Source organism: Sabethes cyaneus, chromosome 2 (assembly GCF_943734655.1).
Source record: "Sabethes cyaneus chromosome 2, idSabCyanKW18_F2, whole genome shotgun sequence".
In the NCBI taxonomy this organism is placed as follows: Eukaryota; Metazoa; Arthropoda; class Insecta; order Diptera; family Culicidae; genus Sabethes; species Sabethes cyaneus.
The window spans coordinates 167,717,453-167,789,541 of NC_071354.1; the positions used below are offsets into that span (position 1 = coordinate 167,717,453).

At 39.6% G+C, this 72,089-nt stretch overlaps 5 protein-coding genes and 1 pseudogene across 7 annotated transcripts; 2 read left to right on the plus strand and 4 right to left on the minus strand.

The window, feature by feature from the left end:
- Positions 1-4,308: 4,308 nt before the first annotated feature.
- On the minus strand, positions 4,309-19,890 carry LOC128738862 (N-alpha-acetyltransferase 35, NatC auxiliary subunit). 3 transcript variants are annotated; one of them, XM_053834308.1, is made up of 9 exons: positions 19,788-19,890; positions 19,421-19,733; positions 18,905-19,363; positions 18,805-18,846; positions 18,618-18,735; positions 18,380-18,561; positions 5,471-5,665; positions 4,628-5,410; positions 4,309-4,551 (listed from the first exon to the last, which is right to left on the minus strand). In XM_053834308.1, exons 1-9 carry the CDS (start codon positions 19,820-19,822, stop codon positions 4,408-4,410), a joined length of 2,271 nt encoding a protein of 756 aa, XP_053690283.1. In that variant the 5' UTR covers positions 19,823-19,890; the 3' UTR covers positions 4,309-4,407. The 3 variants fall into 3 exon arrangements, with proteins under 3 accessions (XP_053690283.1, XP_053690282.1, XP_053690281.1); XM_053834307.1 differs by having other exon boundaries at positions 18,799-18,846; XM_053834306.1 differs by having other exon boundaries at positions 18,793-18,846.
- Positions 19,891-30,133: 10,243 nt separating this feature from the next.
- On the minus strand, positions 30,134-40,361 carry LOC128736309 (aspartate aminotransferase, mitochondrial-like; annotated as a pseudogene).
- Positions 40,362-41,647: 1,286 nt separating this feature from the next.
- LOC128736310 (uncharacterized) lies at positions 41,648-42,754 on the plus strand. The gene has a single exon (XM_053830786.1). It carries the CDS (start codon positions 41,648-41,650, stop codon positions 42,752-42,754), a length of 1,107 nt encoding a protein of 368 aa, XP_053686761.1.
- Positions 42,755-42,826: 72 nt separating this feature from the next.
- LOC128736311 (uncharacterized) lies at positions 42,827-43,879 on the minus strand. The gene has a single exon (XM_053830787.1). It carries the CDS (start codon positions 43,877-43,879, stop codon positions 42,827-42,829), a length of 1,053 nt encoding a protein of 350 aa, XP_053686762.1.
- A 1,038-nt stretch (positions 43,880-44,917) lies between these two features.
- LOC128734412 (tRNA N(3)-methylcytidine methyltransferase Mettl2) lies at positions 44,918-46,365 on the plus strand. Its single transcript, XM_053828608.1, has 2 exons — positions 44,918-45,137; positions 45,346-46,365. The coding sequence occupies exons 1-2, from the start codon at positions 45,016-45,018 to the stop codon at positions 46,223-46,225; spliced, it is 1,002 nt and encodes a 333-aa protein (XP_053684583.1). The 5' UTR covers positions 44,918-45,015; the 3' UTR covers positions 46,226-46,365.
- On the minus strand, positions 46,234-48,500 carry LOC128734413 (uncharacterized). Its single transcript, XM_053828609.1, has 4 exons — positions 48,296-48,500; positions 47,933-48,228; positions 47,434-47,813; positions 46,234-46,657 (listed from the first exon to the last, which is right to left on the minus strand). Exons 1-4 carry the CDS (start codon positions 48,393-48,395, stop codon positions 46,477-46,479), a joined length of 957 nt encoding a protein of 318 aa, XP_053684584.1. The 5' UTR covers positions 48,396-48,500; the 3' UTR covers positions 46,234-46,476.
- Positions 48,501-72,089: the final 23,589 nt, after the last annotated feature.

The following is a 72,089-nucleotide window of genomic DNA, read 5'->3' on the forward strand; positions in this document are numbered from 1 at the left end:
TCCTGCTAGAGTGCGTCGTTGAATCTTCTTACTCGTATTATTGTCGCCGGTGACCAGAGATCCTAAAAATACGAATTCATCAACCACTTCCAGTTCATCGTCGTCAATAATCACTCTCCGTTGGAGGCAAACGTAGCTTTCTCTGGAGCCTCTTCCTACCGTTTGCATTGATTAGTATCCTCCTAGCTTCCGTTTTTAGTCTGGCGCAGATTGTTTCCGCCGTCCCAAGGATTTTAGTATTGATGTCAAGGTCATCTGCGAAGGCTAAGAGATGGATACTCTAGTGTCCCGAACAGTGCACGTAGCACATCACTCGCTCCAGGGTAGCTTTGATCAGCCGCATCAGTTTGTCCGGAAAACCGTACTTGTACGTAATCTGCCATAGCTTTTTGCGTTCAACTGTATCGTATGCTGCTCTGAAATTCACGAAAATATGATGCGTGTGCACGTTATACTCTCGACACTTCTGGGAGATTTGTCGGAGAGGCTCCGGTAGTTTCTCCTCCTCCCAAATCATACAATGAAGTGACGTTGCTAGCGGCTCTTGGCCTTTTTGTAATGTTCTGCCGGGATTCGGTCATTTCGGCGGCTCTGTTATTCTTCAGCTGACCGGTTTCTCGCCGGATCTCTTTGAGATCGAATGCCGGCACGTTGTAGGTTAGCTTCCGTTGCGTCTCCTTCTGTTATGTCGCCGTTAACATGCTCATCAAACATGTCGACCTCGCGCTCGCGTTTTCTTTTTTTTTATTGTTTGTAGTATTGTAGTTTGTTTAGTTAGGTTCCCTCACTAAGGCCACGCTACCGTGTCACGTGATGATGCTAGCATCTTAGCTTTGATGCCGAAAAAATACGTTTCTTAATTCTCCCACCCGTTCTAGATCAAACGCTGCCGTAGGCCGCTGTTAACCTAAAGTGCAAACGCTATTAGGTTAAGGAAGCGTCAAGCCGCCCCTGCTTACATGGAGTCAGACGTTCAAAGCTGATACAGTTACTTGTCGTACTTACACTCAGCATTCGCATGAACGGCTCCTTCTCTATTCATTAGTTTTCACCAGGGTTGATCACACTATCCTCACTAATGTTGCTCGTATTTCGGTTGGTTCCTTATTCCTACAAGTACACGAAGCATCGATGTTACGCATTATCCAGCCGTCCACCAATCAAGCAACTAGTACAGTTCGTGTAGTTTATTCGCCTGCTTCGAGTTCCGTCTTTCATTCATAGCCAGCCATAGCTGGATACGTTGGTAGATACTTCACGTACATGGTCTGTGTCGCTTGGCCGTAGAGGAGATGACACCAGTTTGATCAAAATTACCTATCTTCTTGGAGCGGCGACTTTAGTTTGATCTGAGATTCCGGAGTACTGGACCGATTGCGGCCATGATGCGTCTTTGTATGTCTCTGTCGGTCCCGTCAGGGATTATCTATTATCTGCAATAGCGCTGAAAAAAGCTTTGTAAACGCTAAATAATGTTTTGTATTTACGGTGCTACAAGGCTGCTACCGCGTTGGTAGCCAAGTGAACGTTCATTTGGTTACCAACGGGGTGGCGGCCGTATAATAGTACTATAAATACAGTTTAGCTTTATTCAGCAAAATTGTAGATAATAACTAGTTCTGTAAAATCATAACTTTTTCAAATTCTACTTGGCTAATACGGTACTGTCAAGCAGTGTTGCTAAGGCCGCACTCGTAGTCTAATTTTCTCACACAAGCGTACTCGTTCTATCAAACACGCCGGCACAAGCATCTCTTTCGGACTCTCGTTCCTATTTATTCACGCACTGCGACGAGTTTTTGCTAGTGTGTATTTAGCTAACAACCACGGTCGTCGCTCTCGCTCATCATTGCAGCCCGAGCAGCTGATATCGATCATTCGCGAGGGCTCGCACTCCCACTCCCGTTTAGAATCGAGGGCGTAAGATGAAGCAGAAAATAAAAAGTAAAGGGTACTAATCACGAGTTGTGTGCCGCTACGAGGCTGTGCCCTCGCGTGTGTGTAGGTAGCAGAATGTCTGCACACAGCAATGGCAGCTGTTTGTCGTAGGCTTGCGTCAGTCACATAAGCTATGCTTCTCATACTCGCTCGCATGTGGGTAGGCATCGTTTGCTTCTCGCTCAATCTACAACATTGTTGTCAAGTAATTGAAAATTGAGACAAGGTGATCATACCATCCCTGGGTATCGTCATCGGTGGTGACCAATCACGAATGCAGAAGCGCTTCTACTATTTCATTCTCACTACTAATACCAATTCGTGATTTTCAACAGGTTGATATTGGCTTCTCTTGAATTTTTCATGTATTTTGTTGTTTATTTATGGTATTTATATAGTTTCCGCCAACATCTCAAAGTTTCGTACCATGACGGCAATATCATGGACAAAGCCAAGCAAGTGGACAGTCCTTCTAGAACTATGTACCAAACCGTATCAGAACATGTTAATGTTATGCCAATGAAGCAAGGAGACATTTAGGCAAGAATGGAACATTCTGGATTTGACATTCGCCGAAGAAGATCAACGTTATCGTCTTATCTCCTCAATAACTAGTCCTTCTCGATCTAAGTTGGACCCCTTTAGTGATAACCTGCCTTAAATATCGTTGCTGGAAAGACATTCGTTCAAGTTACATATTTAATTCTAGTACATCCTTCGCCGGGCTGGAAGGATGGAATGGAGTTCGACCATTAATCGCGTAGACTAGGTTGTATCCACGTCAATGTTTAAGTCCAAAACTCAAGCCATGTTCAAATTGAAGTCCAATTACAACCCCAAATTGAATCCCAATTCCAAGCCCAATTCTAAATCCAGTTATTTTTAGTTGTAGCTTATTCTCAATTCCGACTGGAAAAGCTTGTTAAAGTAAAGTTATGTAAGATTGTTTCGGTAAACTCCCCGTAAGAATATTTCCTGGCAACGTCCCTGCCTTACCGTCCGCCTTCCGAAATTCGTACTGCACATATCAGTGTTTATCATCACTTCGACCAACCACATTAATTTACCCGGAAGTCGTGCATAATCTACCAAAACTGGTCAGAACTGGGTTTAGTACTCCAAGTTGGACTGCTGTGGAAATCACTCCCCGCACTAGGACTTTCGACACTGGTTCGGACGGAGTTTGGACCAGTGATGGCAAAAATACGAGTCAGATTTTGATTCAGGGATTTTGTGGTGATTTTCTGCGGACTTTCGAGACTGTTTCGTCGTAGACTGAGTACCTTTGGCGGATTGCGTCCGCTGCTTTGTTTATTAAACTGACCCGCTCTGAGGCGGAGTTACTAGCCGGGCAAGTCTGAACGTGGCAAAGTGATCCTCTCACGAAGTGGCGCTTTTTTTTGAAGAAGGACATGCCGAGTAAGTCTACGCTTCGTGCTTCGAAATTTGAGTTTTGCGAATAGCGAATGAGCGGCTCTAATAGAGAAAACTCAGCTAACTTGCACGCAAGATGTATTAATTTCTTGTGGCACATGCTCTAATTGCTAAACTTATCGAAACTACAGGACAAGGTCCGGCATCGTCGAAACAAATAAATGAAACCTACTTTCTCTTACCTTCGCTTCATAAATGAAGTGCATGTTCCGGTCAATTTGGTGGATTTGAGGCTGTTCAACATAACTACAGAAAGACGGAAGACATTGGAACAAGGAAATTCGCCGACATTTGGAAGCAATCGTTTTTGTTCCCAGTTTATAAATCTGGCGACCGTCTAAACGTAAGAAAACGTGCCCGCACTAAAAACTATGTCCCAACGGTACAGCATGGCTTCATGTCTGGTCGATTTGTTTGCATTAATTTGTTTGAGTTTACCTTGATATCTCGCAAATGGAAGGCAAAAAGCAAGTTAATGTTATGTATACTGACTTAAAAGCGGCTTTCGATCGAATTGACCATGCAATACTTTTACGGTCCCGATTTACCAATAACTCAGCAGTTCTTCAAGGCCTTTGCTTTTCTTACTGTTCTTTAACCCATTATTCCTATTGTATGAAATTTAATATATAATTTCAACGCACACCTGGTCATAATGGGTTAGCGATTTTGCACTACTGCTAGGTATTTGCTGCAAATTAGTATACGCCGATGACCTGCAACTATTTGCTTTGATAAAATAGATGACTGCCGCCACCTGCATATTCTCTGCCAAATCAGTCAAGCATCAAAATTGGCACAAGCTCAGACAGAAAAGAATTGGGAAGCTTCCCAAACATTTTGATTTCTTTCATGCGAGAAATCTATTATAATATCATAACACAATGAGGTGGTAACGACCAAAACGCAGAGAATTCGGACAGAAAAGTTCAGGCAGAATTTTATTGCAAGTACAGCTGAGTGTCATTATGACTGAAACTACTCAGACACTACGATCACACGAAGACAAACATTTAATAAATAGATACCGTTAGTTCACTTTTTATGCTTAATGATCGGGAAGTATCGATGACAGGAGAAATCAAATTCTGGTGGTGCCTTTGACTGTCGATTGAGCCCACTAGCCAAAAGGTTCATCATCACAAAGTTCATTTTTGCTACTTTTACAATCTCGTGCCACTAAAAAAACGACGAATCATCATATTAACTCCGGTTGCTACCGGAAAAAAATATATCATTGTTGATAGAAAATTACCTCCTCATCCGGGTTTGGGTACGATTCCAGCAATAGGCGAGCATCGTGAAAATGCTTTGACGCCGATGAATAGAGTTCCTCCGGGGGAGATTTGAGCATGTACGATTTCATCAGTTTAAAGTCGGCGTACGCCATCGGCGGGGGCGTCGAGAGGGTTGCGAAGGGCGCAAACCGATGCTCGAAGCGTACCTTTTCGTTGTCGAACATTGGAAGCGGTTCTGGAATCCGCCCCTCTCCGATGAAACCACCAAGAGCTTTATAGTAGCCTCCGCACATATGTTGCATCGCTTGATAGAATATGTTTTCTTTGGCGTCGGTTTTTCCTTTGCGTTTTTTAACTTTAGGTTTTTTCTGACTTCCTTTGGCATTTTTCGGGTCTGCTGCGTAGTCCTGCTCGACTAAGAAAGTATCTGCACGAGTCAAGGCCGAAACAATCCAGCCGAACAAAAACTGATACAAATACCAGAAAATGTACAGATACTCATGCACTGAATACAGTTCCAACTCCAGTCCCGATAGCAGGAAGAACGACATTGCGCGTAGGCAGTGATACAATACCCAAGTTCCGAAGCAAGCTAGGTGCTGTCTAGGGTTTTCGTTTTTCATCGAAAGCGAGTGCAGATAGGCATCGACCCGCTCGGCTTCATCCTGAAGATTGGCAAAGTTGGACAGCATAATACCCAGCTTGTCACGCTGCCGAGCACGATTGTAGCCGCAAATTTCGAATAGTACGCTGAAGGTGTGCTCGTTGTAGGCAAAGAAAGAATCCACACAGTTACAAGCCTTTGAGAAAGAAAGAAATACTGGCAATTATTATCTTAATTCTATTGGAAATCTACTTACGGCTGGGTTGTTGTAAAGAGGATTGTCTGGCAGCAGAACGGGTGGAGCAATGAAAGCCTTAGCTGATTCCTTCAGCACCTCGGTGAGCTTCTTCGTGCCAAAAACCATATCGTGCGATGGTAAGTACAAAGCTTGCAGAATGCGTCGTGATAACAGGCAGGGTGCATACTTCTTGCTGAAGTCCATGAAGAAATTCTGCAAATGCAGAAATGGTAAAAAATCAACTATACCAGCTGCATAACACTTTAACGCAGGATCGTCCTACTTTATTACGGGGAATTATGAACCTATTATGAATTCAAATGCTACTGGATAAATTTTATAGGTTTTCTTAAATTTGTGTCCTATATCAATTAACTATCAAACGCGATATGAATATAAATAAGTGAAGAATTACTAGCGCCAAACTGGTACCATGAACCAGAATGAATGCCTACAACTAATTCAGGAACGAAACAATCGCTAACTTAAAAATGTGATTCTTCTTTTCAAGAGTTCTTCGTGAAAATATACATTAACATAATATTCTGTTACCTACGCGAGTAGTTGGGTACTTCTTCGATATGGTTTATTTTCAGGACATCAACTTCGCCTAGGTAGTTTTTTTGGAATCAAAGCCAATGAAATCGCAGGTAAACGGCGTCGACATAAAACAAGCGGTTTTCAGATAACACAAAGGTAAGTCGGAAACATTCATAAACACTTCAAAACGAGAAGATTCAATCTTAACGCAAAACGATAGATTTGTCCAATAGCTACGAGTTTCTCTGACTTGGTTCACACGAATTACGCGTTCCAGTCGATCAAATGCTACCTTAAGTCACTCTAGATCGCTTCGATTTTGCTCTTTTGATTAAAGGGTGTCACACATCAAAATGCATCACAGAAAAAAATGCTGTAGAAAATTACCTTTAACCGATCGTTTTCAAGTTTTAAGACAATAAAGGCACTCCGCTTGCCACATGAGCAGATCGCTTGCCAAATCATGTATTTTTTGGCAAACTTTGAAAGTTTCAGCTTCCTTAATACCTTCGAAACATCAAACTTGTGTTGGGCGGTGAACAGTAGCCCCGGAAACTGCCGGAAGTCCGTCTTGACGTAAGTCTCAACTTGCATGATACCATGATAAAACAATGCGACTTCATTAGCATATGGATGTACAGTTTCCGGGCCCGTAACTTTCCCATCGTATTTTGCCGTCCGTCACGATTTGGAGCCTTCTGCACTTTGTACGTATGCAGTCCCTCCCAGTCCCTCTCTGAACGAAAGACGTGAATAGATTCAACTTTTTGGCCACATCCCTGACCCTGAGCTGATGGAACAATTTCTGGATGCCTATGACGAAATGGGATGTAGGATGTTCATCAACATCTACTTGCTTCATTCGCATTTCGATTTTTCCCCCGAAAATCCTGGACAATTCAGTGACGAGTAAGGTGAATGATTTCACCTAGAAATTATGGCAGCTGAAAAGCGTTTTGCGGGCAAAAGTGAAAGTAGCAGGATGGCAAACTACTGTTGATCACTTCAGCGCGAAACTCCAGATTGTTCGAATAAACACAGCGGATCGAGCAAGCATTTTTAAATGCGATAATGTCATTGTAAGTATGGTGCAAAACTATATTTTAGCGGTCGTTTTATTTTTAATCTTGAAATATACTAGTTAAAATAGCCATTAAATCAACAGCAACGACACGAAGAGCTGTCCCGCCTATTATAATAGAACATCCATTCTGACCGCATTTCTTCTTCCGTTCAATGCTCAGAGTTCCGTAGTAACGTTCAAATCATACGAAATCATCGTTGACTGCACGATTTCGAGCTGTGTTCCGATGTCCCGATGAAAGAGTTGAGGATTTTCCAGGTGCTTGCGCAAAATTAATTCGCAACGTTGCTTTACGGCTTTTTCCAATTTTCGAAAAACTGACGATGATAAAAATACAGTGTAAACTATACACTCTTAAACTACTTCTACCCAAATTTTCATGAGAAAATACCTAATGGGTAATTTTCAACAACGTTTTTTCCGTGATGCAATTTGATGTGGGACACGCTTTACTGCTCCTTAACCAAGAAGAATTTGAAAAAGTAGCGTATGGGGATTTGTAGTTTTAGTTATTATCTGCAATATTATTAACTCTCCATAACTCGCGCTGTTGTATTTTGTACAACGCCTGTGAACCGTTAACTTTATCTCGGTATATCTCGGAATTCCAGCAGTAAATAAAATTACTGTTTTCAGTTAAGTTGATCCGCAGACCAAAATCTTTCAAACGGTGGAAAAAGTTTCATAAATTTTTCACTAAGTGGCATTAGTATTCGGGTGAATTCTGCTAGGTTTTAGCATGCCTATAAATCGAAGTTGGCGTGAGTAACGAAAGGTTAAAGTAAGTATTGCTATGTCATTCGGTATTTATAGCCCTAAAAGGTTTCTACCCTTATAGCGCCGCATTGCAACCCTATAGCGCCGTAAACAAAAACCCGAATTAATCCACCTAGCGGCGTGACCTAGCCTTTCTACTGCCACAATAATCATTATTTAATTTCTCAGGAACATCTATAATTAACTTTTAAATATCCGTACTATATTTTTAAATATCCGTTCCGTATTCCTCAAAATCCTTATTTGCCAGAAAAATTCACAACGTATTGCGCAGAATAATTATATTTTCTTTCCTTGAGTGCGTAAATACTTTAAGCGTCATTTATGTTATTTGATGAACACCTTATTTAGTTTTATAATCGGTTGGCCTTAACTTTCGGGTTTCAGAGCCACATACGAAACTTGTTTCGAACTGACAATATGAAATATGTGTTTATAGCAGATTTTTTGATATTTTTTTGAGTGGTTTTTTAGTGGGTTTTTGGGGTAGATTTTTTTGATATTTTGATATTAATACCATGCGTTCGAAAGTTAGCATCTTTGAAAAACAAGAGTTCAGAAAAATTATTATTATACTTCGCTTTTTTCTTAGCTGGCGCTCCTTCAGATAATTATTTTTGCATGAAAATCAAAACTTAAGCTTCTTTTGAATGTACTTTCATGAAAAGATAGTCATTAACTTGATCACATCGTTTTTACAATGTTAGAGGGTTAGGAAAACAAGATGAGGTCGAAAAATAGTGCAAAAACTGCGCCATAAACATGCTTGAGAATGAGAAATATGATCAATATGATTTCCAGTGCTTGTCATTTTTGATTTATTAATAAAATATGATACATGACATAAGACATCTGTCCTCTAAAATGTCACTAACGAAAACAAATCTTACAAAATTACTACCGTGCACCATTTACTTCCTATTTTTCATATAACATTTCTAAGCTCTAGTATCTATGGATTGAAAAGAGCATCTATTAATGCGCAAAATTTGTATGAAATTTGTATAAATTTATTTGGAAAAATCAACTCACTAGTATTTTGATCCTATACACCACTATATGTACTTATATACTTAAATTAACTGCTTTTCTCCGCTTTTTGCTTTTCTTGTACAATTGTGAGTAACAGCAAGTGAAGAAAATGACTATTGAAATCTAAAAAAGAAAAGAAAAAACTTTTCGATTGAATCCCACTATTTAATATTTATTTGCGACAGATACGTAGTTCGCCTACGACGTGCAGGCTTCATCAGTGTCTTATTTCAAAGCGTATACGTATCTGTCGCGAATAAATATTAAATAGTGGGATTTACTGCCCATGGATGCATAGTCGACGTAACGACCAGCACCATGATTTTTGAGAAAACGCATTTTTATCGTGAAATAAAGCCATATAATCTTTGCTATAAACTTTTTCAAACGAATAATCTGTCTATTTAGTAGAGTTTATTAATCAAAAGAGGACTGATGGGGTTTCATGATTCATTCCTCATTTATTGTGTATAAAAAATGCGAACGCCAGTTTATGTGAATAAACAGACTGGTTTTTGAACGATTATTCCCATAACTTGGCGTCAAGCTACAAAAACAAATAGGTTACTATGCTGATTGATTATGCAGGAAATTACGTCAACCATTAGCATTACGTGAAACCAATAGCAGAGTAACTCAATTTTCCTAAATTTCTCGAATATTTTCGAACAAACATATGTTGTTTGAGTATTGGGCATGTGAACAACATAGTTAAGAGTGCGTAGGACCGAAAAAGTACCTTTTTGGTCATTTTGGTTTTTACGTCAACTATGCATCCATGGGCAGTTTAGTAGGTTAAAATTTTTTTTTCTTTTATTTCAGAGTTCGTATTCCATTAAGAGGCTTCAAAAACTTCAGACTATTGACATGTTTCTCACTTTTCTTGAATTTCATAGCAAATTGTCATCACATACATACATACATACATACATACATACATACATACATACATACATACATACATACATACATACATACATACATACATACATACATACATACATACATACATACATACATACATACATACATACATACATACATACATACATACATACATACATACATACATACATACATACATACATACATACATACATACATACATACATACATACATACATACATACATACATACATACATACATACATACATACATACATACATACATACATACATACATACATACATACATACATACATACATATATACATACATTGCACACATTGAATACAATCAACATTTGATTGATATGTTTTGATTTCACACGTTTTAACGGTTTAATATACGGTGCTTAAGTGTTAAAGTTTGAATAACTTTTGAATGAACCGTCCGATTTTCAATAACTCGGTTTCGTTTGATAGATCTCAGCAGTAATTTTCAAATAATAATAAAATGTGTGATGTTTTTCATTGAATTAATTCTTAAATGTTACAAAAATAGGTTTTAAATACTATTTTTTCACATTTCTTTATGTAACTTTCAAACTACAAGTCCAATCGTCATGAAATTTGGAAGTTAAGGGTTTGTAAGGCTCCTCTTTCATATGCAATCAATTTTGTTCAAATCGGTTAAGGGATTTATGAGATAATAAAGTCCCATATTTTTCGTATTTTTATACATAACTTTTGAACTAAAAGTCCGATCAGTATGAAATTCAATAGCGACCAATGGGACACCTAGACCTTTCATTTGACACTAAGAACATTAAAATCGGTCCAGCCATCTCCGAGAAAAGTGAGTGAGATTGAAAGCGTTACATACACACACACACACACACACACACACACATACATACACACACACAGAAAATGCTCAGTTTTCGAAACTGAGTCGAATGGTATATAACATTCGGCCCGCAGGACCTTCTTTCCATTTTCGGTTTTCCAAGTGATTTCTATACCTTTATACTATATATTTATATAGTAGAAAGGCAAAAAGATAGAACTTTACTTTCTTTAGCAATATTGTAGAAAATTATCAGCTCTACAAATGCTTCATTACACCTCTTTTGTTAAATCCTGTATGGGTGAGGTGCAATAATCAAAAGACAAACTCGAACCGAAAAGAGCATGCCAAGGCTGCACAGAGCAACACTAATCGAGTCAAATTTGTCGCTGCTGACCGTGTCAGATAGCTCAGAGCAGTTGACATGTGTTTTTCCATGTTGGGTATTTTTACCAGTGCGACTATCTGTTTGATCTATTGTGTTATATCTCCCATTTTATTAGCTGTCTTAGAACCTTTTTCTTATATTAAAAATGCCGGACATCGAGATAACAGTTCCGAGTCTTTTTTGCGTCAGAAAGGCGAACCACTGCAACCACTGCGACCATTATTTTGATCTATTGTGGCATACTTCTTTTTTTGTCTAGGCATTAGTTGCCGACAAATCATATTGATGGAAGTGTTCGGTATCGTCGGTTTGGTAACGGGAACTCAACCAAAAACATTAATGTGCGCTAAATTTGATTTTTGAGTTGATATTTTGGAATGGCACCTTATCCCAAACCTTGCCGTAAGACGTAGTGCTACGTCAAAATGTTAAAAATAGGGGAAATTGAGCAAAATGGAGCACATCTTGATGACAAACAGGAAAGGAGTTAGCACCTCGCGATTTTCCGATAAATTTTACATAGGATCACCTATATTTTTTTTTTATTTATTTATTTATTTATACTAGTCTTCGAAATTTCGTACAGACAGTTCTTAGTAATTACTTATTCTAAGTTTGAAAGTAGTCCGAGTAACATTAAAATCATAATCGTCAGAAACAGTATTAAATACACGACAACATACGTCAAATGGATTGTTTTGAGTGAATTGAGTACGGTGCATTGGAAGCCTAAAGAAATCAGCTCGTCGAGTATGCCTTGGTGGAACGTTAAATCGGACTCGACTTAGGAGCTCCGGGCTGTCGATATTACCTCCAAGAAGATCAAAGATGAATAGTCGTTGCAGCAAAGTTCTCCTATTCGCCAACGTTGGCAGACGTATCAAAGCGCATCGATGTTCGTAAGGAGGCAGTCGAATTGGGTCATCCCAGGGCAGCAACCGCAGAGCGTACCGAACGAAGTGACGCTGGATTCGTTCGATCCGGTTGATATGGACAGCGTGGTAGGGCGCCCATACAAGCGCTCCATACTCAAGGATACTGCGTACAATCGCACAGTAGAGAGCCTTCAAGCAATAAGGGTCGGTAAACTGCTGCGTATTCCTTTTTATGAAGCCCAGAATAGCGTACGCTTTAGCAGTAGTAGCTGTAATGTGCTGAGTGAAACATAATTTGTTATCTAGAAGAATGCCCAAATCTTTAACGGAATCGACTCGGGTGATACTAGCTGAATCCATTTTGTAGTCAAACAAGGTGAGATGCCTATTTCTGCAGAATGAGATGACATTACATTTCTGCACGTTCACGTCCATTCCGTTGAGTTTGCACCAACTTAACAGCGAATCGATGTCGGATTGTATGGCAGAGCAGTCAACACTGGAAGCGACTACCCGATAGAACTTCAGATCGTCCGCAAACATATACTTGGACGATTTTATCGTGGAGCACAAGTCGTTTACAAAGAGAATGAACAACAGTGGGCCCAGGTGACTTCCTTGGGGCAGACCGGATAGAATCTCAAATGGTAGGGATTTGGTTCCATTAACACGTACGACTGCAACGCGACTGGTGAGATATGATAGTACCCACCGTGTCAACCATTCAGGAAATCCCATTTTTTCCAGCTTCGTGACCATCAAAGAGTGTGGCACTCTATCAAAGGCTTTTGCAAAATCCACATAAACCGCATCAATTTGCTGACGTTTTTCAAGCGCACTCGTTAGTGAAGAAACATATTCCATCATGTTGGTAACTGTCGAACGTTTTTTCACGAATCCATGCTGCCATTCCGAAATGACATGATGAACCTTCGGGTAAAGTGAATCGTGGATAAGGCTCTCGAATACCTTCGGCAAACAACTCAGAATCGAAATTCCGCGGTAGTTCTTAACGTCGTGAGTGCTACCTGCTTTATGAACAGGTGTAATAGCAGCAGTTTTCCACACATTCGGGAAAGTTCCTTCCGACATGGATTGATTAAAAATAATCCTTGCAGGAATCGCGAGCGTCGCAGCACAGTTTTTGAAGAGGAGCGGTGGCAGGCTGTCAGGTCCGGCGCCTTTCGATTCGTCGATTGATTGCAGCTTCCGCATTACGTCATTATCCGAAAAATGGAAAAGCGGCATGCTCAAATCGAACAACGGCAATCTGTTCAAATACTCCTCAGACGAAAGTGGTAAGTTGTTACTTTGCACACTTCGAAAGAAAGATGAGAACAAGTTTGCCGACTCCGACGGGGACTCAGCTACATTTTCGTTGTAATGCACACGTTGAGGGATTCCGCCTTGTTGCTTGCGATTTTTCACGTACGTCCAAAACGATGCAGGATCATGCCTAATGTTGTCTTCCATGCGACGAATATAGCAACGAAAGCAGTGAGCAAGCAATGAGTTGTATTCGCTCTCAATGTCACGCAGCACAGCTTTATGGCTATCATCTTTCCAGCGAAAATATTTTTTTCTTGCCTTACGGAGACGGTTACGCAGACGCTGAAGCTGGTTGTTCCACCACGGTTGTCTACTACCACGCTGACAGAATTGTTGCTTCATAGGGACAACACCACGAAGTGTACCATAAATGCGCTCATAGAAACATGATACGGCTTCATCAGTACTGCAACCAACAAGAAACTCCTCCCAGCGAATCTCAGCAAACAGTCTATTAATTGATTCAAAATTGCATCTTTTAAAGTCAAAGTTGAGCGGGTCAATAACATTAGAAACATTTTTGCTCTCATCCGCAAGTTCGAATATTACAACAAAGGGACGATGGTGTTGATCAATTGGCAGCAGCGGCAACGGCGCTTTATCTCCCTGCAGGCCGTATCTTTATTGCGTCTGTCTGTTTGCTCGTTTTTGCCCATAATGCAGCGGTTAACGTTAAAGTTGAAGCTGCATTTGAAGCGAAAAAATGGCGGTGCAGACCGGTGATGGTACTGAAGCTACTGAATTTGGTTCGCAGACGTGGTACGCGCTGAGAAGGACCATTACATAGAGTACGACTTAGAGTGTGTATGTCAAGGCTAGCGAAAATAGATGGACAATCCACTCTCGAGGAGTAAATTGACAACGTTGAAGTAGAAGAGGAAGATCAAAGGTTCAAAATGACTGCCTTGTGTCATTCGATAGCAAGCATTGAAAGATCTTAAGATAAAATTGTCGATGTTAACTTTTAGATGGCGATCGGAGATATATGAATTGAATCATTGTAGCTGTTCGTCGCAACAGCCCCTTGCAGTGTTAGCAACAAACGGTAACCGACGCGACATGCTGATCCAGACAGTTGAACAAACATCTCAACCATCAAGAGAGATGACGGGCGAAATTGAGTGACAGAAACTAAAACTCGGAGTGACAGGGAGTTTTACTCGAATCTTTGATATAAAATTGTTACATTTTCCGGACTTCTCAATTACCTATAATTGTTACATGCAAATAAATAGGTAAGGGAAAATAAATCTATTTATAAAACTATGCTAGAATATTTATATCATGTACTTATAATAACGTACAGACTAGAAATCTACACTCTGTTGTAACTAAATAAGTAAATAATAGTACGGGGGACTAAATTGTGAGCAGGAGATGAAAAAGTATGATAAATAAATTTTCTAGCTTTGAGCTATCTACCGATAGGGATCAATAGGGTCGATAGAGTGACACGATTGCTAAGTACATTTCTTTTCAGTAAACGTCCGATGTTCCTCAGGAAGTTCCGGAAGCAGGAACGACTCCATCGTTTGTAACGCATAATGATCGACGCATAGTGATTACAGAATGGTAAAGTTCTATATTTCGAGAATTTCCTGAGAACAGCCTTCCTTTCAGATAACAGAGTATAGGTAAAACCAAGATTTATACCTGCTGTGAAATGAGCTATTAAAGCCCTGCTATTCACGCCCACCCCAGGACAATTGTTGTACGTAGCAATCGTGCTAAGGTGGATGAGTTGATAGCTTTCGTATGATTTATGTCCTTGCGTGTCAGTATCTATTTCAATGAAGGTAGTCCCTAATTCGATCTCTAAGATGCTTTTTGCACTGCAACAAACCCGAGTATGTGTTAAACGATCCCGTATCTGAGGTTAAACTCCAGGTCCAGGTTAAACTTCCATTACCTGTTGGTAATGCTTGAGATGCACTGAGCAGTCGCACTGTCGTTTTCTCAACATTACTGTTATGCACGAAACTGGAACCACACTTCAACAAGGCAAATCGATATTCTACGCTACATGAGTGATTCATATTTGCCCGCCATTAAGAAGGAGTTTGATTCTTTATTCAAGTGCTTGCTGACTAGCGAAGTTTACGAAAAAACATTTTCAGAAATTTGGTTGGCTCTTCATAAGCGAGAAGGTTGAAGATCAATGGAATGCACTCCATATCACACTACTGACTAAACTCTAACACCATAGTGAGAAAGGCACAAATCATTAACATCGTCATTTTTCGCAACAACCACTTGATTTAGTTAGTACAAGATATAGTGGGTTATTATTCTCCATAATCTATTTGTGATATCTATTGGTATCTGTACTGCGATATCAATTGAGAAGCACAGTTCAAGACCCTGTCACTGTGGAATCAAGAAAACATTTTGTTGGCAGTTTAGCGTCAGCTGGACTAATTTTATCTCCAAACCGTTTTGAACTTCATTGGGGTCGCAATTGTCCTGTACACTAACAGTTGACTGAAGGTCGAATTTCGAAAACGAAAAGTAGCAACGAGACTTTATTTTCCTTTGCTTTACATTAGTAAATTATAACCAAGGAAACAACTGCCGAAAATGAACCATTTCTAACGAATACAAGGAATTAGATTCTCAAAACATTTTATCTACTCAAACTCTTAGATAGCTAAAAAAGAGCCTTCATGAGTCGAAAGCTGGTGATGATAAAAAGACTGTACACGAGCCTTCGCTAGATGCTACTGTGTTATCAGCATTGGATTAACGTCAAACAATGTACTGACTTTGGGAAAGTATTGGAGCTTCAGATATCTGTGATGGTACACATTGCTCGATAATCACTCGTGCTACAACACTTTTATGCAAATATGAGCTCAACGTAGTTCTAGGTCATACTAAAATATTTTGTTTTTATTGCTCCGAAAAACAATCGTACAGCTTTATCGTCATTGAAAGAACAATACGGTAAACAATCAGGCAACTTTTACATCTCTTTTCGATACAGCAACACGTATGCCCCCAGTTGGCATTAAAACGATTGAGCGCGGGTCTAGCTGCAGTGGCTCCTTGACAGGCTTATCACTGGCCAATCGAAAGTTGAACTTCGACAATAGCACAGTCAAACCAGCCTTCGCTTGAACCTTACCCATTCTCATTCCAATGCAGATTCGCGGTCCAACTCCGAAGGGTAGATATGCGTCACTATTGGACAGCTCTTCGCTTTGGAACCGTTCCGGAATAAACTTTTCCGGCTGCGGGAAGAAGTGTGGATCTCGATGTAAACCCATTACTGGAATAACCACGGAAGTTCCCTTCGGTATAGTGAAATCCGTTCCAGGCAATCGGTAGTCCTTTGTACATTCTCGATTCAAAAATGGTACGGAAGGATACTTGCGAAGCGTTTCATCGATACAGGCTTCTAGATACTTCATGTCCGCCAGATTGTCGTACGTCAGCTTGCCTTGGTTGTTCGCCAGAATGTTATCGATTTCGGCATGCACCTTCTCCTGAATATCTGGATTCTTAGCCAACTCATACAAACAAAAAGACATCGCTGTTGAAGTTGTTTCATATGCGGCAACGAAAAACACAAAGGCATGAGCGGTAACCTGTTCCAGTGAGAGTTGTTTGGACGTAGAGGTGAAACCAGCATCCCACTGGTCATCAAATGAAACCGTTCCACGGTTTCGCAGTTGAAGCAGGAGCTGCATCATATCCTTTCTAATAACGTTATTTTTTTCTCGATATTCTATAGTGTCCCGGACAACATCTATCATAAAGTCTTCCACTTCTTGATCGACGAATTTATACCCGAGTAGCGCCTTCATTTTCGGCATAAAAAAGGTGGTGGATAACCGTATCATGTTTTTCACAGTTTGTGCAAAGACTCGAGTGCCCATTTGCCGAAATATTTCGTTCCTATTATTGATGGAATCTATTTTAATACCAAATCCAACCGAAGCAATAATATCGGTAGTAAAACGAGCCATCACTTCTCGCATTTCTATGACTTTTTCCGCCGCAGCGCGTTTTTCGACGTGTTCTTGAAGAACCTCTCCTATCTCCAGCATAATTGGGAACATTTCCTTTAGTCGACCGGAAGTGAAAGTAGGTGTTAACTTGGCGCGATGATGTTTCCATTTTTCACCACCCAGTGCGAACAAATGTGCACTCAGCGGATCTTTCTGCTCGTTGACGTGTAGTCCTCTGTCGTGAAAATGATCGAAATCACGTACCGTTACATCCTTGATTAGCTCAGTGTCATTAATCATTATTGCCGGACGGAAAGAGAAGTAGATTCCAACAAATGGTAGTTGTTTGGACCTCTCGTACAGTTTTGCAAACATTTCTCCTACGCAGTATTTCTGCGTGAAGACTTGGCCCACATCGCCAAAGGCCAGCGATGGTCCCAGCTGAGGAATTCCACGACGCTTCCAGAAACTAAACTGGTAGAGTAGCAACAGGTAAACGATCGGCGCTGCCAGCACGATCAAAACTATGTAGGACCACATTTTCAAACGATTTCAATAGTACTTGACAAGACGACAGTCGAAATTGAACTGAAGAGCTTTTTTATATTCGAAAAAATATTTTATGAACCTGATAAGCTCCGCAAAATAGTCGAGTCATTCCTCCTCTTATCGGTTTTATGCAGATTATTTATAAGGCGTCGGATGAACAGCAGAACATCGTCCTACATTTCATATTCTATATACAGACTTAGGATGATTTCCAATGATCTTTATGCGTTGTCCAGGAAAATCACGACAATTTTGAGCACCCAGATAAAAAACGAATTCTAAAAATTCCTTTGCCTTTGAATACTCTTAAAAATTTTCTGCATTTGAACAATAAAGGGTTAACTGCTAAATCTATAAAACCAAAACATCTCCTTGATAAGCTCAATGTCTTTAAGCGCAACCGGCTAACGAAACCGACGAAAACCGGGCTAATTTGTCCCGTCATTTTCGAAATGATACGAAACGATTGAAAAGCTGCAACTAATTCTGTGTTTACACGGGTACAGCTTATAAATATTTGGTGTCTATATTTGCAATGCGGCGTGATTTGCGAGATTCCCGATTCATACGCAGCATTTGTGACCTTAGCATCAAATTAATAATGGTGGAAACAACAAAACAACGTCATGATAAACATGGCATCGTAATCGAATCAGAATAAACGTTGACTTACCAGTGCGTTGTGATAGTTGGAACAGTGTACAATTTTACACGCATGCTTCAGTCGTTGAATAAATTCCGCCAAATAAACAATGCAAATCGACCGGTCTTTAATCTTGGTGTAACGTGGAAAAGTGGGCGGCAGCAGCCTCTGATTGACCATCATGGAAAATCCCATCGGATTCGGGGTGTCAGCTGGTGGAGAAATTACTTTAGTTCCGACGTTAAAGAGAATGACAAACAGAACTCACAATCTGGATCCGGTTGAGTGCCGTATTCGAGGGTTTTTTCCATTACCTGTGTTAACTCAAGGGCCCCGTTTAGTGTTTTCACTATGTCAATCATTTCCGTTTTAGTTGGCGAAACATTCTAAAAATATAAAATTATTTGATCGCGCCTCAAATAGAACATAAATTACGTAAACACATTTACTGTTACCGAGCTAGCATTTGAATTACTGGCATTCCAAGTAGAATTTTGCTACAAATCAACGAATTACAGCAAATAATTAATTTAAAAAATATGCAATCGTAAATACCTTGGTGGGATAAAGCCCAACTAAGCATTGCAGCAGTAACCTAGTAAATTTCAACCGACTAACTAGAGCATTAATTTCCTCCTTTTCCTTTTCACCTTCCGTTTCCTTAAGTTTTTTAATCCAGTCCTCTTCGGCACTTTTCAGCATACTACATGCTTTAACCTCCGTCAGTTCCATGCACAGATCAAAGCCATATGTGCTGGGCTGAAAATCTTCCTCTTCGTACACCCCAGCACGGAGTATGAAGTTTCGAATTAGATTGACTATCTTGTGTACAGCACACGAAAACGCTTTAATCGATTTGTCCTCTACTTGGTTCGGATGATGTAGATACAAACAAGTAAGCACCGTTTGCGCCATCGAATGACCCTCTAGCCAGGAAACAATACAGGAATATACGGAATCAATAATCCCGATACATTCGCGACTTTCCAAATTTGACAGCTTCATTTTTCCACTCTGTAAAATACACCAACTATTATTATATGACCATCGAACGTAATTCAAACATTTCACCTCCACGGCGGTTTGAAAATTCAGCGGAGTGGATTCCTTATTGCAGCACATTCCAGCGTCCATCTTTGGGTCCATCATTTCGATAGCGGACATCGCATCGAACAGTCCGAACATGTTGTCGTGAATCAATTCACCGAGGCTCAGTTCCTTGACACAACCGAAAAACTCCGAAGTTATCTCTTTCCATTCCCGGTTGACTATTTCCGGGGCGGAACTATTTCCGTTCTGTTCATCTCCGGCGATTGTTATCTGCTCGGACTGTTGCCTGCGACTTTCATGAGACTCTGCGGTATCTGCCTTTGCCGCATATATGCTATCATAATTTAACACTTCGTTAGCTGAACTTAAAAGAATGCAGTATATTCACCTTAAATCCTGCGGGCCTGTCGAATTCGAATCCATATTTTAACCAATAATAGAACTAAATATCCACTAGTCTTGCTAATTCAAAATCTGAACGTAAACATCAATCCGACGACACAAATTTTTGACGTTTCGTTTGAAGGACGACCATGAATTACGCCATACACGCTGTTGCGTGAATTCACAGGGGCTTGCGATGGGTGCCATGTTTTTGTTGCCAACATCTCAGCACATCTCGACAATAAGGTCGACTGTCAAACACCGTTCGTTAAGATAGGGATAGCACCCCGCTGTGAATTCACCTATAGGAATTCACCTACCTCGGTCCGCCCTACTTCTGTGAATTCGCCCACCAAGAATCTCACCCGAAAGAAATGAAAGATTTCAATTTCAAACTTGAAATCTTTCATTTTGGAGGGCAGTAAATCATGGTGGGCGAAATCCGCGTTTATAACTACGGGGTGAAGTGGCTGTCAAATTCATACATTTTCGATGTCCCACGCATAGGTACCAAAATGTTAATTTTGACAGGAACCAAAAAATTTGCTGGGAAATCCCCTTTACCGAGGACCATTTGAAAGTTGCTCTCTTCACTCCTACATGAGAAAGAGATAGCAACACACCATGCCCTTGGTTTATAATAGCAGTGTGAATTCACCCACCATAAATCAACCACCAAAACAGAAAATTTTTGCACAGCAGCACACATATAAGGTAGCGCCCGTAATGGCTAGCACTAGAACTAAAGCTGTGAAGGCACCCACCAAAATTAAAAATAAAATAAATATTTATGTTTACTGCAGAACAGACAGTGGATCACTAAATCAAACAAATTGAAATCAAAAACTCACTAAATAAAAAACTAAGGTAAGAAACAAATTGCTGCAAAAGCATTATCCTCAAATAATATGGATACAATTTTAGGGATACCTATTTGACTCCAGCCAGGCAACTCAGAGAGTTTAAGTTGGTCGACCCAAAACATTACGTGTGACTAAAGGACAATAAACTAAATCAAATTAAAAACCTGATTTAATCCACCTAGTGGTGAATGGAACCTTTGTTATACCGTCTTACTTGCAATTTGAGATAGAAATCGACACGTTTGGTTTACATGAAATTTTTGGAAATTGAATAAGTTTGTACAAAATTTGAACCAAATAGAAGCACTTATAAATTTTTATAGTTCCTTTTCTCATGAAATTGCTGAGTAAGTTGTTACTAATGAGGGTAAGTGCAAGTAAAAGTAAGTTGTAAGATGAAATATTATTCTTTAACATATACATTGCGTAGTAAAGGACTAGTTAAAAGGGTTTTGAACTATGCATAATTTCCTGTAACGCCATTCTATTTGATTCACAACAATAAAGTTCTCTTGAATAAATTTCATCAATTTTTATGAACCTTCGATTACTCACGTTGTTGTATTTTGTACACCATATGTAGGTTTTTGAATGCCATATTGTTATATAGTTACAAATCGTATATTACGTATATACTAACGTATATTCTTCAATAAACTTGTTATGAGCAAAATGTCAGAATTATTCAATGCATTATCACTTTAAATTGTTAGGAAAACAGATTACCATAAACCGACATCACAGAAACGAAGCAAGTGGCATGTGAGGTGTACCGCAATTGGCCACAACTGGAATTCTCTTTCGTTTCTTCATATGGAAAAATGGTGTCTGTGTGCAGCAAAACTACCAGCAAATGTAAAATGTTTAAAATGTATCCGTCTGTTGGTAGTCGAGTAATTCGGGGTCAAAATCAGGGTATTTTTTATAATCAAAGTTCTACAGTTCGTAAACAAGGAAACATAGAGGTATACTATGTTCAGCAAAGTTGTGTATTTTTATTATTTATACAACTTTGTAATACATGAAAAAGTCATACAACAATTACAAAAAGAGCTAAAATAGAAAAACTGATTTTTCAAATTCATATACAATAAATAAGATCTCTTCGTTGAAGAGATAGAAGGTTACTATCTTCAGCAAAATTTCTTGTAATAATATGCTCTAAAACTTTGCAGAACACATCAATGTGTTATATTGAAACTGAAGGAAAATAATTTTTTTATTTCACTTTTAGGGGGATTAATCAAAATTCAAATTCTACCAGACGATAGAGCTTTCAATTTCAAGAAACTCTTCCAAAGGTTCGATAAACTTAAAGCCAAGTTTTCCTAGTCAAAACTCTAGTGCGCACGTTTTCTTTGATTTTGGGCTATTGTGCGCGCGAGTAACTGTGTTATAAAAGTTGGCGCGAGTGTTCGAGGGTTAATATCTTTTGACCGGTAAAACCAATTCTTATGAAATTTTGCATATATATTCGTAGTGTGAAAACCTCTCGTTTGTTATTAAAATAATTGAAATTAGGTTATTTCTCTTGGTTAAAATCATTATAAATTATTGTTAATTTTGGTGTGGTGTATTGAATTACTCATAACTTTCAAATTAAACATCCAATCAAAAAACCATTCAATAGTGATCTATCCGGCTATATTACCTGCCAAATGAAACTAATAGCACGTAAATCGGTTTGGCCATCTCTGAGAAACAGGCGATCATTTGAACCTTGTCAAAACTGGTTTTTTAAGCATAACTTTTAAACCACTTGTTTGTTTTCAATAAAAATTGGCGTGAAGTTTAGCAATAGTAAGAGCTTTTATTTGGTACTAAGATCGATGAAATCGGTTATGTGGTTCCGGAGAAAATCGTGTCACGTAATTTTCACATTTTTGCTTATAACTTTTAAACTAAAAGTCAGACCACGAAACCATTTAATAGTGATATACTAGGTAAAAATACCTTTCAAATAAAAGTTATAGCAGACGAATCGGTTCAGCCATCTCCGAGAAATAGGCGATTGAAAATTGAAGCGCACACACATACACACATACACACACACACACACACAGACATTGCTCATTCGTCGAACCTGATCGATTGGTATATGTGACACGGCCCTCCGGGCCTCAGATCGACTTCGTGTTTTTCGACCAATTCCTAAACCTTTGTTATATTGTATAACAAAGGTAATAAAAACTAATTAAAATGAGGTAAGATACAAATAACTTATATTAATCATTTTAGGGATACTCAACCAACGTGCGCTTAATATGAAAGCAAATATGTAGGGGAGTGTCGTCGTGGTTGGGCCACGTTTTGGAATTCGCCCATAACTTTCGTTTCAAAAGGAATTTTAGAAATCTAAATACATCGTTGCAAAGGTCTAAGAATAAGGTATATTTCCGGAAAGTTTTGAACTGATTGCTTAAAAAATAAAAAAGTTATAGGCATTTACGTGAAGACAAAAAATGTTGTCATAGTCGGGCCATGTTGTACAGCTTGGGCCACCGCAGAAAATCTAAGACATACGTATTGAAATTCTATATAGAGGCATGAAAAGAATGAATTCCGTGAACAACGGCTCATATATACACAAATACCCTATTTTTAATTGCATTCTTGCGAAATTTTGGCGATCTTGTAAAATCAGTATTGCTACAATTGCCTTTTCCGAATTGTACAACTACAATGAAATAACAACAAAAATCTAAGTATTTATCGTATTAATTTTGCTTCATTCCATCACATTTTACGTGACTGACATTCTCTAGCGATTATTGCGCTTCTGCGCTTAAAATTATGGTGGCCCAACCATGACTACTCGAGTGACCCGACCTGTACAAATAGCGCTTTTCTAGTATTTCACCTTAGCCTTCCCAAATACCTTACTGAAGGGGATTTTTCTATAGTCTACGTGTGCAGCACAACACACTTCATACATTTTCAAAATTTATCTCGATAATTGCATTTCATCAATCATTTCCTGAAGAAAAGTTCATTGCGCGTGGAAAACTTTTTTTTGGAAGATTTAGTCACTGAATTCAGTACGGGTGTTTTGAATACACGATTGAAACTCACAATATTGTGAAAAGTTAGCTATCACAGTAAGAAGTTTTACAATGATTGTATCATAGATATCATGAGTTACTAAAACTGTAAAATCGTGATGGTCCGACCATAACAGTGGCCCGACGATAACAAGAATACCCTACATTTCGGAAAACCTAGCCATGAGAAAAGTTAAACAAATAGGAGCACCTAGGAGTCTAGGCAAATAAGAAAATTTTATGATTCTCGGCTCAACACGCTCTGAATAACTACAGCAGCACACGGGGAAATATTGAAGACACCATATTCTTAATACTTAATCTTCTGCGGTTGAGGTGGTACACTCTTAAATGATTCTACCTGTAAATTGGTCGGATTTAGTTAAAGTTAGGTTGAAACTACTCAAAATGCCCTTAAAGTGTACAAACTCAGATTTTGAGTAGTTTTTCAACCAAAAAATTGGTAGTAGGAACTTAAAATTGCGTTATTTGTCATAGAGAATAATTCAATTATCGGTAGCAAGTAGCCAAAATTGGTTGAAATTTTTACCCAAAGTTTGAGTTTGTACACTTTAAGGGCATTTTGAGTAGTTTCAACCTAGCTTTAACTAAATCCGACCTATTTACAGGTAGAATCATTTAAGAGTGTAGTCCGACAGACACCAGAAATCAGAAAAATGCAACATGTGCGTCAAGTGTTGTATTTTGATTTTTAAGTTTGCATCGTCTTCCCGACAGAATTGTACAGAATTCTAAAATAATTAAGATCTGAATTTCCATAATTCAAGATTAAGAATTACTAGGTTAACTTGCGGTGTCCAGTAGACCACCACGTCAGCACAATCGTTAAGATAAGATTAGGGCACCTCAGCCGCAGAAGGTTAAGTAGCACATGGTAGATTACTCGTGACTGCCTACCGATATCAAAATTCGGCGAATTGGGTATAGTAGCTGAGACCTCAAGCGACTCAGAAAATACTTAGTTGCTCGGCCTAAACGCCATCTATGAGCACTGAAGCAAAAGAGGAACATTTTCAATATACTAAATATTTGAGTCACACTATGGTAGATTGCTTGTGACTGCCTACCGATATCAAGAATCGGCAAATTGGGTATAGTAGCTGAGACCCAAAGTGACTCAGAAAATACTTAGTTGCTTGGCCTAAACGCCATCTATGAGCACTGAAGCAAAAGAGGGACATTTTCAATGCACTAAGTCCTTAAGTCACACTATGGTGGATTACTCGTGACTGCCTACCGATATCCAGATTCGGCGAATTGGGCATAGTAGCTGAGACCTCAAGCGACTCAGAAAATACTTAGTTGCTCGGCCTAAGCGCCATCTATGAGCACTGAAGCAAAAGAGGAACATTTTCAATGCACTAAGTCCTTAAGTCACTATGGTGGATTGCTCGTGACTGCCTACCGATATCAAGATTCGGCGAACTGGGTATAGCAGCTGAGACCTTAAGCGACTCAGAAAATACTTAGTTGCTCGGCCTAAACGCCATCTATGAGCACTGAAGCAAAAGAGGAACATTTTCAATATACTAAGTATTTGAGTCACACTATGGTGGATTGCTCGTGACTGCCTACCGATATCAAGATTCGGCGAATTGGGTATAGTAGCTGAGACCTCAAGCGACTCAGAAAATACTTAGTTGCTCGGCCTAAACGCCATCTATGAGCACTGAAGCAAAAGAGGAACATTTTCAATATACTAAGTATTTGAGTCACACTATGGTGGATTGCTCGTGACTGCCTACCGATATCAAGATTCGGCGAATTGGGTATAGTAGCTGAGACCTCAAGCGACTCAGAAAATACTTAGTTGCTCGGCCTAAACGCCATCTATGAGCACTGAAGCAAAAGAGGAACATTTTCAATATACTAAATATTTGAGTCACACTATGGTAGATTGCTTGTGACTGCCTACCGATATCAAGAATCGGCAAATTGGGTATAGTAGCTGAGACCCAAAGTGACTCAGAAAATACTTAGTTGCTTGGCCTAAACGCCATCTATGAGCACTGAAGCAAAAGAGGGACATTTTCAATGCACTAAGTCCTTAAGTCACACTATGGTGGATTACTCGTGACTGCCTACCGATATCCAGATTCGGCGAATTGGGCATAGTAGCTGAGACCTCAAGCGACTCAGAAAATACTTAGTTGCTCGGCCTAAGCGCCATCTATGAGCACTGAAGCAAAAGAGGAACATTTTCAATGCACTAAGTCCTTAAGTCACTATGGTGGATTGCTCGTGACTGCCTACCGATATCAAGATTCGGCGAACTGGGTATAGCAGCTGAGACCTCAAGCGACTCAGAAAATACTTAGTTGCTCGGCCTAAACGCCATCTATGAGCACTGAAGCAAAAGAGGAACATTTTCAATGCACTAAGTCCTTAAGTCACACTATGGTGGATTACTCGTGACTGCCTACCGATATCAAGATTCGGCGAATTAGGCATAGTAGCTGAGACCTCAAGCAACTCAGAAAATACTTAGTTGCTCGGCCTAAACGCCATCTATGAGCACTGAAGCAAAAGAGGAACATTTTCAATATACTACGTATTTGAGTCACACTATGGTGGATTGCTCGTGACTACCTACCGATATCAAGATTCGGCGAATTGGGTATAGTAGCTGAGACCTCAAGCGACTCAGAAAATACTTAGTTGCTCGGCCTAAACGCCATCTATGAGCACTGAAGCAAAAGAGGAACATTTTCAATATACTAAGTATTTGAGTCACACTATGGTGGATTGCTGGTGACTGCCTACCGATATCAAGATTCGGCGAATTGGGTATAGTAGCTGAGACCTCAAGCGACTCAGAAAATACTTAGTTGCTCGGCCTAAACGCCGTCTATGAGCACTGAAATAAAAGAGGAACATTTTCAAGGCACTACGTACTTGAGTCACACTGTTGTCAACTGCTCGTGAACATTCTTGCTTGTGAACATTCCTTAACAACTAACTAAGTCTAAGTCTTTGAGCTTTTTGTTTTTTTTTTGTTAAAAGAACATGATCGCTATTTTTTTTTGCTAGAATAGGCCTTGAAGGTTTCTTCAAAAATGTTGGCAATTTCCAGAAATGATTCGCAATATGAGACATATCTTTCCCAATTTGCCTTTTGTCCACGCCCATTACAAAAGTAGACCTCAAATCAATCTAATGATGATTGGTCAGAATAAACTGGATGACATGTTTTCCACCCAAACGATGAAAAAACGAAATTGCAACAGATGGAACGTGATGAATCATATGCTATCAATTGCATAATATCCCAGTTACGGACTACTCGCCATTAGCATGTCAGAACAAAAACTGAATTTATTTCTTTTTCCATCTTCTTTCAGACACATCCTACGAAAAGGAAGTCATGCAAAAGAGGGTAGCACCAAGCATACCAATTTTGGGATGAATCCACTTCTCGTTTTACCAACTTCTCAAAACTACAGCTAAGAATTCACATTCACATATGCTCTATGGTAAACGACTAACTGATCTTTTCATATTTTTAGTTCCTTTCGATCGATCCCGCTGAAGCGAACTAAGTTCGTCACAAAGCTGAAGCGTCCGAAGCGCGCTCAGGGTAGCTTACGGCTTACGCGACCGCACGAGAGCCACTATCCAATTATGCTGTGATATACACCATCGACCTTTCCTGCATCGGTGCCGTTCTGATTTCCGGTACATTCTCGGCTGAAGACATTGCTTCTAGGTGCGGGGTGATCCTCGCAGTGAGCAGTACTATAGCTGCGGATCTCGATGAGTAATATCTTCGGATATACAGTTTGCGAAAATCGATTGGACCCAACGCTGAGGCGAATGGTCGCTCATTCAAAATGCGGGTGTATGAAGCCATAAGCACTGTCACCAAGGAAGATATACTTCTGTGAGATTAATCTCGATAAAACTTTGTATGGATGAACGTCCGTGAAATTACGTACTGAGTTACTCGTCTGGGGTGAATACTTCGACTTTCCGGACGTGCCCGATATAAATGTTATAACGGTTAACGTTTACCGAGAAGGCGTAAAAAGATAAAACGACACAACGACTGGTGGGCTGCGTGAAACCGAAACAACCTCCCGGATATTCTTCGATGATTGGTACCCGATTATAGCAGAAAAGTATCAGCAAATAGTAGTATCAGCAAATTCTTATGTTAATAAGTATAGTATCAGCAAATTCTTATGTTAAGGATAAATTGTCGCTTTCAAAGCATAGATATCCTTCTCATAGGAGTTTGCCAGGAATTTCTGCATTACCTAGAGGACAAAAATTATAAGATTGTGAAATTTTGGAACATGTGATTGGTGTGAAGCTAACAATAACTCCCACCCCCTTCATTTCCACTCTTATCCCTCCATTCTCAAAATTTTCATTACTTTCCCTTACCGTCCCTCCACCAATTGTTGTAGAATCATCGTTTAAAAAAATATTAATATTAATGCCTGATCGCATTTCAAGTTCAAAGACTAAAATCAGAGGGGTTGTGCACAAGACACGACCGCATATATAGGTGACGCAGGACTACATAAGTCACTTTGTAGTGATAGTAGCATGTATTCATGCTTGTAATCATTCAATATAGTTACTATATATATAGTTCGGCGGATAGAAAATCGGGAGCCAAATAAACGTCAAATGCGGAGCCAAAAGCTTTACAAAATCCAAAATGCAGGAGTAATGGTGAAAAAATACACTTTATTTTCATAGAACTAGTCATTTTCAACACCCGCCAGTGATTATTTTTCGTAAAAACCTGCACATTTCACCATAATTTCAAATTTAATTTCATAAATCAGGGATGCCAATTCGCCTGGTTTTCTATCCGCCGAACTATATATATAGTAACTATATCATTCAATTCTGCATGTATACATGCTATATGCAACATATATACATGATACATGCGTTGTATGTAACATTTATCAAAGTAGTAACATTGCATACGTTATATTTTCAAAAGATTTCAGAGTTATTTCTATGTGCATTTGGATACAATTTAACAAAATCAAGAACACTAACTATTACTTTCCTGCTACCTTACTAGAATTAAAGATTGTTTTTATTATCCATGGTTTCCCACGTTGAAAGGATTTTACTAATTCAATCCTATTTTATCAACAGCACATCTTTTCACTACACTCCTAATGAAACGGCAAGCATGTGTATTCATACAGAGCCGTATTATAACCGAACACTACAGCTGTAGCACATTTTTCCAACACAGATATCAAATTCGCCGAGGTTTAATCGTCACGCAGTAAAGAATTTGCGATCTGTTGGGCAACGAGCTTGTGTCATTTTTTCAGGCACACTTCCCTAACACAGACATCAGATTGGACTAGGTTTAATCGCGTTCGTAAGAAATCTGTTGGCACGAGGGGGCTTTGTCACTCTCTCTGGCGTACTTCCCAAGCAAGGACATCAAAAAGGTCTAGGTTGAACCGCGATGTTAAGAAATCTTGTTGAAATGAGGAAACTTGGTCACTTGTTTTGGCTTACTTCCCAAGCACAGATATCAAATTGGTATAGGTTTAGATCATCGTAAAGAATCTTCCAACCAATCACGAAGCGAGAATTCTGGTAAAACATAGGTTCATTATTTTCAATTTTTCAATAGTTCAACATCAAGAATCCATACTTTTCTTCATTTGAGTCAATTCTTAGAAGATTTTCCAATCGATTGGTGTAAGAATATTGAAAATCGATCAGAAAACCGCTGAGCTATTAGCGCTCAAATCCTTTCATTTTTCGTGACGCTCGCATTTTTTGATTTTTTGGAATGACACCCTATCTCAAAACTTGCCGTAAGACGTAGTCCTACGTCAAAAACACGAGTTTGGAAAAATGGTTTGGTTCAATAATTTAAAAACTCATAAAAAATCAATCTTTTAACTTCTTCAGTTTTAATTTATTCAAGGTTTAAGCGTAATGTTTCGTATAAATCACACGTGGTGCACCTTCAATTTGTGTGTTGGCAACAGGAATCGGTTGCCGTATACCAGCAGCCGGAACCGGTTGCCGTATACCAGCAGCCGGAACCGGTTGCTGTATGCCAGCAGCCGGTACCTGCTGCTGCATGCCAGCAGCCGGAACCTGTTGCTGCATGCCAGCAGCAGCAAACGGCTGCTGCATGCCGACAACTGGCACCGGCTGCTGCATCCCTGCAACTGGTACTGGCTGCTGCATCCCTGCAACCGGACCTGGCTGCTGTATGCCGCCAACTGATACCGGCTGCCGCATTCCGGCAGCTGGAGCTAGCGGATGCTGGAAACCCGAAGGACGCGGCTGCGGTCGTTCCAGCAGCCTCAATTCGGGCCAGTATTTGCAGCATCTGCTGCTGTTTCTGGGCTAGCTCTAGCTGCCAATATTGAAGCTGTTGTAGCGTAAACCCAAAGTCTTCCGTCGCTGATTCCCTGGTACGGGGTCTAATTTGGTTCCGCGGCCAGCGGCCCCGTGCACGGCGGCTGCCCCGCCAGTACTAGTAACCGTTTTACATCTGCAAAAAAATTATCAAAAATAAAAAATTATTCTAAATTTCATTCTACAAATATATTTAAATATTTTTTTAATGCTATTGCTGATTGCAAGGAAAATTGTACCATCCAAAGTGCGATATCGCTCATAAAAGTGCTATTTTGCATTAAATCGTTTCGGTATCTTCGGCGCACTTTTTCGTTATATTCCAAGCAATAAGTGCGCCGAAGAGACCAAAACGATTTAATGCAAATCAGGTACTTGAGTCACACTAAGACTTATTGCGCGACTCCCACAACTGCTAATGAAATTCGGCAAATTGAAAATGATAGCTGGGACATTGGCTAAGCCGGAAAATATTAACTTACTCGGCCCAAATGATATATGTGACTACAGGAGCATAAATGCGAAAATTTAAGATTTTCCATATATCAGGTACGTGAGTCACACTAAGACTTATTGCACGACTCCCACAACTGCTAATGAAATTCGGCAAATTGGAAATGGTAGCTGGGACATTGGCCAAGCATGAAAATATTAAGTTGTCAGGCCAGCGTGCTGTATATGTGAGGAAAATCGTGGAAATATAGACGATTTTGGATGGATAAATATAGTAGCGCTAATTATTATCGTGGCAAACACTGAAACTAAAATCCGGAACTTACCTACCAAACTGGTTTCCTCCAAGAAAGGCTAAATTTCACTACGATTTATTGCTCATGTCTCCCAACTGATATGGAAAATCAATGAATTGGAAATGGTAGCTGGGACATTGGCCAAGCAGGTAAATATTGAGTTGCTCGGCCCAAATGATATATGTGACTACAGGAGAACATATGCGAAAATTTAAGATTTTCCATATATCAGGCACTTGAGTCACACTAAGACTTATTGCGCGACTCCCACAACTGATAATGAAATTCGGCAAATTGGAAATGATAGCTGAGACATTGGCCAAGCCGGAAAATATTAACTTGCTCGGCCCAAATGATATAAGTGACTACAGAAGCATAAATGCGAAAATTTAAGATTTTCCATATATCGGAGGCACTTGAGTCACACTAAGACTTATTCAAATTAAAAAGTGTTCAGATTAAAAACGGTCAAACGAACGGGGATCCACGGTATTTTCTAACAAAACTGAAAACAAATTCTGAATTGACGGAACCTGTTCACCAGTAGCAGCAGCTGCAGCACAACTGATGAACTATCGTGTTGCCAAGACACTGTTTCGGTTCTGGAAATAAGAATTTTAAGTTTGAAATTAACTGAAACCACCTATGGTGAAAACGTCGTTCAATACTTTCAAGAGAAATATATGTTCATAATTAATTTTTCTTTATTAAAAACAACACAAAAGACAGCTTTTTGAATAATTTTCGAAGATTTTCTCAGTGATTTAATAAAGCAACGATGTGTTTCAATGTTATTTGCTTTGACAACACTGTTCTGAGTCGAATCGTTTGTACTGCTATATGTTTACCTCTTTTGTGCTCCCACCATCCTTATGAACAGCGAGTGAGACGTCAAACTCGCAGTTTCCCATAAGAACACCAGAGAATAAAAGAGACGACGAATACCGTTTGCCGAACGGTGCGGTGAGTGTATGCCCCGATAAACAATTTAGACAGATGGCATTTTACGCATCTATGCCGATATGCTATGCCGATTACGCATCAGATGCCGATTAGTAGGTCGCGGATAGGAACGCGAACTTACTGAATAGGGGGAAAAGTTCGAGGGATTTTTTAAGGGGACGTAAAAATCAGAGGGGTTGTGTACAAGACACGACCGTATATATAGGTGACGCAGGACTACGTAAGTCTCTTTGTAGTGATAGTAGCATGCATTCATGCTTGTAATCATTCGATTCTTCATGTATACATGCTATATGCAACATATATACATGTTACATGCGTTGTATGTAACATTTATCAAAGTAGTAACATTGCATACGTTCAATTCTCAAAAGATTGTGCATTTGAAAACAATTTAACAAAATCAGGAACACAAACTATTGCTTTCCTGCTACCTTACTGAAATTAAAGATTGTTTTTTATTACCCACGGTTCCCCACGTTGAAAGGATTTTACCAATTCAATCCTATTTTATCAACAGCACATCTTTTCAATACACTTCTAATGAAACGATAAGCATGCGTATTCACGGGAAACTAGCAGTCATTGACTTTTCGTCGGAAAGCCCAATTTCGGAAGCAGCTTTTCTGCCCAAAAGCGGGATTGTGTTTATAAAAATGTATATACTGCATTCTTCTTGCCAATCTGAACACTGCGAATATATTTTCATAAACCGAATTTTTGTTTCAAACAAAAAAACTGGTTTTGAAATTGGCAGAATCGATGATGACTAATTTCACCTTCATACAGAGTCGTATTATAACCGAACACTACAGCTGTAGCATATTTTTCCAACACAGATATCAAATTCGCCGAGGTTTAATCGTCTCGCAGTAAAGAATTTGCGATCTGTTGGGACAACGAACTTGTGTCATTTTGACGTAGGACTACGTCTTACGGCAAGTTTTGAGATAGGGTGTCATTCCAAAAAATCGAAAAATGCGAGCGTCACGGAAAATGAAAGGTTTTGAGCGCTAATAGCTCAGCGGTTTTCCGATCGATTTTCAATATTCTTACACCAATCGATTGGAAAATCTTCTAAGAATTGACCCAAATGAAGAAAAGTATGGATTCTTGATGTTGAACTATTGAAAAATTGAAAATAATGAACCTATGTTTTACCGGAATTCTCGCTTCGTGATTGGTTGGAAGATATTTTGCGATGATCTAAACCTATACCAATTTGATATCTGTGCTTGGGAAGTAAACCAAAACAAACGACAAAGTTCCCTCATTTCAACAAGATTTCTTAACACCGCGGTTCAACCTAGACCTTTTTGATGTCCTTGCTTGGGAAGTACGCCAGAGAGAGTAACAAAGACCCCTCGTGCCAACAGATTTCTTACGAACGTGATTAAACCTAGTCCAATTTGATGTCTGTGTTAGGGAAGTGTGCCAGAAAAAATGAAACAAGTTCGTTGTCCCAACAGATCGCAAATTCTTTACTGCGAGATGGTTAAACCTCGGCGAATTTGATATCTGTGTTGGAAAAATGTGCTACAGCTGTAGTGCTCGGTTATAATACGACTCTTTATGAATACGCATGCTTGCCGTTTCATTAAAAGTGTAGTGGAAAGATGTGCTGTTGATAAAATAGGATTGAATTGGTAAAATCCTTTCAACGTGGGAAACCATGGATAATAAAAACAATCTTTAATTTCAGTAAGGTAGCAGGAAAGCAATAGTTTGTGTTCTTGATTTTGTTAAATTGTTTTCAAATGCACAATCTTTTGAGAACTGAACGTATGCAATGTTACTACTTTGATAAATCCGGAGTGATTCGCGATTAGGGCTCAACTGGCAAATTGTAAACAAATCGTTTTATTGCACCATCAGTCTTAAAAAGACTAATAATATCCTTGGCAAGAATCCTTTCTTCTGTTTTAATCGTTTGAATTATTTAAAACAAGTTTTTAGTGATGGGCGATAGAAGTGTTTAATCAAAACAAAAGACAATTTGCAGTTTAGCCCCTTGCATTGTTATGAAGTGACAGGCTTATTTGCAAATCGTTTTGTAAACAGGCGATAGTAAAGAGCGAAACTGCGTTGTTTTCAAAACACAGGCGCATTGTAAACAGGCGAAACTAAATAAAACAATCAAAACAAGGCGTAACAGGGCTGGGCGAATCTCATTGTCAAAATGCTTTGAGGCTCATTCCAAGGGGTTTAACTATAAAACTTAGATTTTGAGCTTGAATGCACAAATTTTATGCGGTATTGTTGTGAAATTATAAGATTGATTTATTCTAGACCAATTTATGTCTTTAAACTTGATTTTTGTAACTTTTATTTAAATTAAGACTTGAAAATGTACTGGCAAATTATCACAGTGATATTCCTCATTGTTTACACCTCGTAAGTTGCGCCCTTTTCGCGAATCACTCCGGAAATGTTAGATACAACGCATGTAGCATGTATATTATAGAACTATATATACATAGTAACTATGGTAGCATGTATATATGTTGCATATAGCATGTATACATGAAGAATCGAATGATTACAAGCATGAACACATGCTACTATCACTACAAAGAGACTTACGTAGTCCTGCGTCACCTATATCTGCGGTCGTGTCTTGTACACAACCCCTCTGATTTTTTCTGGCACACTTCCCTGACACAGACATCAAATTGGACTAGATTTAATCGCGTTCGTAAGAAATCTGTTGACACGAGGGGGCTTTGTCACTCTTTCTGGCGTACTTCCCAAGCAAGGACATCAAAATGGTCTAGGTTTAACCGCGGTGTTAAGAAATCTTGTTAAAATGAGGAGACTTGGTCACTTGTTTTGGCTTACTTCCCAAGCACAGATATCAAATTGGTATAGGTTTAGATCATCGCAAAGAATCTTCCAACCAATCACGAAGCGAGAATTCTGGTAAAACATAGGTTCATTATTTTCAATTTTTCAATAGTTCAACATCAAGAATCCATGCTTTTCTTCATTTGGGTCAATTCTTAGAAGATTTTCCGATCGATTGATGTAAAAATATTGAAAATCGATCGGAAAACCGCTGAGCTATTAGCGCTCAAAACCTTTAATTTTTCGTGACGCTCGCATTTTTCGATTTTTTGGAATGACACCCTATCTCAAAACTTGCCGTAAGACGTAGTCCTACGTCAAAAAGAACTCATTTATTACGTTTCTTATATCGAACTACTGTCTGTATACAGCACCGTGGTGGGGCGGCTGCAAATGTGCAGGCAGGGGCCCTGCTGCTGCAGGGTTTGCCTGCACACCTGTCAGTCGCGCTAAAATTTCCTGCAGCACTGTGTTTAGCGCTTCGAAGTGCTGCTGTTGTGCGACTAACACTTCTTGAAACCAATAAGAAATCTGTCGCAGTGACCAGTCGTCCTCCACTGGTCGCTGCGCAGACTGCGACGGTTGGTACGGCGGACGTCCCGGCCGGGCATAGCGTGGCCCTCTTAACCAGCGCTGGTTTCGTGCGCCTCTATGGGATTGCCAAACCCAATATCCGTTATCGTCATTCATTCCTGAAAATATAAAAAAATCAGAGGGGTTGTGTACAGGACACGACCGCATATGTAAGTGACGCAGGACTACGTAAGTCTCTTTGTAGTGATAGTAGCATGTATCCATGCTTGTAATCATTCGTTTCTTCATGTATACATGCTATATGCAACATATATACATGCTACATGTGTTGTATGTAACATTTATCAAAGTAGTAACATTGCATACGTTCAAGCCTCAAAAGATTTCAGAGTTATTTCTATGTACATTTGGAAACAATTTAACAAAATCAAGAACACAAACTATTGCTTTCCTGCTACCTTACAGAAATTAAAGATTCCCACGTTGAAGGGATTTTACCAATTCAATCGTATTTTATGAACAGCACATCTTTTCACTACACTTCTAATGAAACGGCAAGCATGCGTATTCATACAGAGTCATATTATAACCGAACATTACAGCTGTAGCACATTTTTCCAACACAGATATCAAATTCGCCTAGGTTTAATCGTCTCGCAGTAAAGAATTTGCGATCTGTTGGGACAACGAACTTGTGTTATTTTTTCTGGCACACTTCTCTAACACAGACATCAAATTTGACTGCGTTTGATCGCGTTCGTAAGAAATCTGTTGGCACGACGGGGTTTTGTCCCGTGGCTGGCGTACTTCCCAAGCAAGGACATCAGAATGGTCTAGGTTTAATAGCACTTTGGATGGTACAATTTTCCTTGTAATCAGCAGTAAATTGCGTACTTACTTGATATTATTAAAAACTGGACGACCGAAAGAAAAGTGGTTCACTCACGTTTAAAATTTCGAATTCAAATGATAACCGGAAAAAGGTACCAGTGATGCCATGTTTTTGAAAAAATTTGCAACTACTCGAAACCCAAAAATACTTACACTCTTAAATGTGTTTAACTGAAATAGTCTACACCGATAAAAATAGACATGGCGTTACCAATAGAAATACTCAGAAATACAATAGAAATACGCGGAAGCAGCCATCTTGGGAGCCAATCGAGCAGCGAAAATTGTCAAAAGGGAACCAATCGAACACGCATACTGTTTGCTTAAATGTTTGATTAACAAGTATTGAAATAGTTATGAAATCTACTTAAGCTATCCAGCTTTTTACGAGCCATAATGGCGGACGTGTTCGTAATATTTGAAAAGCATTTTTACCATTTTCCTACACACTTAAACGCTTCGGTAAAATTTACCGAAATGTAAACAGCTGAACGTTCGGTAAAATTTTTTATTGCACCAAACATTACTATGATCTGTAAACGTCGATTGGCACCATCGAAATTTTTACCGAACTTTCAGCTGTTTAGATTTCGGTAAAATTTTACCGAATTCGGTGCTTTTTGTTAAGTGTGTAATACATCACACGTTTTCTTTCCGCACGTTCACTGTAAAACTAATGGAATGTACGGAAAGAAAACGTGCGATGTATTAGGGAAATATCAAAAATGCAGTTCAAATATTACGATCACGTCCACCATTATGGCTCGTAAAAAGCTGGATTGTGACGCACCTTGAATATTATACTCGGACACAGTGTGTATAAAGCTTTGCAATGCATTTTACACTGATTAAGTTGAAAGATATATCACTCTATTGTGCAAAATTGATTGTTTGGAAATTTTCCTAAATTTTCGCATGTGTCATTTGGGCCGAGCAAGTTAATATTTTCCTGCTTGGCCAATGTCCCAGCTACCATTTCCAATTTTCCGAATTTCATTATCAGTTGTGGGAGTCGCGCAATAAGTCTTAGTGTGACTCAAGTGCCTGATATATGGAAAATCTTAAATTTTCGCATATGTTCTCCTGTAGTCACATATGTCATTTGGGCCGAGCAAGTTAATATTTTCCTGCTTGGCCAATGTCCCAGTTACCATTTCCAATTTGCCGAATTTCATTATCAGTTGTGAGAGTCGTGCAATAAGTCTTAGTGTGACTCAAGTACCCAATATATGGAAAATCTTAATTTTCGCAGATGTGCTCCTGTAGTCACATATATCATTTGGGCCGAGCAAGTTAATATTTTCCTGCTTGGCCAATGTCCCAGCTACCATTTCCAATTTGCCGAATTGGGTCCTAAAGCCCTATATCGGTTTTGGCTTGAATCGATCAGATTAGCATTAGGAACACCCTATTCGATACTCATTTTTATATTTTTGGCCAATTGCCGGTAAAAACGATTTTTTTTTGTTTTCTAAAATTTTGAACAAAAATAAATTATTTGGACAACTTTATATAGGCACACTATATGCTATAACTATCCATGGTTGAGTCAAGATAACATTCATTCTGAAAAGAAACTATAGTCTGTCTTCAAATGTCACAGATAACTTTTTGTTTACCTATGCATTACTTGGTCACAGAGTGTATGTAATATCTGCCATCGAGATGCAACGTCTTCAGTTAGAAGCCGTTCGCACTGCTGCTGATCATACCGATAAAGCAGAATGCAGAACATATCAACATGATTGGTAATATCCTACTAGTTTCGAGACGACGTTTTTTAGATTATTCGGCTGGGTCGATTGTACCGTGATAATACCGTCAGTCATAAGTTTGACATCCTTTGGTCATTCCTGGCGCTAATTGAAGTTGGGCATCATTTCTGCAACCAGTCGATGAATCGGCGGATTTAAGTACAACGGACGAACCAGAATACCGTGGACCCCCGTTCGTTTGACCGTTTTTAATCTGAACACTTTTTAATTTGAACCCCGCTGGTTTGCACGATGTGCAAATTAAAAATGGTTCAAATGTCATTCTCAATACGGCATCATTTGTCTTCGCAGACAATGTACATAATCACGATTTGTTTGTACTGATCTAGCGTGTTTAATCCTAGTTAAATCAGTTTCACATTTCGTTTCCCAACGATTACGATAGAAATCCGACCGGAGAATAACATATTCGCTGTTTGCAACTACCAACTAAACGACACTAAATCAAACCACCAAAATAATAACAAAGAGCAGGGCGGCCAGTTCCGTCAAGTTTCAGCATATTTAGGGTTGCTAGTTGTTCAAATTAAAAACGAACCCCGTTAGTTTGCATGAGGAATCGTTCAAACGAACGGGGGTCCACTGTATTTATCTAAGATATAGCACAGAGATCTCTGTGGATATAGTACAATCGACTTTATCTGAGCAGATCAACGAAAATGCTCCAGTATGTTTACTGTCTACCATTTACCTATATATTTTGCAAAATTCTGGGTCAAGACAATTTGATACCCGTCCTCAAAAATGCAGGCACAGCAAATAAATCTTCAGTGGTAAATCTCTGATAGGCCATCACGAAAAATGGAAGTTTTCGCTTTTTCACCATCGCGAACATCTTTGCCCATTGTTCCGGGCGCAAATTAATTATCGTTAAATTATACGCGCATGCGTGCAGCAATACTATGGAATGCTCAAGAATTTCTAAAACAAAATAAATATACTTGACCTTGTTTCAAACAAGCACCTAATGGGAATCGTCACTATTAAAACACCGCTTACCAATCTCTTTCAATGCTCCCTTAAAACCAAATTCCCAAGTTGTAGAATCGTAGTTCCGATAAGCCTTAACATTTAGTTTCAAACATTTAGTGCCGAAACATAGGACCATGGTTGCCTCAGAATGATTTCGGCAAATAGATATCCTTCGAACTGGGAAGGAAATTTGCCGAAAAAATCAGAGGGATTGTGTACAAGACACGACCGCATGTATAGGTGACGCAGGACTACGTAAAGGCCCAAACAGAATGCTGCGTCAACGCGTCCGTCAGCGTTATTCTGACAGTTTTCCCATGGGTTTACTGTCAAATTGACGCTGACGGATGCGTTAACACTGCATTCTGTTTGGGCCTTAAGTCTCTTTGTAGTGATAGTAGCATGTATTCATGCTTGTAATCATTCGATTCTTCATGTATACATGCTATATGCAACATATATACATGCTACATGCGTTGTATGTAACATTTATCAAAGTAGTAACATTGCATACGTTCAATTCTCAAAAGATTGTACATTTGAAAACAATTTAACAAAATCAAGAACACAAACTATTGCTTTCCTGCTACCTTACTGAAATTAAAGATTGTTTTTATTACCCATGGTTCCCCACGTTGAAGGGATTTTACCAATTCAATCCTATTTTATCAACAGCACATCTTTTCACTACACTTCTAATGAAACGGCAAGCATGCGTATTCATACAGAGTCGTATTATAATCGAACACTACAGCTGTAGTACATTTTTCCAACACAGATATCAAATTCGCCGAGGTTTAACCGTCTCGCAGTAAAGAATTTGCGATCTGTTGGGACAACGAACTTGTGTCATTTTTCTGGCACACTTCCCTAACACAGACATCAAATTGGACTAGGTTTAATCGCGTTCGTAAGAAATCTGTTGGTACGAGGCGACTCTGCCACTCTTTCTGGCGTACTTCCCAAGCAAGGACATCAGAATGGTCTAGATTTAATCGCGGCGTTAAGAAATTTTGTTGAAATGAGGAAACTTTGTCAGTTGTTTTGGCTTACTTCCCAAGCACAGATATCAAATTGGTATAGGTTTAGATCATCGTAAAGAATCTTCCAACCAACCACGAAGCGAGAATTCCGGTAAAACATAGGTTCATCATTTTCAATAGTTCAACATCAAGAATCCATACTTTTCTTCATTTGGGTCAATTCCTAGAAGATTTTCCGATCGATTGGTGTAAGAATATTGAAAATCGATCGGAAAACCGCTGAGCTATTAGTGCTCAAAACCTTTCATTTTTCGTGACGCTCGCATTTTTCGATTTTTTGGAATGACACCCTATCTCAAAACTTGCCGTAAGACGTAGTCCTACATCAAAAGCACCACCCACTTGCAGTGCACCGGTTTCACTAATACCTTGCACCGTCGCATTTTGTCCGTTTGCTACGTACGCGCTATCTCCTCCGAGGGACAGCAAAATGCTCTGTTTGAAGAGTTCTGCTGTTGCGCTGATTGGCGAAAGCTCTTTGTCCTTGCGTTCCGGTACCACTCTGGTTTTGAAGTTATACATACCATTTTCAATTTTGTATTGAACTTTGCTGATAGCTGACTTGAGGTGATCGGGATTACTGGATCAAAATGTTGAAAATTATTAGCTCAATTTCAAAAATTAGATGTAAGAACTGGTTTACCTTTTAATTTTCCACCTCACTAGTAAAAGTAAACAAGACAAGGCAAACTATCAATACGATCAGCTGCTACACTGCTAACGTCAAACCAGGGTTGCCAGTAGAAAAAAAGTTATTAGTGTTCCCAGAAACATATTTTTTCGTTTATGTCAAGATAGCTCTCTAATGTCATGGTAGAAATTCTAAACAATTTTTGTTTTTAAGTTTTCAAATGAAATGCGTCTCTTTAAAAAAGAAAAAACTATGCCCTCGTGGTCATAACGTGAAGCTTTACCGTTTCCTCTAAAAAAAATCGTTTTTTCATTACAAATTTTAGGACCCAATTTCATTATCAGTTGTGGGAGTCGCGCAAAAAGTCTTAGGGTGACTCAAGTACCCAAAATTTGGAAAATCCTAAATATTCGCATATGTGCTCCTGTAGTCACATATGTCATTTGAGCCGAGCAAGTTAATATTTTCCTGCTTGGCCAATGTTTCAGCTACCATCTCCAATTTACCGAATTTCATTATCGGTTGTGGGAAATTTCGTTTGAGATGGACAGTCTTGCATATTTGGTTTAGTTATTTGTACTCTTTCTTTGAGAAAATCATTTTGGTAGGTAAGTTCCGGATTTTAGTTTCAGTGTCCGCCACATCAATGATTAGCGCTGTCAAGTTAGTTCTTTTGTGATATATTGTGCTTTGCGGTGATTACTGGATTTTTAGGGTTTTTGTGTATCGCACTTTAGTCACACTTTAATAAAAAACAACGTTAGTTTACGTGCATTTTTATCTAACAACTGAAAACTATTAGGAATCAAAATAGAATACTCTACATAATATTAGCATGTCTGAATATTTATGTAATACAGTTAATTAATTTAAAAGAAATACAAAAACGCTTTCAATAGGAATACAGAATAGGAAAATATTGAAGTTCCTAATTAAATCGGCTTCTAAATTGAAATGAAGTATATTAACACGTTTTCGGGTAAAATTGGTTAAGCGTGTTACAATTCAAAATCAAAACAAAACAAATCCAACGTCGCCAACACACGCTGTTTTATTTTATCAATAAAATGAAATCCCATTAATCTATCTATCTCTAGATTTTGAAGTAAGTCCAATACACTTTGATTTCCTAGCTGATAATACTGTAATATGTAACATTTTTTGTATAGGATCTATCATGGATTTGGACGAGGAGGAGGCAGACAACTCTACGGGTAGTCATGAATGCAACAGTCAAGATGAGTATATAATCGAGGCTCTCGATGAAAACTATTCCGAAGAAGATCCATTATTTGACGCTAGTTATGAGGAAAATAATGCTAAACCTGCGAAGAAGCGAAGGAAATTAGGAATCAGCATCGACTTTTGTGACCCATCCAGCAGTCAACTTGCTCTCCGTGGAGTTTTCTACAAACGGCGTTTTGTAGGAGAAACATCCGGAAGCCAGTTTTCTTCGGCAACAATTACCGGGAATTCTCTGGAAGAGATCATGCGTGGAGTTTGGAAGGTTTTGCAACCGGTATTGTGTAGAGAAGTCGTTTTTGTTGATAATAACGGAGAACAGGTTCCGACATGGGCTGATAGTGACCCTGATTTCTGTGCAATGAACAAATTTGTTATAATGCAAGATCAAGCCCAAAAGCGACGTCTTACTATTGATCAGATCGATTGCAAACTGCTCGTTACGTGGAGAGGAAAAGAAATAAGAATTCATGTACATATTTATTCGAACGCAGTATCTTGCAGATCGCTCTGGGATTTGGTTGATAAACAGCTAATTCGGTTTCAAAATGCGGACCGGTCTGGTGCACCAAACAATCAATCGTTGACTCATCTGGCTAAAGAGCTTCAAGACCTACATGGACATTACTTCACCGGGCACTCCAGCTCCTGGAGACTCTGGGCTAATTATATTCACTCGGCATCCCCACATGAAAGGGAACGTCGAATGTCTGAAATGCCCCCGATTTATTTGCTGAAATTTTTCCGTTCTGCGCCCCTGTCCGAAGCTATTAAACTGGAAACAACCCGCAGTGGATTATCTGTAGCTAATACGATCAACGATGGATTCAAGGCTGAGCTAGCAGAACTGGAAGCTGAGGCAGATCAGTTGATTATGCTTGGGCAACGAGTAAAACAGCGAATCAGTGGATTGCGGTCTCGTTCAACCGTAAATGCGACTTTAGTCTCAGCAATGTCCGAAACTCTGCGTCCGGAAGAAAACGAACTGAGTCACACTTTGGCGGATCGGATTGTTGACATGACTGATATTGACCACGCATAACGACAGCTGTTTTTATAATGGTTATTTTATTTGAAATAAAGTTTCATAACTGTAAGTAATTACAAGTAGTAATCATTCGAAGGCTATCTTCTCCATACTATTGGACAGACCAACCGCAGGATCAAACTGCCCTCCAGGCAAATATCCACAGTGACGGAAAATTTTTGTGCAGTCATAAGTCGAAAATGCTGAGAAAGTCGAAATAGCTACATGAGATAAATTTTCGCGACGGTTTTCGTTATATGTTTTTATCATGGATTTTTTCGTGATTCCGAATATAATCTCTATCGGGTTAAAAAAAGGGCAGTATGGTGGTAGAAAAACCGGGAAAATCCCAATTGATCTCAAATATAGTACAATGTTCTGATCGCAATGTATGCGAGCTCCATCCAAAATCCACACAGAATTCGCTCCGGGGTACCGAAATACATTTTTGTTTTCAAGGGCAAATAGTCTGAGGCATTCGAAAAATAGTTTTCTCGTAAATGTACCCTCGGTCTCAAAACTGTCCAGCATTCCCTTTTGTCCCAAAAAGCATAAAAATGACACCCTCGGGCGCCGCACGAATTCTCCCCGGAACACAAGTTTTTCTCCTTTAATTCCATAGCCACGGTTGCGTAGCATATCCCGATTGTCAATAGACACTTCATCTAAGAATACAAGATTGAACAAATCCCAATCTAATGAATTAAGTTCCCAAAAGAAACGAAATATTTCGTCCTCTCTTATTTGAATAGCACGACGTTCCAGGGCTTTCCATGTAAGGCCTTCCGAGTGTAAAATTCTGCATATGCTCGCTACGCTGATAGTCTTGTGGAATTTTCGATAAAATAAGCTGCTGCATTCATCCAAAAACAATACCGGATTATTTTGGTATTGTTGAACAATCCAGGATCTATGTTCTGCTCCGAATTTTTTATAAATCTGTTTCCGTTGATTCTCCGTTACCAAACCTGCCTCCTCGTACTGCATAATCCAGCTCGAAATGGTCGTTTTGCTTTTTCTGTAAATCACTGACAGATTCGATCTAGAGATTCTTAGGAAATAGTATCCGTATAAACAGTGGTATTTCGTATTACAGCTGGCCCGCCGATGACGAACGTTTTGCAGGATAATATTGGACATTATCTGCTAGAACAAATGTTGAGTAAATGCAAACGAAACAATTTGAATGCTTTCAGTTCTGAAAAAATGACATTTACTTTGACAATTGTATCTGACGTTTAGTCCGCACTTATTTTGAACCTCGCACTTTCAGAGTGCGGTGTCCAGTAAGGTGCAAAATGCGGAATATTGTGCTTTGCAAGAAATCTTTTCATTCTCGGAAAGTTCATACCAAGCTGTCAAAATAATTCTGTATTGAGCGAAGCTGACGAATTTTCGTTAATTGAATATCGATATTTTTCACATATCGATACGTATACTCAGCTGAGTGCATAATCAGCAAAAATGCTAGCATCACGTGACGATCTGCATTTTACATTTGTTTTATAACACTCCGTTTGACTTGTTTTATAACGTGTTAACATTTACAAAGCTGTTATATGCATGCCGCAATTAACTATTTCAAAAAAAAACTATCGAGATTTCGTCCACGAATATCGGTACCAGTTATATCGATACATTATCGCCCAATGCTGACCTCGCCAAATATTGAAGGATGTGCTTTTCTCCAGAGCTGCCATACAAATAGATTAATTTCTATTGTTTAGATATTTGCAACCCCATTCCGTACTTCTTAAATTTTGTTACTATATTTACACATATTTTTATACTTATGATATTCAATGAATTTATATAATACATATTTTTGAATGTAAGATGTTAAAAGACATTTTTTTATGTAGTTTTAGTTGCTAAAGCATCACTAACAATTGCACATATAAACCAAAAAATATTTGGCCACCTTTCCTTGTTCTCGTTGCGGTGATTGAGGATGCGGGTTACCGCCGCAACAGGATGAAAATTTATGTAAATAACCGCAATATTTCAATCCGCGAAATATTCCATTTTGGTAGGTCCACGGTTGGGTAGGTATTTTCCCTCAAGTTTAATCTTACTCATTGATGTGCTAACTTTTTTAAGCGTGTATATAGTCATATTCAGTATGAACTGTCACTGCCGTTCTCGTGGTTGGTCGCTCCGCTCGATCGAACATCGAATATCGAAGTCACGTTTGTGTAGAAAACTCAATAAAAAATTTCACAGCTTTGAAACAAGCTGCACATAACTTACAGATATCTTTTAAATAAGTTGTTCTAATGGACAGTGCATGTTCCAGCGAAAAAGAGCAATCAACTGTGGAGCAAAGTGCGTGCAAAAGACCTCAATTCGGCAATCGGTTCCTGTCGGAGAATGACGATGTTTATCAACACAATGCTTGGTAGGATTTGCTTTAACCGTTTAACGGTGCCACTTTGTAACTTACTGAGAGAATATTGCGTGGACTACGAATTTACTCGCCATCGAAAAAAGCCTCGTATTGGCGAACGGTTCCTAAAAAATCCACAGCGAGTTTTTGACTTCAACACCTGGTTCGTGCGCTAATGTCGAATTGGTAATTTGTTCTATTTTTGCTATTTCACTTACAGGGATAACGTAGAATGGGACGACGAACTGGAGAAAGCTGCCCTGGATAGTGTGCTTAAAAACTCTTCTCAGAAACTGAAAGCAGAGGATATAAAGCAGCTGGAAACAGAAGCGAACGTCAACTGGGATAAGTTTTATGGTGTTCATCAAAATCGATTCTTCAAAGATCGTCACTGGCTTTTTACGGAGTTCCCAGAGTTGGCACCGTATAATACAAAAGAGGCTCCAGAACGAGTGATACCAGAGGGCGTTGGAAATGCTGGCAAAGATATAACGAACTGTAGTGCAGAGCCTGATGCCATGCGTACAATTTTTGAAGTTGGTTGCGGAGTAGGAAATACGGTGTTTCCCATTTTGAAATATAGTGTGGAGAAAAATTTAAAAATCTACGCCAGTGATTTCTCAAAACAAGCAATACAAATTTTAAAGGAAAGTAAAGAATTTGAGCCTGACCGATGCCACGTCTTTGTATTGGATGCTACTGCAGATGAATGGGATGTTCCGTTCCCTGAAAATAGTATCGACATCATAGTACTGATTTTCGTTCTTTCGGCAATAGACCCGGACAGGATGCAGCATGTTGCCAATCAAATTGCGCGCTATCTCAAACCGGGAGGGTTGGTCCTTCTGCGAGATTACGGTCGGTACGATCTGGCACAATTGCGATTCAAACCAGGAAAATGTTTGAAGGATAATTTTTACGTGCGTGGCGATGGAACATTGGTATACTTTTTCACACAGGAAAATCTAAGAGCATTGTTTCAGAATGCCGGTTTAGTTGAAGAGCAAAACATCATTGACCGTCGCTTGCAGGTTAATCGCGGCAAAATGATTAAAATGTATCGGATCTGGGTGCAAGTGAAGTTTAGAAAACCAAGCTGAATGCTATCTACTTATTTCGCAGGTCATGTATTTATAGATTCTTAAGCCTATCACATCTAATTACAATTAGTTGCATTTGATAAAATTTTCTACGCCCTCTAGACGAATACAATGTTTGTCTGATGATCTTCGTAACATCAAGCTACAAATCTAGACAGTTATTAAAAACACTTATTTTCAATATCACATCCTTTTTCCAATTCTCTCAGCAGGTTGCGCATTCATCGGGAGCATCAAGCCAAAATCAAAACCTACTGATGATTAGCTACGTCTTTGTACAGCTGGATAAAATCGGCGAAACTATTCGCATAGTAATTCGGCAATTCCTCCGGTTTAGTGTGTGCCAGCATCATCTCTTTCGTAGTGCCGCCGCTTAGCATCAGCACCTTCTGGAAGCCGCAACGCGTGCCGAAACCCATATCTTGTGGCAACCTGTAAGAAAGGAAAATGATCTTTTAGCCTCCTACACTAAAAATACCTAGAGAAAAATCCTTATAAAGGTAGGAAACATCTCACATTAAAGTACGTGTCTTTTGGTATAAACGACAGCAGTTGTACGAGCTGATGTTAAAAAACAGAACACGAATCTAATATAATCAAAAAAATATTTGATGTTTATGCGAATTTTTCGCGCGATTGAAAAATGATAACTGACGAGAAAAAAAATACAACTGCGATCCGGAAATTGGATCTATTATGATTGTGCGTGCTGCTCGAGTCAAAGATGCTGATACGAAAATATTTTTTTTTATGGATCCTCAACTTAATTTGATCCTGTTGAGACTAGTTGAATAAAAATTGACGGAAAAAGATTAAAGAATTAAGAATTAATTTTACAAGTTAATGATGTGAAGGGTAAGTAAAAAGTAATAAATTCGAAATTCGATGAAAAGTTTTCCATTAAATTAAAATAATATTTATGGTTAAGTGTTTTCAGCAATTCAACAAGCCAAATATGCTTATTAAACAAAATTAAACGTGATGTTGCACATCACCAAATCACAATTTTCTTTCATGGTTGTCGAACCGAATACAAACTATAGCGCTGTTGCTAAGCTTATATTGTCCTATTGTTTGGCACGATGTTTATCAGCTCATCGCAACTGATCATGACTGAAACCGTGCACCTATGCGGTGACGGTGGTGGCCGAAGCCAAGTAAAAAGAAAATATGTTAATTCTCAACAGACGAACATAGATAACACTTACATGTCACCGATGAACAGCGTCCTTTGCGGCTGCGTCACATGAAACTGCTCAAGTATAAACTCGGACAAAGCTTGACCTGGTTTGCCGAGAATTAGTGCCTTTTGGCCACAGGAACGTTCCAGAATTTCGATGAAATAACCAGGCCCTATCACGTCCATGCTGGAATCCAGCGGAATGATGTAGTCTGTGGCACCGGCGATTAGCAAACAGTTCCGATTCTGCTGCAGATAGCACTTGGCCTTCATCATGTGCGCTAGGGAAACGTTCACATCAATGTCCACCACGACAGCTCCTACCTTTGGTCCGTCGCATTCCGAAAAGTACTCGGAAAAGATACGCACGCCGTTTGGAACCCGCTCATCGGCGATGTGATCATTAGGCTGCGAAAGAAAAGAAATTCTATAGTAGTTTTTTTGAAAATTTAACAAAGGACTGTTAAATCCTAGACAATGGAACCATTCAAAATAGACTTGAAGAGTTTTCGAAAAGATCTACTTACCCCATCAACAACAGTAAATCCTGCATTTCGCAAATAGTCCTTGAATACCTCGGTGGCTATACAGTACACCGCGTCCTGCATGTTGATCGATTTCAGGTATTTGACCGTTGTTAATGCTGGGTGTACGATGTCATGCTCCTCCGGCTCGACACCCAGTTTGCGAAACTTTTCTTTATATTCCGCCATTGTGCGCATTCCATTGTTTGAGATGAATGCCAACCTCTTCCCATTGTCCTTCAGCGTCTGCAGAGCATGGTCGACTCCGGGAATAGGACCGGTAAAATTCCAAACGACACCTAGTAACGGAAACACCAAATGATTTAGTTGAATGTTGTTTGATTCCATCATTAAATTTATACTAACCATCGCAATCGGACATGATCATGTCGAATGAATCGAGAAATGCGCGCTTTTCCGCGACGGACAATTCCAATAAATGTTTAATTGTGCTTCCTTTTTCCATTTCTTCCAATGTTTGGATATCTCAATTAAATAATTAGTTCCGGTTTCTGTAAGTCGGTTATTAGTCAATTAAAAAGAACAAGAGAGTTCACTTCTATAGAAAATATGATGGACTCGGACTGCTTAACGATGTCAACTGAACTAACGAAAAACACTTTCTAAACTGATCAGGAGTGAAGAACCCATCCAGTGCTTGAGAGAACGGCGCGAAAGGAATTATGGGAGAAGCGTACCTACACTACTATGCACATGGGCTATGAATCACTCATATGCGCTCAGAAAAGATGAGATTTATTTCTCTTCAAGTCACTCTGCGATAGGCCTGATGCCTGCCATAAACTACTAGGAGCGTTCACAATGCCAAGGAAAATAAAAGATATAAACTAAATGCAGTGCGATAGCAATAAGCCAACCATTCCGTAGATTGCGAAATCATTTGCCGTTTGTTTGTTTTTTTTTTGTCAGCCGAGCTGCCGCTGAATTTCACGTGGTAAGATCGTGGTGCAGAAATAAACGCGGCACGTGCGTGTAAGACTGTAGAAATAGCTTAACGGCCCTAGTTCTGGGTAGACGCTTAGGGACATTCGAATACATGTAGCCAAATTCGATAGCCAGATTGCATCTCATGATTTGAGGAATAAAGATTATTCACGGCAAAAAAGTATAGGGGTGCCCAATTTAGTGTACTAGTCGAGAAAACGGAAGCACGGCTTGAAGATCAAAAGAAAAAAATTAAATTTTCATATTTTTATTCCCACAAAAAATATTTCTCTGTTTTTCTTTTTAGAAGTTTTTGCGACTTTGCATAATTTTGCGTAATGTTTAATCCAAAGTCCTTGAAAGGTTGTAGGATATTAAAAAAAATTAATTTTATGAATGACGTCTCCCTCTATTTTCCCAACCTTCAATGCAAATTGTTTGATTTTCTCGGACTTCGTTTATTTAAAATATTCATTACTTTTAACAATAGAAAAATATTCTACGAAAATTGTAGTATAACTAGAAGAATATGTGGCTGTAGCATAAAATATAGCAAGCATTGTATCAACGGGTTGACCCATAAGAAATTCGACGAATAGGTTGGCAAGTGAGTAGAAGAAACATAAATAAAATAAATGAATGAACAATGTGTATGCCTAAACGATAGGAAAATTCCAATCGGGCCAGGTAAAAGAAAAAGTGTCTCGTTACAAACGAGAGATTTTCCTAAGTAACGAAGAGAATTCTATTGGATCAGAAAGGACAAAACGAGCCTCAAATGAGAAGCTAAAGCGTTGGAAAATTCCGTTCGGGTCAGGCAAAGGAAAAGTACCTCTTTACGAACGAGAGCAACGAAGAGAGTTCTGTTGCGTCAGAAAAGACAAAACGATCCTCAAATGAGAAACCAAAGCGTTGGAAAATTCCGTTCGGGTCAGGCAAAGAAAAAGTACCTCCTAACGAACGAGAGCAACGAAGAGAGTCCTGTTGGGTCAGGAAAGCGTACTTCAAATGAGGCGCCTAGGCGACGGAAAATTCCGTTCGGGCCAAGCAAAAGAAAAAGTACTTCGTTACAAACGAAAGGATTCTCTAAGCAACGAAGAGAGTTCTGTTGGGTCAGGAAAGACAAAACGAGCCTCAAATGAGAAGCGTTGGAAAATTCCGTTTGGGTCAGGCAAAACAAAAAGTATTTCGTTACGAACGAGAGGATTCTTTAAGCAACGAAGAGAATTCTTCTGGATCAGGAAAGACAAAACAACCCACAAATGAGAAGCCTAAGCGTTTGAAAATTCCGTTCGAGTTTGGCAAATCAATAAAGTTATGCCCGTTTCAAGCTAACCGGTTCCGTAAAAAAATATATTACATAGGTAGCATGTTTCAAAACATGCTTCAAAAAGATTACAGTAGCGAAAACTATTCCTAAGCAACATAAAATAAAGCAAAAACCGAAAGAGCCACTAAATCGATTGATCATTTTATATTGTCATTGAGGGCCAAATAGTTAAAATTCCACCATTTGACAACATTCAATATTGGAAAGACAATTATAGAGAGGAAGCCAATGGGGGTTTATCTGTAAATGATAAGAATAGTAGGGAATCGATAATACGGTAATGCTGGCTCCTTTGGAATTGCGAATAAAAACGCTAGAAAGACCCAACCACTATCACTGGATTATCAACTTAGAGGAGCTAAAAAAGAAAGGAAAAAATCCGTATTAATTCACCTAGTGGTGGAACCTGACCTTTCTACTGCAACAATAATTATGTTTTATTTTCTTTAAATTATAGATGTAATAATGAAATTGACTATATTTTTATATATATGTTCCATATTCCTCAAAATCCTAATTTAACAGTAAAATTCCCAAGAACGTTTTGCGTGTAATAACTACATTTTCTTTTCTAGGGAGCGCACAGTGGTTGGAAATTTTGAAACTCTGATCAAAACCTCCAAAATGTTTTATTTATAACATACGAGCTGACCCGACAAACTTCGTATTGTCACAAATTAAACTGTGTTGTACATAAATCATGAATCTCGAGTTTTGCATGTTTCTGAGGAGTTCAGCCTTAAATGATTCATTTTGGCAATTACGTAACTATGAAAGCATCCCAGGTAACCAATAAGCATCACCAATGCTATTCAAATGCAAGCCAATAAGCATGTAAGTCACCTTAAATGCTACTTAAATGCTATTTTGGCAAAATATACAGCTACTTCACTGCTAACATTCTTATAGTGCTAACAATGCAATAATTTGCAGCTAATTACCGACACGAAGAATTTGAATAGAATTTTGGATGCCAATTTACAACACCTATGCAGTCAAAAAACTAATATACAACAACGTGCAGTATTTTTTTACGATTAGGGAAATCTGCTGAGCAGATGTGCAGAATAAATTGCCAGATATGCTGATTTACTGCTTATGTTAATGCTTATTGGTTACCTGGGATGGGTAGTGTAATATACAAATTTGCAATTTTTCCTCACAGTAAAGTAGAAAACAACTCCCCAACCACTGACGAACTGACATGACACTTAGAATAAAATCTTTTAAAAACCATCGTCCTGCACATGTTGCTTGCACACTATAGCACCCTCTGTTTTGCATGTCGCGGAGTAGCTTGCATTTGCAGGGTTTTATGCTGTAGGGTTTTATACATATGAATGGTTTTATATCGAAAACTCAAAGCAACACTCGCGCGCCGCGATGTGGCCATGTTGCGAAACATGCTTTTTTGAAAAATGAGTGGTTTTTGATTGGACGATGGAATTATCGCGAGTGTCTCGTCTGTTTGTCTGTGCCCCAACCATTTCGCAGGGGTGATCCTCTGCTTACTCGCTGTTGCTCGTTCGGACCCAGTAGACTTAGGAAAACAAATAAACCTAGACAGTGGTGGTTTCTGCAGGGTTTTGACCCCCCTGAATGGCCAGCATTACCGACGGCAAGTCGCCGGCAACACCCGCGCCCTGAATGATCTAGTGTTACTATAGATAGTTTTTGTGGTCTTGTTATTGACAAATGTTTTATGGAAGAGTCTCGAAATTCTTGAGTTCGATTAGTTTCTGTTTTATTTATATGAGAGTCCTTATCCCCCTACCACAGGGGTGAGAGATCTCTAACCATCATAAAATAAATTCAAGACTCCAAATTCCCCACATGCCAAATTTGGTTCCATTTGCTTGATTAGTTCCCAAGTTATGAAGAAATTTGTATTTCATTTGTATGGGAGCCCCCTCCCACCAACAGGGGAGTGGTTCTAAATCATAAAAAAAATCTTGCCTCCGAAAACCCCCACATGCCAAATTTAATTCCATTTGCTTGATTAGTTCTCAAGATAAGAAGAAATTTGTATTTCATTTGTATGGGAGCTCCCCCTCTTAGGGGGAAGGGATCTCTAACTTATGATGGAACCTTCCCTGGCCCCAAAAACTCCTACAGGCATATTTTCACGCCGATCGGTTTTAGTTTTCGATTCTATAAGAAACATACCGACAGACAGACAGAAATCCATTTTTAAAGGTATAGATTATGATATAATTATTCGTAGATTCACTTTTTCATGTCCTGCAATATCAGCTATCGATACTGTAGATTTGTGATTTGGTATACTGATTTGGTATACTCTCAAACGTAAGGGTATCAGAGACTCTTTGCTAGTGCGGTTCGCATGCGTTCTGTGGCTCTTGGCAATAACGCACGCGGTTCGTTAACGCATTATTAAATAACGATCAACAAACATGGATAACATTTCTGAACGTATGTAGTGCAATAACGTTGTGTGAGAATTCAGTTTTTCCGTGTAAATGTCAAGTCAGACCGAACCAAGTGACAAAATTCTGATTTCTGAAAAACGAGTTCAAAGTCTACTAACCTTTGTATTGTTTGTAGCTAGGTATAAAATGTTCGAAATCATATTGCTGGCTGTATGCAACATTAATGTAATCTGATTGGAGTAAAATGTAGCTTAGAAAATTCTTAATCGTTTAACGGCATTAACTCAGTTTATAAAATTTAGCGATTTGGTCCAGTCTGACTTAGCACCGACTGTATATCCTTCAACAACACGTAAAGTTAGCTCAGCAAATGCGCCTTTTTTTTCAAATAATGCGCGCATTATTTGAGAGAGGCACAGAGGCGCCCTCTGTGGTTCAAAGGTACACGGGTACCAGTGAGCGACACGCCCTGGCAGGTGTTGTGGGTTCAAATCCGGTTATAATCTCTGATTATAGCTTGGTTCGACCCATGCACCTTCCAGCATTGGACAAAAGATAGGAGTCACAACGACAACTTGTTAAGCATAGCTACCTATTACCCCCCCCCCTTCCTTTCCACCCTTCCCCTTCATTCCCGGAAAAAAATCCTTCTTCATTACTTTCCCTTACCGTCCCTTCATCAATTGTAGAATCATCGTTTCAAAAAAATATTAATATATGCCTGACCGCATTTCAAGGTCATGACTAAAGTCACGAGTTTGGTCAATTACCTTTTTTGCCTACACTTTCCCAAATAAATACTTTGCCGCTATATAACAATACTGAAACGAATGTAGCACTCATAGGCCTTAACGTGTTATAACTATTTTCATAAAAATGTAAGTAATTTGCTAAATTTTATTCAATACACAGCAAAACCACTGTTCTTTCCACTAGCACGTAACCAGGCTGAAAAAACCAGCAGTGATCGCTAACGCGTGTCCGCTCTTGATGATGGTTTGGGAAACACACAATTATGGTCACGTTTACTTATTCTAGAAACTAAACAGCTGTGAATATGCTATCACAGAACAATTCTACGTCTTTTTATCACGGAAGAACACAAAAATTCCCCTCTGATATAAAAATATAAATCAATTTTCATTCACTAGTCATTAGCAGCATTTTGTTTTTAATTCCAGTATATGGTGAGTTATTTACACTACCACCAATATGTGAGGCCTGAAACGCCTGAAATGCTTCTATCGTGTTAACATAGCTAGTATTTGAGTGACAACCGGCGCTAATGTATATGAACGGTTCAATGATACACTAGCGCCAGCAGCAAACTGTTGTTACTGCAAAACTAAATATCATCAATGAGCCCGAAATGTAGGCAATAGCGACAAGTTATCCATCGGTCACTCTTTTGATCTGTTTTTGAAAAGCATGTAATACTTGTGCTGGCTATTTCGGCCGGTCGGATTTAAAAAACAAAGACATCACTATAGAAAATGGGCTCAATTTAGCCGCAGCGACTTAATCATTTCTCGCGACTATAACTCAAAATCAGTAGCGTTTTATTAAGACCAAAATACACGCCGATATTCAGTAAATATTATTCTTTCAACTGGTATAAAAATCTTGTCTCGAATAAATATAGTTTTAACGTAATTCCTGAATATTGTTCAGGCTACCGCTTAATGGGCTGGAAATACCCTCCCGTACCCTAGGTTTGTCCGTGCTGACAATTATCAAAAAGCAACTTTGCCGTTTAGATGCCATTTAATTCCATTCTTTACCATCTGAACATATTCTCTCTTGTCTGCTCTCTCATCCCGTGGTTGCTACCGTCAAGGCACGAAAATTGATTTACATTAGCCAGTCAATGTCGACTGTTTGCAGCATTATGTAGCTAGCAAAAAGCAAAACGATAATGGCTTTGTTTTTATTTTTACGTTATTTCAATAGTTTTCACATGCCAAGAAGGCGGGATTACACAGCCACCGCAAATTTATTCTGCTTCTCTGTCTTGAAGCAGCAGCAGCAGCAGCAACCACAATCACAAGCTTGGTTCCGTGGACAGGGAAATGTATGGGAAAATTTTAACTTGAAAGTTTCCGTTGATTTTCACTTTGTAGCAATCAGGAAACAATATTTTCAAAAAAGGCATAGAATTGTTGTATCCTTTTTGAATCGAATGATACGGATGGAACCAGCAAAATCCGTTTCAAATTGGAAGAGTTAATTTCAAAATCTTTCATTCTTTCGTGACGCTGGCTTGAATCCAGATACTGGATTGACACCCTGCGGTAAGACGTAGTTCTTCGTCAAAATAAAAAAAACAATGACAGAAATATAAAAATATGAAACAATTTTATCATACAACTTTTTATAATAAAACATTACTAAATAATTACCTTTTTTCTATCATTTAAATGCAAAAAACTAATTCAATGGCGTCATGTTGCAGTCAAAAGTTTGTTTGACAAGCAAAGCAAAGCCTGGGTGCTAATTCCGTTATCGAAATTTGACCTTCTGTTTTTTATACGACAGACTTCGCAACCAGCTGTTAGAATACAGGACAGTGCGGGGTCAGTGCTACGATCCTATTGACTCTAACAGCCTCTCCCAGCCGAGATTCGAACATACGACGACTGGCTTATTAGACCAGCGTCTTACCTCGAGGTCAACTGGGAGGCGAGTTTGTTTGACTGGTTATCGAAAATCTAGCAAAAATCCAGATTTAGCTGGTATAACTACAACCGTGACGCAAAGCAGATAAAAAAGTCACACGTGTCACTGAATGGATTCCGTTGCCAAACGGTAGTAACGTTAGTTTTTATAAATAAATCTCCAGTGAAATGAGATCTACACATTCATGCACATTCAGTGTGAGCTGTGTACTATAGCATGGTCAAGAATGCGATGAAATTTCTTTCCCAAGCGCTGTAATACTTTCATATTATAGGTACTCCTTACTATGACACCTAAGGCAACGAATCAAAAAAATTGATCAACAAATTCTTGGTTTCAGATCTGCCACAGTAGGTTTCACTTTACACTATTTATTAGATCATTAAACACTGCACACATAACCGTTAATAACATTGTTAACAGTTTGATGAGCTTTTTGAAGGAAAAGTGATTGCGATGTTTAAGTCACGGTAAAACAAATTTAAATTATCCGGTTTATCTTCTATATCCATTTTTCAGGTAAATCCTGACATCCGTATTCTGCATAAAATCACTGGCAAGCACTTATCTGTTTTGTAAGCAAAATGTTCCGCGATTATCCTTAATAATCCTCAACTACTTCTTCTAATTAAAAAACAAATTTAATGTAGACAATTATATCGGTAGCTTTAACATTTTATCGGAAAACGTTTCGACTTTTTTTGGTATTTTTGATATAGTATAACAATAATATGAAGGTTAACATTATAAAATAGTCTTGCAAAGGTAAGACTATCCAATAGTTTGGAACGCTCAATAAGTTTAGGTTGAAAATAGAAATCAAATATTGCTCATATTTGCTCGTTTCGTTCTGTAACACCCAATTAATTCTGCGAAAGAACTTCTATGTCGTACATAGACACGGAATAGTTATGGAATTGCTAGAGAAAAAACTCCTTTGGCTCTCTTGTCATTGGTGAATGACACGATTATACACATTTCGTTTCTGATGAACGAAGTTGATAGTATAAAATATATAAAATTTAAATTTGATATAGAGAATCAAAGTTGTTTGATATGAGTAATTATATTTCACTTAACTAGCTCAACTTCCATATTATCTTCCCCGTTTCACAGATAAGATTGATACCAGTTTCTCGCTCATATAGCGAAACATATGTATCAAATTTAAACAACGCTAATCGATTGCCACCACTAATTTGTATATGCTCTCAATGTGCTTCAATGGAACTTTCCGAATATTACATAATTCTCGTCACCAATCACATCTTATGTTCGTTTAAAACTAATTGTAAATTTCCATTATAGAGCTTCAAGAACTTCAAACAAAGATTAACACTGGTTTCCGATCATACCGGTCAATGACCGGCATAATGCTGATAGGAGACCTTGACAATGTTTGCTCGATTTTAGTTGTGGCCTTCTTCACCGCCTAAAGGACGAACCTGATGGTTGATCGAATGCTGGAACCTGATGCGGATGCTCACTACTCACTTACTGGATCGGTTCGAACCGGTGCCAGACTGGGTGACCTTTACCAACTAAAATTGCTGTGGATGTTGTTAGGAATACCACCCAATGATGCGCATGTCTCGTGTTGCGTTGCCTTCCTCGCCGCTTTCGTCGTCGGGCGACGGACAGCGTCACTCGTCAACAGCTGACGGAAGGTTTTACATGATAAACCAGAGCATGGCTGGTATTCAAAACAATCCCAGAGTCTGGTATTTATTTAAATGACATAATTTTGAAAGGAAGCATAAACATGATTGCTCTGGGAACATCAAACGATGAATGACACATGAGCACAACCGTTTCGGGAAAAGTGAGCCCTAAAAACAGTAATAAACAAAATCTTGATTAACACCAACGCACAAGTAACTGGAAGCATACTCATCTAATGATTCTGTCTGTGATCTTCAATTGTAGGTTATGGTGTGACCGTCATTTGAATGAATTGTATTGGTGTATGCTGCACCAATTGATTGATTATACAGCAAATTCTCCACTCCACATTCCAATTTAATCACGACTTCCAGAAGCAATCAACTGCATTTCATTGTTGGTGAGCAGTGCCGCTTGTTCAACTTTTTCAATTTATGTAATTTCTTTCCCGTATAGACTGGCTATGCAAAAGCGATGCATTACTTTTTTAGAGTATCTAATTCTCAAAGCGTACCTATGGGCCATTCCACGGGAAATTTACAGTCAAATTTTTATTTCGGCGAATTATTTCTTTTCACGTTCTTGCGTAGTTTGCGATTTCCAATAATAACATCGAAATAAAAAAAATACGAAGTGCTAACGTGAGAACTGACGACCACTGGCGTGCCCAGGCTGGGGAAAACTAGAGCACATGCCCCACTTTCTATAATAAATTTAATATATAACAAAGTAATTTCTGAATCCCGGGAAGTCTAGCGTTGTCAATTGAGGCCCGGTATTGAATACGAATTGATACGAAAATATAGTTGCGTGAAAATAGATTTTGTTTCAAATGCAATTTTAACTTTAATTTCGAGTCCAATTCAAGGTAATTTTGAAATACGATTTGGAGTGAAAATTGAAATCAATTTTCATGTCCAATCCCAAGTTCAAGTTCAAGTCCAATTTAATGTCCCATTTGAAGTTCAATTCCGAACCTAATTTGTTTCCAATTTCACCTCCTATTTCAGGCCCTACTTTAAGTGCAATTTGATGCCCGATTTTAAGACCAAATACAATTCTAATTTCAGCTGCAATTTGAAATTCAATTGCGGTTTAAAGTCAAATTCTAGTCTATTTCATTTCTGTTTCACCACCGATTTCAAGTTTAATTTCAAGTGCATTTTCAACTCCCATTAAGGTCCAAATTCACATCCAATTGCAAGCCCAATTTCAAATCAAATTTCAAATTCAATTTAAGTACATTTTTAAGCTCAATGAACCATTTTAAGTCCAATTCCCAGCCTAATTTAATTTCAATTTTACCACCGATTTTAAGTTCAATTTAAGTCGATATTTTAGTCCGATGCAATGTCGGATTTTAAATCCAATTTCATTTCGAATTGTAATTCCAATACCCTGACTAATTTGAAGTGCAATTTCATTTTTTTATGTTTAATTGTGCTCCAATTTTAAGCCCAATTTAATGTCCCCTTTTTAGGCCAATCCCAAGTCAAATTTCATTCCAATTTAAGCTCCGAATTAAAGTCTAATTTCAAGTCCAATTTTATATCCCATGTCCAGTCCAATTTCAAGTCAAATTCAATTCTGATTTCAAGTTCAATTTGCGCTAAACTTTAATTTAATTCCAATTTATGTTCGATTCAAAGTCCAATTGCAAATTCCAATTCAGATCCTGTTTGAAATCCAGTTTTGATCCAATAAACAAAACGTCAAGTCCTAAGCGTGTAGGGCGCTATATCTCTGCATATTAGCGTTGATAGGAGGAAATGCTTATCAACTTAGAAACTATTTGGGCTTGTTTCATTATGCCTGATTTTTGTTTTCAGGTATAATAAATTCAAATTTGTCACGAGGTTTTCGAGTCATTTTAAATCTCGCATGTGCATAATATTTTTAGATATAAATTATCAAATTATGGTTGTATATGAGCACCAATGGCATTATATTAAATTTATTAAAAGGTATTTTTTAAAGGTATCTTAATTTTCGTAATTACTGGCTTTACCAGAAAATTTTTGAATAGTCAGGTTAGTCTCATATAACTCCCCCCATCTACTAACAACAATTCCTTTCCCGAAATACTTGTGAAGATGCAGAGGATTCCCTGGTCTTTAGTAGCAACAAGTATTGGACTAACATTCCTTCCCATTCCACCAGGACCCGCATTCGGACGTGGCCGGCGTCGGTATTGATCAGCATGCAGGGACCTGATAAGGTTGCACAATGAGGAATAGCGTGCTGTCCCAAGTATGCTCTTTCCAGCCATCATTTTGCAATTTTCATCGGTCCTGGTCAATAACGGAATAGCAGCACACGGGCGGTATCCTATGCTTATGCTTATGCTTATGCTTAATAAACAAAACGTCAAGTCCTAATTTAAATCCAAATGCTAATCTAATGTCATTAAATTTCATCGGTGGGCCCAAACTGGAACACATATCCCGTCTTCTCTATAAAATTTATTGTAAAAAGTCCTAGTAGTGGAACTACGAACCTCTGGATTTTAACCTAATCAACCATAATTTTTGCCACAAATAATTACGTAAAGAGATCTGCTATCCTACGATTACATGATACATTTATGTCCAAAACTTGCTTTTGAAAGGTCGGCGCGCCACCTTCTGTTTAGGTCAGGCACGCTAGTACTGACGACATTACTATCACAGAATATAACACATAGCGTTCTTACAAACATTAAAATATTTATGTACATTTCACCTACCTTGGCGAATAGTAAATATTATAATGTTTGTAGGGACAATATGTAAAAAATATTTTGACCCTAAATTTCCCGTCCCTCCAATATTTTTTCAAAAACATTTAAAGCTAAATCTATCAGTCTTTTTTTGCTCTGAGCAATTCGACAATGGAATTTAAAAAATAACATATTGCCAACATGATATTGGTGATAGTACTACTGTAAACTCTCGTCGTAGAAGTAACCGGATTGTCTGTTACCTATACTGTGGTGTTCGGAATTATCATTATTATCTAAAACAGTATTTGACAAGCGAGTGGTCGTGGGTTCGAATATTAGTAGAATCAAGCCTTTCGCTGTCAAGTGAATTTAGCATGGGTTTATTCTCAGGCCCCTCCATTTACCTTTCCTTCATGCTGAATTCTATATTTAACCCTGCCAGTTATTGCCAGTGCAAATGTCCCTCCTATAGTTTAAGTGTACTGGTCAGAGGAACGAATAAGTCTTCGCCAGGGACGGCTATAATATGGCATAGTACTGGCAGCGAGGAATAAGTGGGTAAAGCAGATCAAGCTTTGAAGGAAGGGTAAACCTAAATACACACAAGCAAGCATGAAATTTAATAAGCATGTCGCTCACTCAATAGCGATTATAGCAAAAACAAAAATGCAGTGCAGGTCATACAGCAAACACCCGGGCGATATTACAATAGATTAACTATACTGGACGCAGTAATGAGTCCACACATGGAAAAAAAAACTCGTCGTAGAAGTAACCGGATTGTCTGTTACCTATACTGTGTTATTCGGAATTATCATTATTATCTATAACAGTATTACTTCATAGATCATATTCATCATATTCATTCATAGATCATAAATATTTTTAAAAATATGAAATTTTCCAATCGATCATCTCCAGTCACAGAGAACAGATACCGATTTAGGAACAACTCTTTTGGGAATTCTTCGATAGAAATTGAAATTCCAATCGCCTAATAAAGTAGCGTCACCACACGTAGATTCGCAACTCTTGAATGATTCTCTTACGGACGAAACGGTTTGTGTATTGGCTAGTTTCGATACAAGCTTGCATACAATCGTACTTATGCAAGGTAGAAAGAACTAGTTTATCCTATAGTATTGCAATATCGAAAACGGCATATAGTTAAATCTTACACATGAGCCACCTAGGGTGGCACATAATTTGTACACTTCCATTTGATTTTGTTGTACGCGTCCAAATTATTTACAGCTGCTGATGGGGTCCTAAATAGGCTGGTTGCCGTATTGCTTGGATATATGTTTCCTGTGCGCCAGTTTCGATGAAAATTTTGAAAATATGCATGCACATCGACTTGGTATTAAGAAAAGGATTTTTAAAGCTATTAGCACATTAACTTTGTTTTACTTTTTTTATTATCTAATTTCTCATAAATTATTTTAAGTAAAAAGTAAATGTGATTTGTTTTTCTTTAATGTGAATAATTTCATCATCAATTTTAGTCTACATCATTTTTAGCACCGCAAAATTCACTAAAATGGCCATAACTTTTTTATCTTTCAATATATTTTCACCAAATTTTGGAATCTTGCCGAAAATATTCTCTATTTTCATAATATTTATAGATAATGGTCATATGTCATATGGTCCCGGAGTTATTCCGGAGTTCCTTGGGGGACCGAGACATGGCTTTTTTAGATAAAGTTGCCAAATATTTAAAATTTGTTTGAAATCTGTTGATTTTTGTAAACATATCATCGACTGTGCACATATCAATTACTTGACTACAGTTATGAGCCATGGTGCGCGCCTTCCGGATCCGGGGAGATACGATAAATCTGGAACCGGTTCCCATAAAGGGACATTTCAGCATCAGTAAAGTATGTCGTGTCGCATATCAAAAAAACATCAGCATTCGACAAAATAGGTGATCATCTCATGTCTCTCAGAGGCCGAATGAACGGTTCCGGGCCCGGGGAGGGTTTCTTTTCTGATTCAAGCACGAAACGGATTTCGAAGGAACCTGTCTGGGACCTGGAATCAGCCAGATGGCCTCTGAGAGACATGAGATGATCACCAATCGCTATTTTGTCGAGTGCTGATTTTTTTTTATATGCGACACGATGGTTGGTAAATGGTTGGATAATGCGTAAAACAGACCCTATTGTAGTCCCTAGCCTCTTATCTAGCAACAACTACCCCTACCTTCACGTGGTACCAGCCGGAACACGAGCAACCTTAGCGGAGATCGGGTAACCAACCCTGATGGAAACTAAGGTCGTATTCTAACAGGGGAGGAGGCACAGTGTTGTCTCGACACTGAAAGATGGCAGCCTCATTCTGAGACTCGGTAGCGTAAACCCTAGGCTACCTATCTAAGCCCTAAAAACTAACAACAACAGTCAAGAAATATCTTCTCGGAATATTCGGCATGGACCAAGGTGACGAAATAAGGACATGGAATGAAGACTTGGTACCTGGAACTGCAGATCGCAAAACTTCGTGGTGGCGGCAGGGTGCTGCTCGATCAGTTAGAACCCCGAAAGTTTGGCATCGTGGCACTGCAGGAGAACTGTCGCAAAGGCGAGAAGGTGTGGAGGATCCATGGCGGCAAAGCCCATTTTTTCCAGAGTGGTGGAGCGACCAACGAGCTGGGAACGGGCTTCGTAGTGTTGGGAAAAATGCAGGATCGCGTAATGGACTGGAAAGCGATAAACGAGAGGATGTGCGTGTTTACGATTAAAGGCCGTTTCTTCATAGTATAGTTGACGTGCATAAACGTGCATTGTCCACATGAAGGTAGACCCGGGGCCCTATTCTCACAGTCACCTCACTTTCCTGTCACCTCACCTAAAGTCACCCCACCTTACAGGCCCCATTTGATTTGTACAGTCACCCAGGTGAGCGGAGTCACCCAGGTGACTGTGAGGATCGCAAATAGTCACCTCACTTAAAAATTTAAGTGAGGTAACTGTGAGAATAGGGCCCCCGACGACGAGAAGGAAGCGTTCTATGCGCAGCTGGAGGCAACGTACGACAGCTGCTCACGACGGGACATCAAGTTCGTCATCAGGGATATGAACACCCAAGTCGGCCGGGAAGTAATGTATAGACCGGTGATCGGGCCCCATAGCCTATACCCCGACACGAACGATAACGGCCAGTGATGCATCAATATTGCGGCTTCCCGAGGCTTGTTGATCAAAAGCACCTTCTTTCCCCACAAAGATATCCACAAGGCCACCTGGAGATCATCTGACCAATGAACCTCGAACCAAATCGACCATATTCTCATCGAGGGCCGGTTTTTCTCGAACATCACCAACGTACGCTCCCTACGGAGTGCGGATATTGACTCGGACCACTACCTAGTAGCAGTACATGTGCGCTCAAAACTATCGACGGTTTATACCTCGCGACAAAGTCGCCCTCCTCGGCTAAACATTCGGCAACTAGACAACCCGCGAACTGCCGAAAACTACGCGCGCGTACTGGATGAAGCTCTGCCTTTCTCTGTGGAGCTAGATACTTCGAACCTCGAAAACGGATGGAGTAGGATACGCTCGGCCGTCAACGAGGCCACAACCGCGGTGCTAGGTGTGGAAACCTCGAGTGCACAAGATGATTGGTTTGACGGGGAATGCCAAGAAGCGATAGAGAGGAAAAAAAGCTTGGCAAAACTATCTGAGCATATCCACGAGGGAGAATTTGGTCAAGTATCGACGAGCGAGGAATGAGTTGACCACGATCCTGAGGAGGAAAAAGCGACAGAAGGAGGACGGAGATCGTGGGGAACCAAACTCGCAAGGCCCACACACTAAACCTGACATGTGTAGGGACGAGGCGGGGATGTAATCACCAACGAGCGCGAGGTGATCGACAACTGGAAGCAGTTCTTCAATGACCTCAACGGCGATATTGCAGCAGGAGACGCAATGGAAGTTAACTTCGGAGTTCCTACATACGACAACAGCGTTCCGGCTCCCGATCTCGAAGAGATCCGGCAAGAAATCGGTCTGCTGAAGAATAATAAAGCCGCCGGAATGGACCGACTGCCGGCTGAACTCTATAAAAATGGTCAAGAACCGCTAGCAACGGCACTTTACTGGCTGATTGCATGGATTTGGGAGGAAGAGAAACTACCGGAGGAGTGGATGGAAGGCGTAATCTGTCCCATGTACAAAAAGGGTAACCGGATACTCTGCTGTAATAACCGCGGGATTACGCTGGTCAACGCCGCCTACAAGGCGCTCTCCCAGATTTTGTTGCGTCGTCTATCCCCAATAGTAACAGAGTTCGTAGGGCAGTATCAGGCGGGCTTTATGGGGACCCGTGTTACTACGGATCAAATTTTTACTCTCCGACAAATCCTTCAGAAATGTCGAGAGCAATGTGCCCACGCATCATATTTTCGTGGATTTCAGAGCAGCATACGATACCGTTGAACGCGAACAGCTATGGCAGATAATGCACGAGTACGGTTTTCCGGACAAACTGACGCGGCTGACCAAAGCTACTCTGTAACGAGTGATGTGTCACGTGCGCGTTTCGGGGACACTCTCAAGTCCTGTCGAATCGCGTAGAGGATTACGGCATTGGGATGGACTGTCCTGTATGTTATTCAATATCGCTATAGAAGATGGGATCCGGGAGCGGGCATCGAAACAAGAGGAACGATTTTCAGCAAGAGTAGCCAACTCCTAGCCTTTGCAGACGACCTCGACATAATTACTAGAACCCGTGGGACGGCGGAGGCAATCTACGCCAGACTAAAAACGGAGGCTAGGAGGATAGGGTTACAAACTAATGCGTCGAAAACCAAATATATGGTAGGAAGAGGCTACCGAGAAAGTAATGTTTGCCTCCCTCAGTGACTATTGACGGCGATGAACTGAAAGTGGTTGATGGGTTCGTATATTTGGGATCTCTGGTCACCGCCGACAATATTACGATTAAGGAGATTCAACGACGCATTCAAGCTGGAAATCGAGCCTACTTTTTACTCCGCAAGACCTTTCCATCTAGGAGCATACGCCGCCACACAAAGCAGACGATGTACAAAACGCCAATAAGACCGGTAGTTCTGTACGGACTTGAAACGGTAACTTTGCTTACGGAAGACATACGTGCACTTGCCGTTTTTAAACGAAAGGTGTTGCGGCCTATTTTTGGCGCAGTACAAACGGAAAGCAGAGAGTGGCGGAGACGTATGAATCACGAGCTACAGGCACTGCTTGGAGAGATTCCCATCGTCCATCTGGCGACAGTTTGGAGACTACGGTGGGCCGGCCTCGTCGCAAGGATGCCGGACGGCTGTATAATGAAATCCGTTTTCTTCAAAAACGCCACCGGCACCAAGAATAGAGGGGGGTCAACGTGCACGATGGCTTGACCAGGTTGCAGCCAACTTGCGTGTGTCGAGACGCGCAACGAATTGGCGACGAGTAGTCCAGTACCGAGTACAATGAAAAGGCATTCTTGATACGGCAAGAGCCACCCCGGATCTCGGCTGAATAAGTAAAAGTAAGTAATCTCATCATTTCTCGCGACTATAACTTAAATTTGAAAGCGTTTTATTAATACCAAAAAGGCATTTGTTTCGAATAAATAGAGTTTCGACATAATTCATGAATATTGTTGAGGTTACCGCTTAATAAGCTGAAAACCCCCTCACATACCCTAATGCCTGCTGTAGTCTTGCAGCGTCTTTCGAGCGTATCGAGTTCAAATAAATGGTAACGATCCGAAAAAGGAGAGAAGGGGTCCGAAAAGAATCTTGGTAAGTAAATCCCTCGAAACTTGACGAATCAGTACTCTATGCAGGTGGTCTATCCACAAGTTCTATTCTATTCTAGTCGCGAGACTACGGTGGGCCAGCCACGTCACAAGGATGCCGGACGACTGTGTAGTGAAATTCGTTCTCTTCAAGAACCCCACCGGCACCAGGAATAGAGGGGCACTACGTGCACGATGGCTCGACCAGGTTGAAGCCGACTTGCGTGTGTCGAGACGCGCAACGAATTGGCGACGAGTAGCCAGGACCGAGTACAATGTAGAGGAATTCTTGATACGGCAAGAGCCACCCCGACCCTCGGTTGAATAAGTAAGTAAGTATGCTCGCAACTTACGCTTAACTCCACTCATAAGATTCTGTACAACATCTGGCTGCAGCTTCTTCTGTACGGAAACCCACTTTTTCTTCATGTCTTCCTCAGATTTGATCTGCATGGGATGCTTCCGTAGTGCCTGCTTCATAATAAACCAGTTTACAGTCCCGGTAGTCACGAATGGCGCACTTTGTTTGTCACAGGAGCAGATCGCTTGCCAAATCGTGTATTGCAAACTTGCTCAACTTGGCAAACTTTCAAAGTTTCTGCTTCCTTATTTCTTCCGGAACATCGAACTTGTGCTGGGAGGTGGAAAACAGTAGCACCGGAAGCTGCCGGAAGTCCACCTTGACGTAAGTCTCATCATCCATCATGAGACAATAGGACTTCGTCAGCATCTGGGTGTACAGTTTCCGGGCCCATGACTTTCACACCGTATTTTGCCATTCGTCACGACTTGGAGCCTTCTGCACTTTGTTCGTATGCAGTCCCTCCCGGTCTTTGGCTCTCTATACGAAAGACTTGTACAGATTCAACTTTTTGACCACATCCCTGATCGAAGCATTGGGATTCCACTTAAACACTTTCACGACACGCTTGTTTCACGCGAGTTTCGTAGTAACGTTTAATCATACGATTCATCGTTGACTACACCATTCCGAGTTATATTACGATGTCCCGATGAAAGAGTTGAGGATTTTCCAGGCGCTTGCGCAAAATCAATTCGCGACGTTGCTTTTCGGGTGGCGCCATTTTTCCAATTGTCGAAAAACTGACGGCGATAAAAATACAGTATAAACAATACACTCTAAACTAGTTCTACTCAAAGTTTCTAGAGAAAATACCCAATGGTTAAAAACGCTACAGCGTTTTTCAGTGATGCAATGTGGGACGCCCTTTACTAAAGTGACCAGATTTTTTTTGGATGAACGCGGGACATATTGAATGGCTTATTTGCTAAATCAGTTGGGTAGTAAAGATGGGATCATTTAGAAATGAGGCACTTCATTTTGGCGATAGCGGCGTTCCCAGCGACCGTGGATGCTAACTTTTGGTAGCATTATGTTATTTGTAAACAGTTCGGTTTGGTATATTTTTGTTCTCAGTTTAAAGGTAACGTGGTTTCGAGATATTCATCATGCAGGAGGAAAAATTGTGGTAACTGTGGGCGATCACCTGCAGAATCCATCAGCGTCGGCTCGGGAGCTGGCGGCACCGACGGATTGTTCTAAAAGAGCTGTGGTGTGAGTAATTGAGGATTGCAAGGAAACTCTCAGGGCTGTCCACAAGGCGCAGGTCAGACATGGGAGTTGTACCCTTGATCGTCAACTGCGGTTGAGGGTCATTTGGAAAGTCAAGGCTGAACTCAGCATCACGGATTGTGCTTTGGCGACAAAAACTGAATACTGACCGCTGTACGGCAAATCCGTCTCGGAATGGCTACAAGTGTTACCGACGAAGTGGGGAGCCCAACAGAAGCCTCAAACAATAAACAAATGCTAGTTTCCGGTCTCGTGGGATGCGGCCGGGTGGTGACGAAACGCGATGCATGTGTTCATGCTCAGGTTCGCGGTAGGGTTTGTGGTAGATTCGAGATTGGTTTTGGGGATGGGTTCATGATAAAAGGGCATGACTTGGCAAGGGATCTGTTTCACTGGCATTCGTGTGAAAACCAGTATTTTGTGACGGACAAGAATTCGGAGATACACAGGGTTAAGTGCCTCACCAGGCGGATTTTGCCATTCATTAAGTCCCATGACAGCCTACCGCAGTTTTAGCTTGCAGGCTACAATGGACCATGGACTTCTGTTCATCTCAAAAGAGCTGAGTGCACCAAATTATCCCCGGGTTCTTCCAGTATTCAAATACTGGGAGTTAAAGAAGCGAAAGCTGAAGATGAACAGAACAGTCACCAGACATTGGACAGATGAGGCCGTGATTGGAAAGGGTGTGCACTGGCTAACGACCGGTGTCAGCAGTAGGTTTGTTCATGCAATGTTTCTTAATTTCCTATGTTGCATTCTTGGAAACTGTTTCGATTAAAAAATTAATCAATGCGGGACATTTTCCGGGACGCTTAGTAATCCGGGACAAGCCATCCAATTCCGGGACTGTCCCGCATAATCCGGGACGTCTGGTCAGCCTACCCTTTACGCAACCGCATCCATAAAGTACCAATTTTGCGCGGACCTTCACTGCGCGGGATTGCGGTACTTCCACACTGGCGTTGTTGTCAGATGGTGTACGAGCAAATCGCTAAATTTATAGCGAACCGTTTTGTGTGAAGTGAATACTGCACTAGCAGTGATGCTAGTCAACAAAGCATTATGCCTACTAGTCTGTTCTAACAGTATTACTCCAAAATAACACTGCTTCTTTAGTATTAAAAACAACTGGAAGTGGCTTATAACGGTGAGTCGTTGTGTGGAATAAGAGAAACTAACGGGTGGTCAGTACACCTAGGAAAACGAATAAACCTAGATATATCTATAGATTTGATTTTTACGGAGAACTGTCCTTCTGCAGCAGCCAGCATTGCTTGTGAATCATGTGTATGATGAGGAGTAGTAGTGAGGAGTGCATAATGAGAATTGAGCAGTGAGAAGTAGTAGTAAGTGAAAAATAAGAAGTGAGAAATAAAAAGTAAGAAGTGAGTATTGAGAAGCGAGTAGCGAGAAGCAATAAGAAAGAAGACGTTGATACTTAGGTAGTTCAATATCACTTGGTCTTACATTCGACCTCGAGTCTTATCGGTCTCTTGTTCATTCAATCTCAATATTCACTCGACCTCACATTGTTTTGGCCTAGTGTCCATTTAGCGTTGCATCTATTATTATTGCCTTCTGGTAAATGCCTTCCATTAATTGTGCTTCACGCCCATCATGCCTGACGTCCATTTCTATATGCCTAGTGTGCTATCATCTCGTTTCCGTATACCCCCAAGCAGCACACGTTTGGCACTTTTAGTTGCACCAACTCATTTATGACTAAAATTGGTCACAAATCGATTGCCACAACTGATTTGTAACAACTGTGCTACTAGGGCCAAGCGTCCCGTTCTCGATTATTGTCCACTGGAAGGAAAGAAGGAAAGAATTTGTATGGAACAAAAACGCTTGAAGACTAGTGACCAGATTGTTTATGGTAGGATGGGGTTGGTAGGATAGTTTTCCGAGTTCAAAACGACTTCATTAGCAAAGATCCGTAGCTATGTTGGAAAATATGGTTTTTCATTCGAACACTATAGAATCCTCTAAAATCCATGTGCTTAGAACCGTAATAACAAATTTATCATTTATTATTAATCATTTATTTATTACTAGCTGACCCGACAAACTTCGTATTGCCACAAATTAACCTGTGTTGTACATAAATCATGAATCTCGGATGATCTTTGTCACAATCTCGAGTTTTGCAAGCCCCTCAGTGGGCGGCGCTTCCGACGGCGGGTCACCGGCAACACTCGCGACCGTCTCGTCCTGAATGATCTAGTGTTACTATAGATAGTTTTTGTGGTCTTGTATTGACTAATGTTTTATGGAAGAGTCTCGAATTTCTCGAGTTCGATTAGTTTTTGAGTTTCGCAAAAATTTCTGTTTTATTTGTATGAGAGTCCATATCCCCCTACCACAGGGGTGAGAGGTCTCTAACTATCGTGAAATAAATTCAAGACTCCAAAATCTCCCACATGCCAAATTTGGTTCCATTTGCTTGATTAGTTCTTAAGTTATAAGGAAATTTGAATTTCATTTGTATGGGAGCTCCCCTCTTAAAAGGGGAAGGGGTCGTAATTCACCATAGAAAAAATTTCTGCCATCTAAAACTCCCACATGCCAAATTTGGTTCCATTTGATTGATTAGTTCTCGAGATAAGAGGAAATTTGCATTTCATTTGTATGGAAGCCCACCCTCTTAAAGGGGAGATGGGCCATAACTCGCTTTCTAAAGAAGAGAGGGGTCTCAATTCACCATAGAAAAAAATCTTGCGTCCAAAACCACTTACATGTCAAATTTGGTTCCATTTGCTTGATTAGTTCTCGAGTTATGAGGAAATTTGTTTTTCATTTGTATAGAAGCCCCCCCCCCCTCTTAAAGTGGGGAAATCCATAGAAAATATACCATAGAAAATATTCTTGCCTACAAACACTCTAGAACTAATCAAGCAAATGGAACCAAATTTATCACCCACATGATAAATTATGAGGAAATTTGTATTTCGTTTGTATGAGAGCCCCCCGTCTTAAAAAGGTAAGGGGTTCTAATTCATCATAGAAAAAATGGTTGCCTCCAAAAACACCCACATGCCAAATATGGTTCCATTTGCTTGATTAGTTCTCGAATTATGAGGAAATTTGTATTTCATTTGTGTAGAAGCACCCCCTCTTAAAGTTGGGAGGGGTCCTAATTCACCATAGATAATATTTTTGCCTCCAGAAACCTCCACATGCCAAATTTGGTTCTATTTGCTTGATTAGTTCTCGAGTTATGAGGAAATTTGAATTTCATTTGTATAGGAGCCCCCCCTCCTAAAGTGGGTAGGGGTCCCAATTCATCATAGAAAAAATTTTTGTCTCCAAAAACACCCACGTGTCAAATTTGGTTCCATTTGCTTGATTAGTTCTCGAGTTATGAGGAAATTTGTATTTCGTTTGTATAGGAGCCCCCCCTCTTAAAGTGGGGAGGGGTTCTAATTTACCATAGAAAATATTAATGCCCTAGAAAACTTTCACATGCCAAATTTGGTTCCATTTGCTTGATTATTTCTCGAGTTATGAGGAAATTTGCATTTCATTTGTATAGGAGCCCCCCTTCCTAAAGTGGGGAGGGATCCCAATTCATCATAGAAAAAAATTTTGTCTCCAAAAACACCCACGTGCCAAATTATGTTCCATTTGCTTGATTAGTTCTTGAGTTATGAGGAAATTTGTATTTCGTTTGTATAGGAGCCCCCCCTCTTAAACTGGGGAGGGGTCCTTATTCACCATAGAAAATATTCTTGCCCTCGAAAACTTTCACATGCCAAATTTTGTTCCATTTTCTTGATTAGTTCTTCAGTTATGAGGAAATTTGTATTTCATGTGTACAGGATCCCCCCCTCCTAAAACGGGGAGGGGTCCCAATTCCTCATAGAAAAAATTTTTGTCTCCAAAAACACCCACATGCCAAATTTGGTTCCATTTGCTTAATTACTTCTCGAGTCATGAGGAAAATTGTGTTTCTTTGGTACAGGAGCCCCCCCTCTTAAAGTGGGGCGGGGTCCTAATTTACTATAGAAAATATTCTTGCCCTCGAAAACCTTCACATGCCAAATTTGGTTCCATTTGCTTGATTAGTTCTTGAGTTATGAGGAAATTTGTATGGAAGCCCCCCCTTTTAAAGAGGAGAGGAATTATAATTCCCCTTATAAAGAGGGGAGGGGTCTCAATTTACCATAGAATAAATTCTTGTCACCGAAAACACCCACATGCCAAATTTTGTTCTACTTGCTTGATTAGTTGTCGAGTTATGCAGAAATTTGTGTTTCATTTGTATGGGAGCCCCCCCTCTTAGTGGGGGGAGGGGTTTCTAACCATCACTAAAACCTTTCCTGGCCCCAAAAAACCTCTACATGCATACTTTCATGCCGATTGGTTCAGTAGTTTTCGATTCTATAAGGAACATACGAACAGACAGACAGACAGACAGACAGACAGACAGACAGACAGAAATCCTTCTTTATAGGTATAGATTATTTATTATTTATCATTTCAAAGTTGAGTAAATTTATAATAATTACCTTGCGTTCAGGCAATATCTGTAATAATTTTGCTGTTAAAGTAACGAGTACCTAATAGGGTAACGTATTAGCAGCTGTACATAATTTGGACACTTACAGCAAAATCAAATAGAAGTGTGCAGTTTATTTACAGCTGCTGATGGGGTCTAAAATAGGTTGGTTACCCTACGCTTCAGTCTGCCAACTATTACTAATATTCTAAACAAATGCTGAAACGGCACGAAGTGTCAGTCGGGTTGCTCCTACTGATAGTTGTAATCTTTGGTTTCTCTAAACTGTACTCTTAGCTTATCTAAACTTTTTTCGATAACCAACAGAGTGATTAGATTGTGCAGGTATTGTCTACTGGAAGTTCTCGGCCTGTATACAGCCATCTTTTGGTAACTAGCTGCTCTTCATCCATAGCGACACGTTGCACTTCACTATCATATGATGTATGATCTTCTAATCGATCGATAATATAAATCACCCTAACTAAATTTCGGCTATCAAATTTTGTTGCACAGATTAAATACCTGATTTAACGTTCATGTATTGAGCCCATCAACACCGCGGAGCTTACCAATAACT

What these genes read in the sequence shown, in the direction of transcription:
- LOC128738862 (XM_053834306.1), bottom strand. Translation starts at nt 19,822, where the DNA reads ATGGATTCGAATTCGACAGGCCCGCAGGATTTAAG. An exon ending in ATTTTCAAACCGCCGTGGAG is followed by an intron (nt 19,364 to 19,420) that starts GTGAAATGTTTG and finishes TGTATTTTACAG; the next exon opens with AGTGGAAAAATGAAGCTGTC. An exon ending in ACCCAAACCCGGATGAGGAG is followed by an intron (nt 4,552 to 4,627) that starts GTAATTTTCTAT and finishes TCGTTTTTTTAG; the next exon opens with TGGCACGAGATTGTAAAAGT.
- LOC128736310 (XM_053830786.1), top strand. Translation starts at nt 41,648, where the DNA reads ATGGATTTGGACGAGGAGGAGGCAGACAACTCTACGGGTAGTCATGAA.
- LOC128736311 (XM_053830787.1), bottom strand. Translation starts at nt 43,879, where the DNA reads ATGTCCAATATTATCCTGCAAAACGTTCGTCATCGGCGGGCCAGCTGT.
- LOC128734412 (XM_053828608.1), top strand. Translation starts at nt 45,016, where the DNA reads ATGGACAGTGCATGTTCCAGCGAAAAAGAGCAATCAACTGTGGAGCAA. An exon ending in GTTTATCAACACAATGCTTG is followed by an intron (nt 45,138 to 45,345) that starts GTAGGATTTGCT and finishes TTTCACTTACAG; the next exon opens with GGATAACGTAGAATGGGACG.
- LOC128734413 (XM_053828609.1), bottom strand. Translation starts at nt 48,395, where the DNA reads ATGGAAAAAGGAAGCACAATTAAACATTTATTGGAATTGTCCGTCGCG. An exon ending in GATCATGTCCGATTGCGATG is followed by an intron (nt 48,229 to 48,295) that starts GTTAGTATAAAT and finishes TTCCGTTACTAG; the next exon opens with GTGTCGTTTGGAATTTTACC. An exon ending in GATTTACTGTTGTTGATGGG is followed by an intron (nt 47,814 to 47,932) that starts GTAAGTAGATCT and finishes TTTCTTTCGCAG; the next exon opens with CCTAATGATCACATCGCCGA.